Raw genomic sequence first — 72089 nt, 5'->3', positions numbered from 1 at the left:
TCAGAAGCTAACTAAAAACCTATTTTATATAAAATACATTAATAATAAGGCAGTTAGATGAACATTGATGTTGTCGCTGTCTACAACTGCTACAACGTAGCAGGTTAAGTTTGATAACATAGTAGGAATGCTGTGTATCACTTTAAATATTATAAAATAGATACGTCACCATCATATCTATACTTAAGCCATTAAAACTACAGAACAGGTACTTGGTATTTTTATCCTTTGATTCTGGAAGGAGAAAAGCGTAGAAAGGTTTTGTAATTCCAAGAATTTGAATGCTGCTCTGCAACAGAGTGCTCTTGTACAATTCAGTAAATGTCATTTGATTCTGAATCTGTGACCAGTGGCCTGATGTAAGTATAGGCCCACTTGAATTCCTAGTAACCCCAATAAAGTCCTTCCTCTGTAAAGCTTCCTACGTATTTAAAGCCTTCTTTATGTAGCCGGTTAAAACTAATAGTAAAACAGCCAAGTTTTATTCTAAGTCTGCATCTTGAACTACGCTTGTTTCAAACTAAATTATTTCATTTCACGCCAATCCTAACAGAACTAGCTTCCACAATTGAATTTCATAGAAGAACTATTTAACTATTTTGTTCCACAGGCGTAATGTTAATTGGCATCAAATAGTTTATATTGTCTTAAATAGCTTATAATATAATCCTAAATAAACTTCTTATGTGTATTTTAAATAATTCAAAACATTTGAATAAATTATACCTACACAATATATTTGATCGATATTGACGCTTTGACAAATATAAGCGCTAATTTATTACATAATTCACATTGAGTTAATCTTCATGAATCACGAGTACAGGAATGCAACGTGGGGTTGCGTAAGTAATAAATTAAATTTTCATCCGTTAAACTTCTTTTAAAGTATGTAGCAATTGTGTTTACCAATAGCTATATTATTTCAGATTACTTTTATTCCAGAAAAACATTAAAATAGATTGTTAATACGTACACGTACCTAATAATATTTTAATATATTGTTCTAAACGCTTTTACAATTTTACTATCGTATTAAAATAACAACGTTTTTGGGTAGCTGTCTAATCTGTTTGCGTATTTCGTTAGAAAAAGGCTTTATCGTATGTGGTCAGACAAAGTCTATTGTCTGTGGTATTCTACTATCTACTACTACTACTTTTGTTCTTGTTCATCAGTTTTATTGATAGCAGCACTTTCCAATTTCCCAAAATGCTTAAATAGGTTGAGATATTATTTATTCATAGATATATAGAGCGCATAATGTAATAAACATCTTTATATCAAAGCCAAATTATATAGCCGACATAGCAATTTGTATTTTATTAGGCACTCATAAGAACCAATTTCCTACAGAGTAATATACACAATAACAGGTCACCGTATTCAATGGAAACGTATTTCATAGGTAATAGTTCAATTTTCAATTCGATAGTCTATTGTAACGGCAATTTGTAATACACATAATAGCCTTTAATCTTTGTCGGCGAAGTGTGAAATTCTTTTGAACCCAACAATGGAAGCTTCTGAATCGAAACAGTTGTTTCTACAATTTACTAAGAATGCCATGCTTTTAGGAATGATCTTGTATTGGAAAAATTGTGTATGCGAATATTATATATTTGGTTTTTAAATAAATCAAAAACTATGAAGAATTTAAACATAGGTATTAAACACATAAGGGAACGTTCAAGTATTACGTCACGCAATTTTTGTAGATCATCCTATTCCCCCCCCCCCCATGTATCGCGCCGTAACGTTTTTCTGTACCCGAGTATAGTAAAATGTTTCGTGATCACTTAGTGACTCTTTATACCTAAAAGTTACCATTTTGTTGTACAAATTCACGCGTAATTCAATCCCCGCCCCGCATCGTAACGTTTTACACAAGGTAAAAAAATTCGTTACGTAATACTTAAACGCTCCCTAAATTATAGTTTATACAAAGTATCTATTTCTATTTAGGAATTTATCAAGTAGGTTTAAAAAAAATCTAAAATTTTAAATATCAAATGTTGACATCACACTGTATAGCGTACTAGTAGACTCGGCCAAGCGTTGCTGTGGCTAAGATTTTTGTTATATTACATAGTAGTAAACTATTCAAGAGAAACGGCAGAAGAACACCAATCCACCATGCTTTTTTGGTGGTTATGCCATTAAATTGTAGCTTATGTGAAACGTTGGTAATTATTTTGATAAGGATCAATACCTAGGTCTGTACGAATAAAGAACCTTTTCTAGTGGTGGTATTTTAATAAAAAAAAATTAATAAAAGGACGCTTAATGTGACGTTACTATAAAAGATAGAGACATTCTGTCGCGACATTTTTTATAGATAGTGATGTGTCCTGAAAAATTGTAATACGTCATTGTGTTCTATCATTAATAGTTTTCGCAGCGCACACGATTGAAGGAAGTTTTTTGTTTATTTTTTTACACCTTGGGTTAGATTAATCAAGTTTTAGTAAGCATCCCTATTACTTCGAAAATGAAACATAGCTTATGTCACTCGGGAATAGAGTAGCTTGCCAACGGTGAAAGAATTTTTGAAATCGGTCCAGTAGTTTCGGAGCCTATTCATTTCAAACAAACAAAAAATCAAACCTTTCCTCTTTATAATATTAGTATAGATATGAGCAAAATTATTGTAGATATGTAACAGTGCATAGTAAATAAGCATTTGCCGATGCAAAAAAAGCAAATTTGACTTTCTTGAAACTCAGCACTAATGGCTAATGTTCAAGCTCCTTAGAAACCGTTTCAACAGATTTTTCCTTCCAGCAACAGAAGCTCATGTGTTAAATATTAAAGCCGCTTCCCGCAGGTGAGCACTCCGAAGGAATAGCTGGTCCTTTCACTAAACCTCTTTCATCAGCACAAAAGGTGTAATTCTAGGCTTAAAAGACGCTTAGTAGTTGTGAAACATGCCACGATGAAAATAAATAGTGAAAGAACACCTTTCAGACTTTTTGTAGCTTTTATTAAGAAACGCCGGGAAGCTTATTTTGTGAAATTAACAATCTTTTTTAACTAATACTGGAAGTTATTTTTCCTATCGGCTCTTTACTAGACATGTTTAATAGCCTTTAATAAGTGTTGTTACTTGTAGTTGGTTTAAACTGTTATGACCAGAAATAACTGCGATAGGTTTTTATGAAGAACAGAAATAAGATTGTTTATAGAGTTGTTTTTAAATAATACAATTATATATATATAGAGGACACCGTGAGCCATTTCTGCCAAAACCGTCCATCTTTTAGTCGATGTGTGATGTGATACTTTTTGACATTCAACACTTTTTGTCTTCAGTCACCATGACCACGCACGCTGTAAAGCACGCGAATAGTCGGTTAAATTTAAAATTATGAATAATAATTAATAACTTCAATCGGGTTAAAAATTGTTTTATTAAATACAATTACATATTTGATAAAAAATTCTACGTATGATAAAAAAATGTCATACGACTCTTGGTTTTAACTTCAGATTTGGGTGTGTTCTTTATAAGAGTTCTGTAAAGACAAGCCGCTTACTTAACGATGTTAAACTATTCCTATGGAGCTAGTTTGAATTGCATACATATAAATAATTGTTATAGCGATCGGCTTGATTCTCTCCCTCTCTACGTAGCGACATTGCATCTCTATGCGTACTCTACAAAGTGATGAACAGAGATCTGAAGAGTTGTTTTGGTTGATCCCTTTTGCCTCATTTAATCAGCGTACGAGCCGTTTTAACTCAAAAGTTGATCGCTGGAGATCTCCACGGTCGGCTTCACAAGACAATTTTTTTTGCGAACTAGCAAACTCTGGAATCGACTCCAGGTGGGGGTTTTCTTAAGAGATACGACCTTCAACTGTTTAAAAATGCAGCATACTTCTTCAAAAGCCGGCAACGCACTCACTAAAATGGGTGTTCATGGGCAGCGAAGACTGGCCTTTTTGGGCGTCGCGTAGGCTCATTTCCTTCTCCTACGCTATAAAATAAACTCAAACTAAAGTTAAGTTTAGGATTTACAATAATACTTTACTAATGTTAAATAAATTCACATGTTGATTGTACATAAAAATCGATGCCTTCTGTTTTTAATGTTCATATAAAAATTGCTTCTGAGAAACTGGCTGGAATTTTAAATATTTTATTAAAATAAATGTAGCCTCAGAGATTGTGTTGATTAATCTATGGTCAAAACAAAATAAAAATCGGTCAATAGTTTTTGAGTTCCTTACAAGTATACAAATTATTTCCTTTTCATTAGTATAGATGAGGTGTACGCTAGAAGGTTATCGCTATATTTAGACATAAATATGTTTGCTCCATTACGGAAGTCAATAAAAGGAAAACAAAAAGTTAATGACATAACGTTTCGGTATGTCGCGTCCACATCCATCAGTCCATATGGATTGTAAGGTGAAGGTCGCTCTTGTGAGATTAATTACACATCAAGCATTAAGCTACAATTTGGCAAGGCCTCGGTTAGATAGTTAGAACACCGCTGAGTTTGGCGCCCGACCAAGTCTGTTTGAAAAGCATTGATTACTTTTTAGTTGAAGCAAACTTATCTGTAACTAGCGTTTAGGTAACTAAAGTAGGTTATATAAAACATTACGAACCATTATTTTGAATTCAAACTCATTACATCTTTAATGAAATATATATCGTAGATTCTTTTTAAAAAAAGGAATCTCCGTTAATGATAATGCTCAGCTCGGGCTGTTTGACGAGCGTAGCTTTGAAAAAGCGTTTTTGCCACTACTAGAGCACTGGCGTCTCTTGCAAAACTCAGACCTTTAGCTTGGGCCGTCGTTCGTATATTACGTATCATAATTATTTTATATAAAACTAGCTGACCCGGCAAACGTCGTTTTGCCATGTATATTATTTCTAGGAAACATTTTTTTTAGTTAAATAAAAATAACTATAATTAATACAAAATAGGGGTTGATCTTAGAGGGGTGACAATTAAGATTTGTATGTATTTTTGTATGCTGTATCATAAAAAATAAAAACAAAAAGATTTGTCTAAAAAATAAAAAATAAAATTTTTGGTGTGAACACCCCTTATCACTTAGGGATTTGCCGATTCGCAGACTTACTGAATATGCATAAGAATCAGTCGAGCCGTTCCGGAGGTGTATGGGTACGAACATTGTGACACCAGAATTTTACATATTAGATAAATTACATTTCAATCTATACCACATTGTTCGTTATGAAAATAATTCTGTCGGCGGTGTGAATAGAAACTTGTAGAAAGTGTTTAATTGACTACTACATGTATCGCCCTGAAATGGTACCAGTTTTATTTCGCTATTATACTTAAAAATACATCTATTTAGATTGATTAAGTATTTTGATTGCTGTTTGAAGCGAAGTTTACCAACGCTGTTTATATTAATCGAGAATGACAATATAATAACAATTGAATGATGAAAATATATAGTTGTTTGTTGTATTATTTCTAGTAAATTAGTATCAGGTAATGTTATATTTAATTTAATCCTACATACGATCTGTAAACCACCCAACATTAGACATACGAGAATGCTGCACTAGTTGTGTTCACCCGCGTTAATATCGTGATAGCTTTTTTCGATAAATGGACTATCCAACACATGTCTTTTAATTCAAACTGTTCCTGCGATTAGCGCTTTCAACCAAACTCTTTATTAACTTTAAGTAGAGATAAGACATTGTAATTACAAGCATAAATTAAATAATTAACGAATTAACTTCCAATTACTTAAGCATTTAAATTAGAACTAAACAATATATATATCACATTAATCATTTATGATACTGATCAAACAAAAACCGCTAGAATAATAATTTAAGAATATAACCAATACAGACAATGATACGTAAATAGTACAGTATTTGAAGAGTTTTCTTTTTTCTTTTTTTTTTAAAGATATTATATGTCTCACATGAACACGTAGCACAGTAATGGAGTATTGGTATCTCGGTGAAATTCATATAATATTCATAAGCTGACCGCGCAGGACCGCGCGGACCTCTCGGAGGAAATAGCCGAGTTCTAGCTTTCATGTTTATTCATATGTCTTCGAGGAATATTTTGTAAATATAAAATACTATTTGTAAGGTTTTACTTCAGAACTTTTATTGATACATTGGATGGCATTTTATATCTTCATATTTTGTTCACAGTATTTAGTTTGGTTGACTTTCTCAGAATACAATTCAAAATTTTAACCTTAATAGAAGCCTAAAATATTCAAGAATTGCCTTTTTGAAATGTTAAATAAGACCCCTAAAGTATTTAACAATTCTCCGCAGCATATATAACCAATATGCTTTTTTAAATCTACTTCAAAATATTTATTAAAAAAAAATTACTATAAGTAGTACTTAACATCGTAGAATCATCATATCGTTAAAGCAGAACTTTTGTATAGAAATTAAAGTTAATTTGAACGCATTTCCCCTCGTGTAAAGCATGCCAATATCGTTAGAGGGTTTTAATGAAGTCGTTTTATCTCAGCCGTTAATTATTCATGCACTTCCATTGAATATTTATCGTTTACTTTCATATTAAATATAAGAGCTATGCGAATGGAAATTTATTAGGACCTGTGCATTCGTTCATTTAAATATAGATGAACTTAGGGAGAATAATGAAATAATATTAGTATGTGGAGGTAACTTTTTAAATATTGCTTAACCTACTAGTGAATTAAATATTTAACTTAAATGACATACATATTTGGGAACCTAATTTAAAGTTAGGTTAGCAATAAAATAATACAAATACTTACTAAGTATGCAGCATCGTTTCTATGTTTTTTTCTTTGTGCATACAAAGTAATCTTATCGATATAAGGACAAAAACTAGAATGAAATAAATTAATTTATAAAACATCTTAAAAGAGATGACACTAATAATATTACAACACACAGTCTTTTAAACATTTTGACTCAAAAACTAAATGAAAAAATAACGACCTTTTCTTTTTCTTCAAGTATTTTAAAGATCTTTTGACTACTATACCGTTACAAACAGTACAAAATTAAGTTTTAAATTCAACAAGTAAACATAACACATCACCTTTTGAATATTTGTATAACGATTATGCTATAAAAATCTACTCGTAAAAACATTGTTTTGCAAGAGAGATTTAAATCAAGCTGTAACATTCAAAGTATTTATCGTCTAAAAGAAACAGTTGAATAAAATCCTCGAAATAGTTAAAAAAGTTATTCACGAAATACATTTGAGCCATTATCGCACCAACAAATATAATTTCTCAAATAAAAGGAAACAATACAAAAGAAGCCGTGTTTCACGCGAATACTTTTCATTTTTACAAAATGGACCGACGCTTTCTATTGAAAAGCCTTGTAATCTTTATGAGATGAAAATATAACGTAAAACGCATTTTGTTTGATTGTTTCCTTAATAAAAAATAATAATATGTTAAATATTTTCGGCATTTAATTAAGGATATAGAATAGAAAATCGCAACGCAACTGCAAGTTTTTGCCTTTTCTCAGATTGCCATGACTTAAAAAACTTAGTCAGCCATTAATTGTGTATTGCTTTAATTTAACTACACTGTACAGCCCTTTGTCGGTTTTCTCACGATGTTTTCCTTCGCCGTTCTAACGAATGTTAAATGCGCTCACAGAAAGGACATTGATCATCGTTGATTTGATCCCCGACTGTGCATGAATGACCATGACCCATTACCCATGGTGAATCCTCAGGGGTGAGAGACGCAAGCCACTAGGCCAACACTACTCTATAATTTAACATGCAAAAAAATTTTTTTTTGGGAACTGTTTCATTTTTCAATTAATTTAACTGCAAGTTTTTGCCTTTTCTCAGATTGCCAGACTTAACAAACGTAGTCATCCATTAAATTGTGTATTGCTTTCCGCATTAACTACACTGTACACTTGTACAGCCCTTTGTCCTTTATTGATTTTTCAGAGCCCACGCGGTAGGTTTCCTCGCGTATGAGTGATGGTCCTTCGCCGTCAAGGGGGTCAAAGCCGTACATAGCACTAAAATCTAGTGGGTTCGAAAGCTGCACTTCAAATAGGACAGTGAAATCGCTTCCGGTTGTATTTATGGTAAACTTATTTAAATGATTATTATTATGATGTAATTGTTGTCTTGATGACCGAATGGATTATGGCTATTATATATGTAACTTATTTACTTACGTTATCATATGTAGTGCGAATTTGTGTGATCCGGTTACCTGCAAAGCAACTGTCCCCTCTCTATAAAGGATTAATGTTATAGTGCAGATCTCAAGGTAATGACTCAATTACATATAATTATTTAACAAATGTAACAAAATATTGTAAACCTATTTTAAAAGAGTAAGTGTGGAGTTTCTTGCCCATTCTTCTCCACACGAAACTACCTTTTGGAAGGGGCAACTAGAATCTGATTTGTATTTTTTTTTGACGTTCAAAAGTGCCATTTTAGATGGTCTAATTGAAATAAATGATTTGACTTTGACTTCAATTATATATATATAATGAACATCTTTGTTCATCTGAAATTATAACTATGATTTGTATACCCCAAATTGCATTATAAAGGAAATTATTGAATAGAAAGAACAATAAGTTAAGAGAAATGTACTAAAAAGCTAGAGATAACACGCCCAGAGTTATTTTGTAAGTTGCCTTTGAATCAAATGAAGTGTATGTAACTAATTTACGATCTACAATGAATACTAATGCAAAGTAGAAATAAGATTTAGGTACTGTATACACTAACGAAATGGACATCTTTTTTTATGCAAGTGGGTTGCCTTAACAATAGTGTATGTAGAAAGTAAAAAATTTGGTTGTTGTATTTGTATGAAAATGACAGTTCGTGTCGACAAAATTTCATACAAATTTAGTTTTCGACTTTGTACATGCATACATATACATACTGTTAAGGCATCTTGACTAAGCCCCCAGGGTAAAATATAGTTTAAATATATGATACGTTTATAAGAGATTTCTTTCTCTTTTTTTACTTATTTTAATACGTTTTTACTATTTCTTATTAAAAGATGTTCAATACGTTCGAGAACTACTTTTTTTATCTAAATTTTGTTTCTTTATACAAATTTTAAACTAATTCACGTAAGAATCGCTTAAATACAGCTGAAATGGTTTTTGAATATTCGTTTTCTTATAAAACGGAGCTGTGATTACTCAAGGCGCAGACGCTATTCATATTAAAGATTTTCTAATAAAACGCTTTATGAAGAATATTGAATAACTCGGACTGTACTAGCAGTAGTCAAAGCTGCACATTTTTAGGTCTAGGCTTCAGATTTCTGTATCTGCTTCATGATCATATGTCAATTTAATAGGCAATTTGGTGATCAGCCTACTGTGCCTGACACACGCCGTCGACTTTTGGGTCTAAGGCAAGCCGGTTTCCTCACGATGTTTTCCTTCACCGTTCGAGCGAATGTTAAATGCGCACATAGAAAGTACATTGATGCACAGCTGGGGATCAAATCTACGACCTCAGAGATGAGAGTCGCAAGCTGAAACCACTAGGCCAACACTGCTCTATAATTTAACATGCCAAAAAATTCATTTTGTTGAGAACTGTTTTAATTTAATTAACATATTTCAATTAATTTAACATGCCAAACATATCATTTTGTTGAGAATTGTAAAAATTTCCAAATGGGCATCGCGTCAGACGAATTCGTGTAATTACGTACCAATAAAATTAACGTTTCACCAAAAATCGCACCCAAAATCTTTACTTTAGGAATTGTGAGCACCTTTTCTAAGGACCCTTAGTCGAATTGATTCGGAAATACTTCGATGGCAGCTGGTTCCACAATCCACATAGCAGTAGTGCGCCGCAAAATGTGCCCAAAACAAATAAATATTTAACGTAACTTTTAAATAATATAAATAAAAATGTATTAATTAAATAAAACTTCCTAGGTGATTCGTCTGTTCTACAAATTTGTAACATTAGACTATTTTAACTTTCGCAAGCTTAATATAATTGCTGTGTAGTTAAGTAAGTAAAGATCAGACAAAGGGGATATAATTATTTCCGGTCAGTTTCCGAACTAAAGACAAAAGCTGTAACTGAGCGAGTGCAGTCACCGCAAGAGGATCAGCCTGTTACCTTGTTAATAATTTATACGAATTCACTAGTTAATTTATATATGTATTAAAATTAAATAACTTACATCTAACTCCGATATACTATTTTATCTCTTATGTAACTTCAGTATACAATTACTGCAGTTATAAGCAGTTTTTACCTATGCCTCCATGATCACATTATACAATAGTAAATAGCAGGCGTTACTTTTGTATATGAAAAAAAAATCAGTGGCGCTACAACCTCTTTAGGTCTTAGCCTTAGAGTTCTGAATCTGTTTCATGATCATTTTTAAATCTAATAGGCAAGTAGGTGATCAGCCTCCAGTCACACACGCCGTCGACTTTTTGGGTCTAAGACATGTCGGTTTCCTCACGATGTTTTCCTTCACCGTTCGAGCAAATGTTAAATGCGCATAGAAAGATAGTCCATTGGTGCACAGCCGAGGATCGAACCAACGACCTCAGGTATGTCAAGTCAAGTCAAAGTCAAAAATCATTTATTCATGTAGGTAACACAATGTATTAAATGATTCTAATTTTACATTTACTGCCAGTTCTCAAGCAAGGGCATAGAACGGAAGAGAAGAACTGGCAATAAACTCTCCGCCACTCTTTTTATCGCCAAGTTTTTTATTTTACGTTACGCGTAACGTTTTTAGAGTTGCACACTGAACCCACTTGACCAACACTGCTCTATATAAAATAAAAAGGTTTTCCTACATTGTAGTTATTTCGGCACAAGAGATAATGAACTCTCCTCTGCGTCGGCTATTAAAATTAACACAGGAACTGCATACACGTGTTTTTACGATGATAATAATATATACGCAATTATGATATTTACAGAAGCGCCCTGACTTAGACGAAATCTTTGTGTTTCCTTCAACATCTCGCGTTACTTTGTTCTGTAAATAATATAGTTTATTTAGTAATAAAGTATTTTTGTGTTTACCGTACTTTTTTACATTATAGATAATAACAATAATAAATTAGACGCACAAAACAATTTCTTCTCCTTTATCTGCATTGTTTAACCAAGTCTACAGAAGTAAGAGTTTGAAATGAGACGCGAGACGCGATCCGTTAGGGCACGACACTCTTATGTGGTGAAACATGATAAAAAAACAAAATATAAAGCAAGCTTTCTTCTATTCCATTCAGTATTCTAAATTTATACCTTCAATTTTTATCTTAATGCTGTGAGCAATTCAACTTAAGTGGCAGTAATGAGTTCTTTCCTAAATGATAATAGGAATGTTACAGAATCGATAAGGACGTTGTAGCTTTAAAATTATGTGATATTATGTGTAGATGTGGAAAAAATATGCAATTGTTCTTGCTAGATAGTTGATAGCTATGTCCGTATTTAATCACGGCAAATATCTTAAATTAAGCTGACAGTACTATACATTTAAATAAAACCCACTTAACAGATTTAAACGTAATTTATTTATTATACATAAATCTGTTGTTGACTACGACTATTGAAACGCACCCGAAAAGTCATGTTGATAATGTAATAAATTCGCGTTTCTTTCTATACTTGTCAAATAAATCTGGACTATATTGATACTAGAAATATATATCATGTAATTCGTCCATTCTAAAAGAAAAGAAATACACTTCTATCGTTGAAGCTAATAAGAAAATAAAGTAATGGCCTGCTCCACGCTGGCAAGTGATCGCGACTCGATTGAGTTAATTTTTTCCAACGAGACTTGCAGAAAATGCCGCAGAGGATCTATTGTTATATTAATTAATAATAACTTTTATGTAGCTAAGTATTGTATATGCTAATGTGAGGGAAAAAACTCTTAATTCGAGTTTCTTCGTCTGTGCTTATTCTGTTTGTCTACTTTTTACCTTACTACAAAGCGACTGGATTATAAGGAACTGATTAAACTGTGTTCAAAATGTTAAATGTTATTAAATGGGCTCTATATTTTTAAAGTACGCAATCATTATATTATCTTATCGTTTCGTTTTGTTTAAACTTTGACATTCTGGTTCATATATACAAAATTATGTTATTGTGCTGCGATAAGTAAGGTCAATAATGTAATTGGTATGTAATAATACATTTTACTAAGGTACGCAATAGAAATCCCACGATAGGGGGTGTCTATATAATATTATATGACACGTACTTTTTAGGAAATACTCCACATTATTGGTATACCCTACTACGAGTATACTTTGACTTGACATGGCTTAGCTGTTACAGCACAACCTACTTACCTTAAAAAATATAAATGAAACAGAAGCAAAATGTGTCACTATTGAATATTCCAAGAAAAGCAAAACCCGCTATGTTTTCGTTCATATAATTCATAGACTGTCAATTATCACGTCTGTCAAAATCCAATGACATGTGAAAAATGAATGGCATTTCAATTTGTCTTTGGATTATTACTTTATTTTAGTATATTCCATCATTTTAAATCGCATTGTATTATATCTATTTGTTGGTGTAAATCACTTAAAAAGTGCCTCATAGAGTTCGTAGAGGATGTCTATTATCATGTCGGTCCAAATGAAATAATTTGTTGTATACTTAAATAAACATTTGAGTAGTAAATGTTGATTTCAGAAGTTATATGTTAATTCATGACTTTTATTGGTGAACTAAAAACAGCAAAACCTTTTTGCAGACTGTCGCATTCCTGCCGACATATAAGGGCTCCTTAGCGGCCTATTGGTTGAATAAATAAATTGAATCGGATCGCCCTGTCCACGCCCTACCCATTTTGATAACAAATTCAGCAGTTTGGTGAAATATAGCCTTTCATACTATCTGTGTTATGTCAGGTTACTTTTGAAGCTTCAAACAAAGTAGTATTTTTTCTTGTTACTTTTATCGCACAATTCTGGACCTACGGATAACCAAATATTTCTCTATATTTTACGTAGTTATATGGGTGATGAGCTAAGTCTATTGCGTATTTCAATCCTATGGTTCTGCGTTTGAGTTATGTACTAAAGATGTTTCTTTGTTCGTGGGCCCAATTGGCCCAATGATAAGTCCCCATTGTGCTCCCAATTACATTGTAAAATTTATATAAAAGTTAATGTTCAATGTAAAACGGCGAAAAAGGCTATAAATGTATAGAAATGAAAAATAAGTTAGTTGCAAAAAATGGGTTGTAAATCGTACAAAATTTATGAGCGAACTTTATAGGCAGAGTGTAAATAACGCTGCTTTTTACAATAAAACTAATTGAAAAATTCTACAGTTAGAATCAATGGGTTTGAATTGAATAAAATGCAATGAACGAGTGTATACTAACGAGGATACAATACGAGTACAAAGGATCTCCACAGTAGTTTACGCCGCGTTCTGTAGGGCAAAGGTTCATTATATTTATTCTTATCCTTAACAAGGAGTTGATAATATACAATATAAGAGGATTCATCAATGAAATAAGACACGTTGCGCATGATTGCGATTGAAAACGCTTGGTTTTTAGACACATACGGCAAACACGTTCTACCGATAACAATTTCGTAGTCTAAAATAGTTACGTTTTTGTTTTAATATGACAGAAGACAAAACCTTGCGTGTCATTGTAATTGACGGATGTCATATGTCAATGCAGTTGACCAATCACAAGCAAGGGGAATGTGCCGCCATTTCGTCTTTCGTTTCACATTCTCACCCCTCAGGACGCACGCTCTCTAAATCAGTTTTCATGTTTTATTTGAAATCGAAGAACGTCTAGACGCCAAAATAAATGAAAAACCAAATCAGGTATGAATAATATATGTATTTTTTTTTTAAAGACAATTTACACCAATTGACCTAGTCCCATGCTAAGCTGGTGAAGCTTGTGTTATGGGTACTAGGCAACGGATATACATACATATTATAGATAGATAGACATATAAATACATATTTAAACACCCAAGACCCAAGCACAACACTAAATGCTCATCACATCGATGTTCGTCTCAGCTGGGGATCGAACCCGGGACCCATGGATTCGCAGTCAGGGGTACTAACCACTAGACCAATGAGTCGTCAGTATGTATAAATAGAAGTATTTCAAAGCCTTTGCTTGAGTCTTTTGGACTAATTACTTCTTTTCAAATATTATTTGACTTCTGAAGGAGGATATTGGGAACGGAAATTATAACTTTACAATTTCCTTAATAAATTCAAACTGTTTTTTAATTACCATTCAGTGTCGCGAGAAGACATCGGAAAAGCTAAAATATGGATTAAGTGGTTAATACTAACAGCCGTACTCATTCATTTATGACACATAAATCTAAACTAACAATGTAATTCATTTCCACATACTTCTTTTGTTTACTCTAATTAATCAGCCATTAATTATATTTACTGTATACTTTCAATAAAGAAATAGATATTAAATGCTTCTAACTTTACATTTACTGCCAGTTCTGAAATCAAGGGCGTAGAACGTACGAGAAGAACTAGCAATAAACAATAACAACTCTACATCGCACTAAATAAGTGAATCATTACAAGTCGAATAGCCCTTATGGATCGACCCCAACCAGGTAGCTAGATGCTACATTCATACTAACATAATATTCACGAGAACTTAGCTATTTCTCGTGTGTTAACTATACACAATTACGAGTGTCCAAACTCAGCTTTAATTGCATTTGACAAACACATTAAGCGCGTCATCCCATAAAAGGCTGCCGTCTCGCAATAGTGCTGTCCGGCAATTTATGGCGTCACCATTTTATAGACCATTAATTGAACAAGATAATATGTACTGCTCTCTTAATACTATATTAATAATTGTGATATTTTGTTCATAATAAATATTCGTAAATCAATGAATTATCTAACATTACAGCTGTTAGTTAAACTGAATTTATATAAAATGTGTAAATTGATGTTTAGACCTTCGGCTTAAAGTCGTATAATAACTATAGAAAGTTGCTTTGTTATAACAAAAATATGTTAAAAGCCGTTTTAATTTAATGAAAAAATACTTATCTAAACTATGGTTTGCTTTAAATTAAGACTTCAGATTTAAATTTCTCTACTACCTACCCTAAACGTGCAGTGGTGCGGACGCCACCAAAATGGATTTTATGAGAGGCCGTCTGCTCACAGTCGGCCCCTGTGTAGCCCTAAACTGACGACTGCATACATGACTTTTTAATCATAAATAAATAGGGTTACCACAAATAAAAATGCATATAATAATAGGCATGTCATCTTTACGAAGTGTAAAATGAACTCGCTTACTGTACGTTTAGATATTTTACGGGTTGAATACGACATAAATAAAATGATTTAATATATAATACGTCCTGTATTATAATATAAAATTCTCTATCAAAATAACACAGTAAAGTTTCTGTCTGTAGTGTCTGTGTGTATAATAAACTACTTCCATGAGAATGCCAAAACATAGTAAATAAAACAAAAAAGGTGCGTGTACTTATGTAAGTTATACTTCATTGGCATTATTAAAAATAGTTTTTGATTGCATGCAAATAATTAATTACAATTAAATAATCAAAGACTGAAGAATAAAAAAACAGTCATTATAGTCAATAAAGTTCAGTTTACATTTGAAAAATTAAATAAATAAATATTTATTATTATTTTCTTACATTAAGTGTAACATAAATTCTATTATTATTCGAATGTTGTTTTTAAATTATGTCCAATGCCGTAGCATCTTCCGTGGGCAACTTCATTCTGTTAATTTTGTGTCACGGTGCAAAATTTCACTCTCATCAATTTTTCATAACGCACCTAAAGAAGTATAACTTCAATTATAAAGTCGCGTACAGCAAACACCAAGGCGACGGGTTTAAGTAATATAGCATTTATTTTCCTAGGAAAGGAATTGAAAAAATAAGCATAGATAACTATCAAATAAGTTTACTACGTTTCGATTTAAATATCTATAAATTTCACCTTAAACCTGTAGCATGTATTCAAGATTTAGTTTTATTAAATTAAATCTTGAATCCTCCAAACAAAAAGTGTGCCATCCCTGCATGGTAGCAAATATGATACCTACGTTTACATGTGGCCATTGGCGCGTGTGTTCGTACCTCCATAAAATAACACTTTGTATGTGTTTAGGGGATATTGCAATAAAGGACAGTTGCACTAAAAGCAGTTTTATGACAAATTTATTTCACATAAAATGGGGATGACTATTTGATATACGTCTTTGTTAACCGAACACAATTTTCTGAAGACATATGTTTATACATTTCTGAACAATATATTTATGAACCAGATATAAGATTTGCCGAATGATAGCGTTTATGGGTTTATAAAGTATACTCGTATTAAGTATTTTGTGAATTTAGAGCCATGAAATTACATTTTTTTATTAATTAATTCAGTACCTACTATGAAATACATATATGAATAAAAATATATCACTTTTGACTTTTGGTTCCTCTGATCGGTGTATGGAAATATTTTTCTATCGAGATATATAAACATCTCTCGCATGAAGAAGCAGGTTTGTATATTAAGTTACTTTTCTATTCTCTTGAACTACGTTAAAATAATAACTTTCTTTAAGTTTTACAAATAATGTAGATCTTTTGGTATTTTCTAATGTATTGTGGAAGATTACGTCTTTCTAACCGTGTTCGAAACTCCGTAGATTTACAATTTTGCTCGATTTGTGTGATATTCATAAAAATTTACACCTCCAAACCCCTTTATTTAAAAGCATTCATGCCAGCAAAGAAATCTTTTGATAGGCAGGAGACAGATATAATTATTATATTAAATTATCTATTTAATTATTTTTATTACTACTTTGTAGGTTAACAATATTGTAAATACAAATTATATGTATGTTGCACGATTAAATGATATTCATTATTATACTCGAATCACATATATTATTATTGAGATATTCTATATGTGTTAATATTATTTACACTTTGACTTAGTCCCAAAAATAGTCCTGTTTCTATGACTTTTAAGGCGTTGGCGTTTTTATAAACTGAGCTTAAATTCACATCGTATTTAGGTAAGTGTAAAGTTTAGGGTATAACAGTATCATAAATTCAGCAGGGTGGATGCTACGGAACTAAGTTTTTTGCTTCAGTCTGTTGATAAGGGTTTATATCTAAGGGGCTGTACATAACAATCTTGTCACGTACTCTTTTAGCGTTCAAAGATACAGATTTCCGCTCTTTTTTTGAAAAACACTGAAATTATACATAAACCTCTTAAAATCTATTTTTTTAATAAAACTACTAAACAAAACTATTAACGGATATAAGCGCGATTTTTTGCTATATTAAATTAACTCTAGGTTCTTGTTAAAAACATAAGTAGTATAATTGAACAGTTTTAAATGAAATTTGTATCATTTCCAACAAATTTAAAATGTTGTGAAATTTGATATCTGAATGATATCGATTTTTAAGTAAAAATATATTTGGTTTCCAGATCCTTATACGTCACAAATAATAGGGTAGAACGGCCAAACATGTAATGAAGAGCTGTCGGCTCGTTAAGGAACATTCTCTTTGAGCCGTCATGCTGTACGGTCTAAATTTGGTAAAGTGATAATAACTAAGTCAATTACATGGTTTAAAGTCAAAGTCTTGGTCAAAATCATTTATCAAGATAACACAATGTACACTTATGAACGTCAATAAAGAAATACATATTAAATGCTGAATGCTTCTAATTTTACATTTACTGCGAGTTCTCAAATCAAGGGCGTAGAACGAATGAGGAGAACCGGCAAAACTCGCCACTCTAATTGTCAAGTTTTTTGTTTAAACAATGTTTGTAAGGAGCTGCAACCAGTGGCGTAGCTACCTAGGCGCTAGGCGGGGCAGTGCCCCGGGGCCCTCAAGCTCAGGGGGCCCTCGAATCCTTACCAGAAATCTCGATCGTTCTTAACTTTTGGAAATTTCTCCCATTTTCAAAATAAATATGATAGGTTGCAACCCCACTTTAATCAATACATTCTTTTGAGAGAAATTCAAAAGTTATGCCTAGGGAATTCCCCTAAATTCTTTCTGTAGTTTGGTAGTGTTGTCAATTTGACGGACAGTGATATGTGCATTTTATTATTCATCGATGTGCGTTTTATTGTGAATTCGAGTTAAGATTTTTTTTTGAGAACTTAAAAAATTCATGCTGTATCAGAAGTAAGTAAGCTAATGTAATGTGTAATAAACTTTTTGTACTGGTCAATATAGTGGTTCAATTTTATTTGATTTTACCACTCGTATTGATGTCCGTTAAAGTCAATAAATCCTGTCAAATCTAAAGATTTCGGCTACAGCTCATTGTATAACGCGAATTAGATAGCAATTGAAAACAAAACCGCATCAAGCCTGGATTTAAACGAAGTCATTGATACTTGTATATTTCATATTTTTATTTGATAAAACCTAATCAGTTTACATAGCAGTGGGGCCCCATTTTTTAATTTGCCCCAGGGCCGTTGCTCACCTAGCTACGCCACTGGCTGCAACCATTACACCATGTTCCACATGACATAGTTAATTAATAATAAAAACAAATATTTGTCCTCAATCTGCAGTAGGCATGGTTTAATAAGTAAATATCTCATTGATTTTGTTACAAATTTGTATTTTAATTTTATCTATTCTTCTGATTTCTCACAATCTAATATGTTTAAAGTTTTGTAATGATAAATAGTATATAATAGTTGTCTTAAGTTCTGTTCTCCAACTTTAGTTTACTTATCAAAGAAATGTCCGAACCAGGGGTTAACCATGTCCAAACCAATCAAAGGAAGTAATTACAAAACTTGTTAATTCCCACTAGCGTCCGATCCACCAGCGCCTCTCTTGGAGGGATCTTAGTTCTCTTAAAACTATAAGCACAATTACACTTTATTCGTTTTCAAACTCTATAAACACTAGAGAGCTCTGTAGACATTATTCCATTAAAGTTGGATTTTTTATTTATTTTTCTCGAAGAAAAATTCTTTAAAGATAATCATTATGCAGATTGTTTGCTTTTTAACGTAACTAACAAAATAAATCAAACAATATTGACTTGATTATTGATTATGATTATACTTTGACTTGTATAATTCTTACGTTTCCTTTTACATCACTATTCGCTGTTCATGTATTTGTAAGATTAGCTTTTAAGTTTTTAGTTTGTTACTAATTTTTTTTTGTATTACTTTAGATTAAGGATTCTGCGCTTCTCGCACGCATCATGTTTCTTTTTTTTTAGTTTTTCTCTTAACTATGGTTGCCTGGAAGAGATCGCTTATTAGCGATAAGGCCGCCCGTTGCATCCCTTATAATTTTTATGTATTTTTGTGTTTCTTTTATTTGCAACGAAGTGTAAATAAAAAAATAATAATATTCGTAATGCAACTTAGTTATAAAAAATAGAAAGCTTTAAACAGTAAGTTGAACTATAAATGTATAGTTCAATATTAAGGCATTAAACTATTAAAACCTCATAAAAGGATATTGTAATTTCAATGTATTCATTGAGACGGTTTAATTGCGCTTTTGCACTGCATCGGCAAAGATAAGTGGGCAATAGGAGAGAAAAATAAAGTTGTGAGAACAGTTCGCTTGCGCGTGTTACCTCCCCACAGCCCCGCTACCCCCGGCCGCTTGCACGCCAGTCGAACTCAGCACCCGACACTTGAGCCACGTTTTTCGCGACTTTTCCTGGATTTTCCGCCAAACATGCTCCTGAATTTATTCGTATTGTGTGTGTTATAGTGTGTGTGTGTGAGTGGATATTTTCGGGCTATGCGTAGCACGTAAGTTGTCTTATTAATTTGTTGCGATCTTATAAATCTAGTTACTGATGGTGCCAAAAGTATTCTTAGATTTATTACCCACTCAAGTTTCGTGTATTATATGTTGGTAATGTATTGAGTAGGTAGACGTATATGACCTATGATCTGCGACAGATTCACGCCGCGTGGTGCCATGGGAAATTACATTATGTTATGGCATAGATTGAATGTTCAGGATTGGTTAATATTAGATTTAATGATTTTCGTTTTGTTAGTTGAATGAAAATATCTCAAGTTACCTTATATTTTGTTGAAGTTTATTTTTGGATTATAATTCTAAATAAAAATTTCAATATGTTATTATTATTAATTAATTCTTAAAAACAGCTTTATTACAATAAATACTTTATTCAATTTACTTTTGGAATAATGTACCTATTTTCTGTTTTATACGAAATTAATCTATGATACTCATATTACCTCTGAAGAGATATTATTAATACCGCATGTTGAAAAATATTTAGGTACATTTAGGCATAACGTGAAAGCAGTATTTTCTCTATACTGGGTATTAGGTGGAAAGAGGATATGGCAATTAGGGCGATTTCCGGCATTAAGTTATTCAAGCGTGCATGGTACTAGCCGGTACCTATTTATGCCAGATTACATACTACTTATATATAATATAAACGACAAGTGAACCTATATGGCACTTATATAAGTTTCAAACCTTTACATAGTAGGTACTTAAATAGGTAATATATAAAAAAAATATATAACGGTTTCTAAATATACCACTATATTTTCTTATGACTACCTTCTCCTTATAATTCTATGCAAAAAATTAAAAGACCGGCAACACACTTTCGAGCCTTCTTGGAGTATAAGTGTCTATGGGCGGTGGTCATTTAACATCAGGTGAAGGTAGGAGCCCGTTTTCTAACTGTTTAAAAAAAATTAACCGTTCGAAAACGGTTAATGATTGATATGTTGCGTATCAAGTAATTAAACCTTTATTAAAATCATTATCATAATAAATGGTTTTACGTTGGTTTCTATGAAAGTTTTTTCCAAATTAGCCAAAACTTATAGTTTTGCCAGCAATCAAGCCATCAATAATTTAAGACGTAGGGCGAAAGATGGCGGGTCTAACACACTTTTATGAAAAACCCTATTTAACAAAACCCTTGGCGTACATAATGAAATAATTATACCTGTATATCTTTATATATATATAATTCTTCTGTGAGTGTGTATGTCACTGAACTTCTCTCAAACGACTGGACCGATTTTGATGAAATTTTTTGTGTGTGTTCAAGGGGATCTCGGAATGGTTTAGATTCACAAATCAGCCCGCCAGATGGCGCTGCAGTCGGTACTTTCATACTTTGCTTTACTAATCGCTTGAAATATCATGCAGGACAACGTCTGTCGGGTCCACTAGTATCCTATATTTCAATTACCTGTGCATACAGTCTGTTTGGTATATAAGCAGGCACTTGAACAATTCGCATATTTACGAGGTTTAGCTTAACACCAAAGCAGCTGTGCATTTTAGCCTTTCATTTAGCTCTGATTTTCAGCTTGCGTTTGTCAACAGTGTTTAGGACATATATAAGTCTACATCCAGCTTTACTGAATCTAAATTAGGGTACCTAAAAGGGGAATAGTTTTATGTTCGCTTACAAGAGTATGGAATACAGTACCCTTTACGTGACTACGACCTAGGTGTCGCAACTAAAATGGTTAGAGTTAAAAGTTAACGATATTCGTGGGCAGTCTTTTTCCTTACGAAAACAATTAATTATTACAACTTTAATTATTTATTCATATAATATTATTACGCTATACATTAACAATTAGGTAGTTCCTGTATAATAAATATTGTGCGACTAGCGCCTAAGTCTTGCTATTCTTAAATTTTAGTTCGTGCGCTTCCATTTGCAATAAATACTTGAACGTTCAAATGTTCATCAAATTCGTGAGTAAACCAGCGTCATAGATTACTCAGAATCTATGACGCGTATACACAACACGCTGAAAAGCTACTAAAGAAAAATTATTTAACATACTATATGAGGCCTAAGGGTAAGCACGATACTAAGCGCTAAGTGTACCGTATGTCACATGTGCTACTCTTTAAATATACGAGAGTATGTCTCTATATCATTCATAACACTGAATCTCGACTATGAATATTATCCTTAGACACATAGCGAGTAAACAGAATAATTATAATACGTAATGAATTTGTGTATTAGCTTTGTAATTAAAGACGATCTCCTGACTCAAAAACTTTACCATTACTCTGACAAATCTGCATTTAAACGTAAGATGGTATTGGTAACGCAAAAATAAAAATTTAGAAGCAACTTCAAAATAGTTCTGTTCGAAATCGATTTTAAATTTTGTTATGTTTTCATGGTGCTAAAAGTTTAATCCGAGAGCCCATGAAAGTTGGGTCGTAAAATAATAGAAAAGTCAGTCGTTACCCGAAGTTAGTTACTAATTGAATGAAGTTAGCAGGCGCTAATGAAAAGAACAATGTACGCAGTGCTTACGAGTCGCTACGATAACTTTTATTTGTTTTTTCAAATACTTTATTGAAACTCTTGTACTTCAACGTGGAGATTGTTTTTTTATGTTACTGTGTTGTTTTAATATTTTTCAAACGTTTCATGTAGCGGAGAGTTATAAAATAACTTTCATCGAGAAAATAACTTCGGAACGCATACACGTAAATATTTCGAAACAAATTAAAGTTTTTTTTACGTATTTACATACTTTCTTATGTCATACTATATTTTTTGCTAATGTGTTTCTAAAATACTAATTGATGTTCACGACCATATTGTTTGTAATGTATTTTATTATCTTAAACAAATACATTACTAGAATGAGTAGTAGTTAAACAAAAATTATAAATTAGTTAAATACAATTTTAAAAAACTCTTAAATATTATAAACATCACAGAAATTATAATAAAACCCGGAACAGAAATGTAGTAGAAATTTCTAGAGCTCACACCGCAGACCTATAACAATTACTCAAGTAATAATCATCCCTAGAAGTTGGTTAAAAGGGTCAGCACTTCCCCTTAGTAGGGAGAACTATTTTTACAACCCCTTAGATACAGGGACTGATGTATGAGACAACTTGGCAACAATTGAAGGGAAGTTTATAGCTGACTCGCAAATTAGTCTCTTGAATGTTAAACTTGAATAGTTCGTCGCTATAAAGCTTGAATTAAGGATTTGATACTAGTATTGACAAACAATTTTTTCGGCGTAGTTGTGTCAGTTGATTTTAATTACTCGAGTTTATACTTCCCAAACTAAACTGTTAGATAGTTAATCGTATGATTATTAATAACCCATCAATATCGTTTCATTATTTATGCACTATTAATAGCGTGCAATGAAAGAATGTTTTCAGTCTTTGTTGTAAGGAAACTTCAACAAAGCGTTACCATTATTACGTTTTTGTATGTAATTGCGATGTAGTTATCTCAATATCAATGGCAATGTCCTAGCGATCCCTCCGACTCCCTAGATCTAGTTAGTTTAGAGCTTAAACTCGACATGAGTTACAAGATTGACGTACTTACTTCTAAATCAATGAAACAGACAAAGAAATGGGCTTGGACCCGTTGTTTTTATATGAGACTTAATACATCATACTCAGCTTAAAGTTAAATATTCAATAACCTATTAGAATAGCATATTTATATCTCATTAATTAAACAAATTTTATTACTATACCCTGGTTAATTGACCGACGTAATTTTACTATGGAAGTAACGAATAGCAAAAATACTTTTAGCTTCATTCATATATAATTGTTAATTAACTTATTGTGATTTACTGCCAAAGGGTAGCTTGGTCTATAGGGTGCAACTTCATATGCAAGGCGTAGACTACTGGGTACAATAAAACTAATGGGCATATCGAATAATAGAATGCGGAGCGTAGTTGGGATCTATGGCCTTCTGTTGACATTGAATCTATACAGATTTAATGATTCTTGATATCTAGGTAATGGCTGATATTGGCAGCAGAAACCCCTAATAGTATCATACAAATATAAATAATATATGTATATAAATTTAAAAAAATCAAATTCGAACATCTGTGTTTTGCTTGGTTGACTGATCAAGTTTATTTTGTCTACCCACATTTTTGGTGCTGTTTTCTTTTGTTATTTTATATATGTACCTACATCTGTGCACTCTAATTTCTAATTTTTAATCTTAGTTTTAAATATTGTTTCTCAGTAAGTGAATTATGTATGCAATTCTTATGAGAAATAATGTTATTCTTAAACCAAAATATATACATACAAACTTCGTAGAATTGACCTTTGACCTTTACCATAATGAAATTCATAACATTGTTTTTCTTAGCAACGATTTTCACTACATGCGTCATAGAATCGTTTCGATATTCGTTATTTAAATATCAGGGGTTAAATAAAATATTGTCTAAAGTTCTGCAGGTTATATTATAAATCTCTTATATCTGAGAATTTAAAGTTAGGAAGTGGCGGTAATGAATTGTGATGTGTATGTAGAGATCAGAATAACTTAATACAAGTTGATGCCAAAGATATAAAAATTTAGTAGTAGTAGTTCATTACCATACTGGCGGGGATTGGGACGACGGCCAAGTACAATAAAACCATGTTCATAGAAGTTTGACCTATTTCTACTGTCTGTGATCTTTCTGTTTCTACAGAAGTGTATATAAAAATGCTTAGATTTGTATCTAAATTCCTAGTATAGACAACATACAATTTTAAATCTGAAGCTTTATTTAAAGGCCTTTATTTAGAAGGAATTGTTTGAATTAAAAACCATTGTCTTTTAGGTAAAAATTAAAGAATAATGTATAACTCCTACCTTATTGATCTCAATTATTTTTATAACAATAAATAAATCTTACTACATCTCCAATTAGTTTTAAGCCTCACCAATAATGAAACCAACATATTTTTGAGTTAATCTTATACTCTTGTATCCACCGTCTTAATTACAAACGCTATGAGCGCTAATAAGGTATGTTGATACGTTTTAAATGTGTATGATATTGTAAGATAATGTTTATTGATTAACAGATTTTAATGCAAAACGCATTTCTTCTATCGTAAACTTCATTTAATACATTTATATAATTAATAAAGCGTTAAAACTAAACGTATCGATAATTTATTAATTTGTTACCCTATGTGTACGTACTATAATAATATTTAAAACACGTCGTAGTCGTTATAGCGCGAACAAATATATTGTATTTTTAACCACTATTTGCATTTAAAATACAATGTATTACTCTAGTGAAAAAATGATAATCACGGTAACAAACATTAGGTACATATTTTGTAATAATACTCATAATACTACTTAGTTTAATTTGCTGTCTGAGCATTTATACATGACGACTAACTACCAATATTTAACTTAACTGTTTAATTTTCGAATATATTTTTTTAGCGGGTATAAAAATGAATTTATTCCGACCACGATTGCGGAAGACTTGCCGTGATTGCAAGTCTCTCTGAGCATGATTGGTGAAAAGCACTCCAAACGAGTTATGTAAATAATGTAATAAATTTGTATTCATATATTTTAGTACGTATGATTGCGTACCTAAGTATGCAAAACAATATTTAATTTAATTTATATCGAAAATGTAAATTCATTTAAAGTTACTAATTACTAAATGTATGATTTGAAACGCGTCAATTTGCCGATTAATTACTTGATCAATTAATTACCTATGCAAAAATGTGAAGGCTGTTTCAGAATTCAAAAATAATGAAATCTAAAAGAGTTCATCCTTATTCGATCGAAGTAGGAGGAAACACAAAAATGTTCCCGCTCATGAAAATAAAATATCCGAATACCATTTTGGTATCACTGTCATATTGATAAAGTAGTTATCAATATCGACCGATTCAAGGTTCCATCTTGATGTACTACAACATGTATTCTTCATAGAATTCGTGAGTGTCATGACAAGGAGCAAGGTGTATTTCCTTACACGCTTCTTGTAAAAATATTTGGCGATTAAAAGGAGTGTTAGAGAGTTTCCTTCCAGCTTTACGCGTCGTTCTACGGCCTGAGAACTGGCAGTAAATGCAAATTTATAGACATTCGATTTTTTAGACGTTCATAAGTAGATTTCTACTGGAATAAATGATATATGAATTTTATTTTGTTTATTTATAACTTTACCGATATAAAAAACGTAGGTTTTTGTTGTTGGTGAGCAATGGTAATTTTTAGCAAACCTAATTTATAAATTTAATATACATACTTTTATGCTTTTAGGTATGAAACAGTTAATTTTAATGAATGCTTTGGTAAATTGTACACTTGAAAATGTTTCAGGAACCCGCGGATTAAAATTTAATTTTTCTCATAACGAGTTCGCCGTGCATCCGACCGTGAACTGGCTTATTGGACAGACCTTTAGACCAAAACATTATAATATTAATTTGCTTGCGTTGGCATTTTATTTTTTACATTTATCAATCAAATAGTTAAAAATCAAAAATACCTTACATACCTAAAAACCCTTTTATGAACTATTTTATTAACTTTTTAAAACTTTGTTCTTAAAATCTTAAATAGAAGTTTTATTCTACAATCCTATATTGTTTGTGTTTATTAGTTTAAATAAAACATATAAAATATTAGTTATTCCAACATAAATGTAAAATAATTTAAAAAATAATCACATTTTATTAGTGTAGTGAAAGTAAAAGACTATATAATACTTATATAATAAACAGTAAAATGAGCCGTTACTCATCAAAATGGTAAAACAGTTAATGTCAAAACCAGAGAGAAAATAAAAATATTTTATATTTTCATATCACTAAAACAGTTTTATGTATCCTAGAGATCATTCTTGCATTTTTACGCCGCGTTTATGCAATTACTCTTGCATATTTAACGTTCAGCAAAAAATAGTGGGAAAATGCGGTAGAATAAGGATTTCGACCAGACGGATTAGCAAGTGAAATCAGAGTAACGACGTTTGGTAAAGCGGAGCGCAAATAGAGGGAAAAAATCTTTTCCGAGCGTCCTCGTGTTTTCGAGTTTTGTTAGCTTACGTACAGTTGGGAACGCATTGTTTAATTTCATCACAAAAACTGGAGGTATATGGTGTCTCTGTATATATATTTGATTAGATTACTTACTGGGAAAACTTTGTACTTGAGTTGAAACAATTAATCTAGACATACACATTTCAAAAAAATTGTACCTTCTAACCAGTTAATCACTTATCATCCTTTAAATTGGAATTTTAGCGCAAAATTTAAAAGCACAGGAATACTTAATGACATATACACACACTACACAGCACACACACATTGCACACTTGAAGCGAACCGAATGGGAAAAGGGATTATTTTTTATTGTTTTTGATGTCTTATTTAATTTTTTTTTGAGTATTGTTATTTTGTGTGGGTGTGTGTGTGTTTTTCGTATGTTATAAATGTTATGTCTATGTCTATTATATACAGTATGGTTTTGCCTATCGTTTTTTATTTAAAACATTTTCAAAGTCAAAGTCAAATCATTTATTTCAATTAGACCATCTAAAATGGCACTTTTGAACGTCAAAAAAAAATATAAAGAAGATTCTAGTTGTCTGTTCAAAAATGAAAACAAACTGATAATACAAAGAAGCTTGAAAATCCTTCAACTGATCTCGTTCGCATTTTAAGCATCTATTTTGTATGGATACAACATAGAATCTAAATAAACAGAATTCTAAATCACGAATTCAATCCGCATCTACAAAAATCTACATCTACCAAAATTAACCAAAATCTGCGAACAAAACTTTCAATTGAAACGCAAATGAACGCAATCAATACACAAAACGTATCTTAAAACAGTTCTCGAAATTGTGACAGTTAAATAAACATCCGTAACTGCCTCAGTCCAATTACATGACGAAATTCTGGAAAATCTATGAGGTGAAAATGTGCCATTTCAGACAGGGAATAAAAGCCAATATTTCGTGCAATGCTGAAGATGTTGAAAATTTGTGGTACTTCGAGAAAGCTTTTCCAGCGCAGCCTTTTATCTTCCACTCTTCGTTCGGGAATATCTAGGTATTATCACATGTTATTTTCGGATTCCCGAGCGTAGGATTGACTGAATATCATTTAATAAACGGCCCGTAAAATAAAAATGTGTCATATTTCGGATTATATCCGATAGCAGCTTATGTTTATTTTATATGACAACTGAAGAGATAAATAATTTTAAATACCTTATCAATGATTTTAAGACATTAATTGTTCTCAGTATCTTTTTTGTTTTTCATATATTTGTTGTGTACCTATTGTTAGTACATTGTTGTATTTTTAAGATTAAAATACGACAATGATTTGTTAAGAACGAGTTTAGTATATTAATAACAGTTTGAAAGTCATTGAGTAGATATAAATAACAATAGAAAATCAAATATAGTTTACTATTTAATCTAGAAACAAGTTTTTACGAACAATCTTATGATGATGAAAAAACCTTTTCCTTGTCAATAGTAGAAAACAGTATTTATCCTTCTTTCTTTTGACTACACTTAATCCTTTGATGCTTAATTAACGTAATTCATAGCGTAATTCTATCAAAATATCAACTTTATACGTGTTAAGTCAATTGCAGTGTGTTGTTACATTCATGTTATAAGAATAATTTTTCTTTAAAGTTAACATATACCAACCAACAGACCAGTGTTAGCCAACGAATATGCGGACGTCTGTCAACCCTGACTATGTACGGCCTAGACCCAAAATAGGCGTGGTATAGGAAAAAAGGCTAAAAAATCGAGGACATAGGTGAAGAAATCTGAAACCATTAGGTTTGTAGCGCCAACGATTTTTTGCAATCTACGTAGATAATTCGTCTAATATTTCGTAGTAGCTGAACGTGTTGTATTATACAATATGTCATTCGCATCGTCATTAAGACGAGAGCGGGCTTGAATAAAGGGCGTCTTAAACTTCAAAGCCATCCCTCGGATTAGGGCGAACAAAAAGATCCAAGCAATAAAAAGAAGTGGGTCAAACGCGTAACTAATCTTGAAACAAACATGTTTACAAAAATTTAAATCCTACGCTCAGCTGAGCTTTCTTAAATTAGTAAAATAATAACGTTTTCTCAAGTTTCTTAAATTTTTTCGTTTCTTTGGCATTGAAATAAAACGCAACTTATTCTATGAAATCATTAATGTAAGCTGTTGCAGTCTACAGAAGAGTGAACAGTAATGATTTGAACTGAGACTCCAGGTTATATTAGACGTCAAACGTTTGTTAAATTAATGTCATCACATGCTTTATATAATTTATGACAGTTGAACAACATGTAACAATTTCATATGAAGAACTTTTGTCCATGTTAGTCACAAAGATGCAAGTAACGAAGAAGGTATCAAATAGCCACTTGCGATTTTATCCTTCTGTGTAACATTATTATAAGCTCATCGAAAATACAAACGCCACTTTGAATCAAAGAAAAAAAAAAACAGTAATGATTAGCATAAATATGGCATCATGCGTATTATCTAATCTGTAGTCTACATCTTCTATTTTGTTACTACTAATTTTATGTTCAAATTATAGACCATAGATTAGCAGTCGATTAGACTATACTTTGTACGTCGAAGTACATTAATTATTTAGAAGTAGTTGACGTATTGCGAAATAAAATATTTAGACATGTAAATGTTGACATTTATACAAATTAGTGTATATCTTTTTGGACTAACTCACTTCAAATACAAAAAAGTTTAAATACAGGTAGCAATAATTCGTGCACAAAGTCTGATATATATTCTACTCGCAAGTTTTCGCATTATTTCCATATAGAGCAAACTGCTCCAAGTTTTCTAAAACTAAGATCCACCGGGTTTGAACCAAGCTACTTTAATATCGTAATGTATATTCTACGACATACCCTGATCATGTTATGTATACCTATGTGAATAATTTAATTATTTCTTCGGTTGGATGCTATTAATTTTAAAAAATTAAACTAAAGTTATTAAAAACGTACTAATTGGTCTACTACGTTTTAAGTTAAACATTTAAGTACAACTTCAAACCAGGTTTATACAAAGTCGGTTTAAACAAGTATATATGTATTTAGGTAAGTTTTTAGTCTGTTAATAATATTTTCTTTTGTATTACTTTAGATTAAGGTTCTATATATATATATTTTTTTATATAACATTTGGTTCTGCACTTCTCGCACGCATCATGTTTCTTTTTTTTTAGTTTTTCTCTTTAACTAGGGTTGCCTGGAAGAGATCGCTTATTAGTGATAAGGCCGCCCGTTGCATCCCTTATAATTTTTATGTATTGTGTTTCTTTTATTTTCAACGAAGTGTAAATAAATAAATAAAATAAATTTTAAATACAGATACAGACAAATGTTGTAGTAAACGGCCAGTCACACAATAAATAATTTCCGCTAGGGCTCTTGGGGAATATGGTAGGAAGCTGTCTCATCTCCTTCCAGTCCCGACTCTTCCTTTACTGACATATACTTCATAGTACTATAAAATTCAACGTGAAAATAAGTATTTTAATAAAACGTGAACCATTATTTGGGCCAACAGCTCGTGTTACAGAATTATTTATGAAAAAAGTAATTTGGAAACGTAATTGTTTCTGTGTTGACCTGTTTATTCGCGATCTTGTTGAGAGCCACACTCTGAAAATCAAACTACAATTTTTCGATGATATTATCGAAATTATGCTCCAGTAATTTTCCAATAAATTCAGAGTAGAGCACAAAGTCAGTGGGTGTGATTAACCCAGATAGGATGCTGCATAATCTGACATACTGTATCTACCTAATATTGGGTTGAATCTGGCTAGACATAATTGCATTGTCTTTCGGATCTGGATTCCTCATTAAGCTTAGACGGGAATATATTACTAAAAATTTTAGTAATAGAGGCATTTATGATGTCATAACATAGATCTGAACCACTATTGAATATGATAATAATCTATATATAATACAAGCTGATCCGGCAAACGTCGTTTTGCCATGTTTATCATTTATAATAAAAAATAGGGGTTGATTTTAGAGGGGTGAAAATTAGGGGTTGTATGTATTTTTTAATGCTGTATCATAAAAAAAATAAAAATTTATCTAGAAATTAAAAAAAAAATTAGGGGTGGACTACCCTTAACATTTAGGGGGATGAAAAATAGATGTTGTCCGATTCTCAGTTATACCCAATATGCACACAAAATTTCATGAGAATCGGTCAAGCCGTTTCGGAGGAGTTTAACCACAAACACCGCGACACGAGAACTTTATATATTAGATATATATATTTATATATATAACGCAGGAAGGAATGCCTGACTGGGGAGAATTATTTAGTTAAATATTAAGCATAAGTTAGGCTAGGCTCGATTAAAACGTATCTACCTATATTAAAGTTTAATTTTACTTACATTGTTATAAATAAGTGATATTTAGTTGCAAGAAGTTCTCGTTACGTAGGATAAAATATAAAGTAGTAATCACGATATACACATAGCTATTCACCTTGATGAATTATTTGCAATAAAGCGATCATTCCTGTCATTATCATATGATTATAACGCGTGCAAATTCGTAAGCAAATATTTGATTGTAAAACGTGTGATTCGGATAACCACACCGGTTAGTCTAGCGTGTCATATCGCAATACTTTGGTAATGTCACGCGATATTCAATCTATATAATCTATATCTAAAGTGCAGTGTCTGCACACTCACTAGTGCCATATAAATATTTGAAGACTATTCTGCATACATTGCAAGATACCATGTAATATGTTAACCACAAGCTAATCAGTTCGTAAATACTTTAGTACTGAATTTACAGTAATCATATTTTTATCAACTAAAAAATCGGTTGTCTGTAAAGTCGGTTTACTGACGATAGTTGAACGTGACAACGTCATAAAAAAATATTGATGGGATGGTTGATTTTTCAAAAAAAAAAATTTTTTTCTTTGTTTGATAGGTATTTTGTATGGATATAGAGAAGGAGGTAAATGGAAATCACAATTGAATTGATCAAGTTACATTTATTTGTACGCATAAATATAATTGTGTCAATTTTAAATGGAACGCCTCAGAGCGAGGTAACGCCTCAGAGCGAGGTAACGCCGCATGAGTCATGTTTTTTCGTGCGTGCAGCCGGCTCCATCGAATTATAAGACGTTGTCACGTCAAAAGCCACAGTTTCCTTAAAATAAACAGCAAATTCATTTTAAAGAAGCAATTTATTATAAGAAAAATAAATTTTAAAATGCGTTATATTGTTGCTGTAACATAATCCCGTGGGCTCGGAGTGAAACCAGCAATTACGAGTGGAAAATAATACTGAACTCCCCGTACCACGTGACTTTTACAGCGTGTCGCTAAAACTATCGCTGGTGTTGTACCAAGGCCAAATCCCTTTATTCTGAGCAGCGTTTTGATGGAGCACTTTTTAGGTAATAAACTTCGCGGCTTGCTTGATAGTGTCATTTATCACGGCTTTCCAAGCATTCATATTGCTGTTTATTCCTTACATTATGAAGGTTATTTGAAATATACTAATATTATTTAGATCTCCATTTTGAGTGTAGGCGTCTTTCTCGACAAATTAAATATCTAATTGTATAAATGTTAAACAATGTGTGGGCGTGAGCAATTCATTAATTTTTTGTTATATCATTTTGTTGAGCTAAAATTAATAATTCATATAAAACTGTTCCTCAATACCATGTGTACTAAAAGTACAATGTATCTTTTACCTAGCCAAAATAATGGAATTTTGATTCAAATATCTTGTATTATTGGGTCAAACAAAATCTTTGTTTCAAAATTTCTCATTTCGATTATCATAATGCATAATGAGAAAATTGTTGTTCTGTACATAGTTTCTAGTTTATTTGATTCTATTCAAAAACTTTTAGTTGTGCTTAAAAGTTATCTCCATGTTTTAAACTTTTGCCAAATATACGGATAGCGGAAAAATAAGGTTATTTTGAAAATAAGGTTTTGTTGAAATGTAACTGTTGGCTTTGTGATAATGGAATTTCAAGTGGCCGCAAGCTGTGGCACTGTTGGTCATAGTGTTAATCTTCCGCTGTACTCCCTTGTATTTTATATATATACTATTGTCGTAGTATATTTAGCGACGATATAATAAAAGTTATCAAATAAACAGTGGCGTTACAACCTTAAGTTCTTTCTGGGACTCAGATTTCTGTTCCGAGATCATTTTTTTCTTAATAAGCAAGTAGGTAAGCCTGAACCGCCGCGTCAACGGTGGTCTAAAGCCAGTTTCCTCACGATATTTTCGTTCGGTAAACGTGGGTGCGTTAAATGCGCACTTAGAAATTTCTATTGGAGCATCGCCTTGATTAGAAAACATGACATCAACCCTGAGACACAAACGCTCAAGGCCAACACTCTACGATTGTATAAATTATTAAATCTGTAAGAAAATTGTAAACGCAATACTCAAATGTAAGAACTGCTCAAAAACTCTAACTACTACTAAATTATACGATGCGGTGCAAATAAAGGTGCCCGTAACTAATGAATTTTCACAAATGGATTTTTATTAAATCAGCTGCTGTAAGGCTGTACGATACAAAATTATTGAAGCTTTTTTGAAATTTTTTACACATATTCTGCGTTATATATGTATAACATGGCGATGTAAAGCGGGATATATGCGTACAATTTTGTGTAATCAGACGCTTAAATCGGGACTTCGCTGGGAGTCATGGAATTTTAACCTTTGAAATATGGATTGGATTTATTTTTGCAGAACGCCATAGATTTAAATACATAAAAAATCTCTTAATATTTATTGGCCCATTAACTTACGTACGTAACATAGATTACTTAAGATTTAATTTCCTCTTTGTCAAGTTAATAGAAGTAATAATTAAGCAATTATTAAGAGAAAATATTTTATAAAGAAATACTTCTTTGAAGAAGTCTTGAACCTTTGACTTTTAAAAATCCGTTTGTATAAATTAATTCATTATTTACAGTTGTTTCTAATTAAGCGACATCAAACGTCAACTAACTGAAAAGTTCTCACAACAGATTAGAATTATAAATACGTCTCAGATAAAAAAAAACATTTTTATGGACGACAGTCGCCCTGCTGTTGTTCTGACGACGTAGAAGCAAGAAGTTAGGATCCGTCGTTTTGATCTTAATACAATTGACCATGTCTTGGGTGTTCTAAACAGATCAGTGCAACCACCCTGCACAAAACGTTTTTACAAACATCGTGGAAAGCATACCCAGAAGGATTCCAGCTGTGATTTTGGCAAGAGGAGGTCAGACTCGTTATAAAGTTTTTACATTTGTAATTTTATTTAATTAAGAAAATTAAATAAATATTTTTATCTTTGCCGACCACTTCTTGTTCCTTGGCCATGTACATCGGTTTTCGTGTAGTTCATCAACAATTAATTAAAAAAATACCAGAATTCACTTCACGCGTATTAATTTACACTATTCTATGTATATGTCACCGTAAAATTGTAAAAAAACGTTTCATTGTAATCTATCTCGCGAGATTATAAACTGTCGAAAGATTGTGAACCTCAGCGTACTGCTTACAATTTAACGTATTATTATTCGGTAGATTGTAATCTATCGAAGTGAAACCGTCAATTTGTGAAACGGCCATTTTCTACTTTTCTATTGGTTATAAGAGATGTGACATTCTCGTTTTCTATTGGTTATAAGTGATGTGACATTCTCGGTAAATTAATCGAATCGATTATTTCCTCATTTCTTAATTTTAAAGTTCGACAGTTTATAATCTCGCGAGATAGATTACAATCTAACGGTTTTTAAAATTTTACGTTAACATATACAGACCACTTAAGACAATTGAAATTCATTTAATTAACCAAAATCGACCTAATAACGTAAATTTTCTTAGGTGTCCGTTTTTACGCAAAATAATTTATAAGTATGCAAACCAAATATTATTTTCCATCTATATAGACTACTATTGTTTTCGAATTTAGAATTGCGAACACAATAATTTATTGTGAGATACACAATCAAATAATTATCATAAAATACTTTCAATATTTATTTAAAAAATCATTTAGTTTAGTAGTTTTCAAAGCTGTATTTAAATGCAATTTTTTTAAGTTTCACTAAAGTAAGAATGGATTACCATTTTTCAAACAGACAAATAATGCGAAAGCAAAGACATTGACAAAGTATCATCTCCTAATGAATCTTTAATATCTTACAACAGCAAATCTGTAAAAATCTTACCTCAGTACACAATGATTGATTGTTGTAACAAAAACATCCTCCGTGAGACAGGACATTTTTCTCCGTTACGGTCACCTGAAATGATACGTTTCTGGAAAACCGGATAAATCGCCAGGCCTGTCATTTATCGACTATTATGGAAGATTCGGGGGTTCAATAAGTATGTAAATTTTTATCTTTCGTATAAAGTGTATATTTTATTTATTTATTTATTAACACTTCGTTGCATATACATAAATATAGTACAATTGACATAATTAAATAAAAAGGGGAGCAACTGCCGGCCTTATCGCTTTTGAGCGATCTCTTCCAGTCAACCACTGTGAGTAAAAAAAGAGTATTAAATTACATAAAAAAGCTAAATTTTATAAATATTTATTTACTGCGTCAAGTTTGACATTGATATTTCTCTACTTAATGTTCACATTATACTAAGAAAAGTATAATGTGACCATTACGTAGAGAAAAGTCCTATCTTGGTCACATTCTCTATAACTAGCAGTTCGGTATTTGCAAACCATAAAGATAGAAAATTGCGGCTAAATGCAAAAGTCTTAGTAAACGTAACACCCGAGAGCGGATCACTGAAACAATTGTTTAGACGAATAAAGGGAGATTTTGGTGGATCACTGTCGACTTTCTGTAATTGCAGACGCACCACAACAAGACGGTTAATGCGTATTTAGTACGATCCTGTCTATAACATGGAAAGACAAAAACTGCCAGACTTAAAAATTTACGCACTACCGTATATATTAAATTTTTTAGACGTTACCACCGTTAGCTAGTGTGTAGCACGTTGCTTTTTGTATGTGTCGCAGCCAACTAGCTTAATTAGCCGTTCAATGAACAGCCTAGCCTTTTAACTAAACGGCGCTGTTTAACTAACGGCCTGAAATATATTCAACCGTAGCGTTTGTTGTACATTTAATAAACTGACTGGCTAATACTTAGGTCATTCGTACGATAGAGTCATTATTTGGCAGAAATCAAAAAGATAAACATATGACATATAAAATATTTCATTTCAAAATAAATTGCTTAAGTGAAATTCACATTATTATTGTCACTACACTCTTCCATTGTACTTGTTGTTTTTCATGAAAATTTGGAAAACACCATCAAAGTTGTGGTTTGCCGACGGCTAGGCAAGTAATGAAATGTCATCGATCCAAGTCATTTGCCTAGCCGTTTGATCAACTGGCTGAACATCTTTCAGGCCGCTAGTTAAACGGCGCCGTTTATTTAAACCGCTAGGCTATTAATTGAACGGCTAATTAAGCTAGTTGGTTGCCACATATAGTTCATGTAAATAATATTTTGGCTGTCATTACAATGGCCTCGATCAAGTTGCGTAGGCTTTGTAGGCGACGTTTTTCACATACGGGAAATTAAGTAATAACTTAGCGCTAGATCTCGGCTCTGAATCATATAAATAGATGCCATGAATTATTCCTGGTGCGGAATAAACATTTCGTGGTAATAGACGGCGTTAGTTTGGCCAAATTTTAAGATAGTATAAACATAACATTAAATATTTATCTAGCAACTTGGAGTTGACTTTGGATGTGTGGTTGATGGCGAAAAGGCTAAAAAGTGCTCGATATGTCTTGTTATGTTAGTAAATAATGTAAAAAAATCGCTTATGTATCTGTTAAAAAAAGTGATACATACTTATTAAACGATACATCAGTTGAGATATTTTAAATAAACTACTTTTTTCTTCATTTTAATTAAATTTTGTACAGTTTACGCTTGATATCAAATTTAAATATACTCCTAAATAAATAAACACCGCAAAGATATTCTTGTAAACTTTTTTACTTTATAAATGTTACCTTGAGCTTTCTCTGATCTTAAAAGGCATATTTTCTTACACAAGCTTCCAAACTTTTAAAAAAGACCCTTTGTGGATAGTTTTCCCAAACAACAGATAATGGTAAAAGTCAAGTTCCCGTCACAAAGTTTCAGTTCTTTAGAAGATTTTACGAGTAAACTTTTAATTCATAGATTATCTTCATGACCTTATTAAACCAGCGTCAGCACTATCGCCCGAACCCAATAACCTATCTCAATCAAAGTGAATTTAAAAAAGCGATAGCGATAGCGAGAAAAACTTTAATGATGGGTTCTGTACTGCGTAATCACAAGGTTGCGATATCAGGGCATTGTATACAAAAATGTCCAGATTTCGTCAAAGTTGCAGAGCGGCGGAGGTATAAAATGGTTCTTTGTAGTGCAAAAATAAATATATTATGACCAAATGAAAAAAGAAACCGTTTATTAAACACTTTTGAGTGCATTTTGAAGTCAATATACTCGTTTGAAAATGAAATCCAGATCGATTATTTATACGCTCAAAGCTTAGACGAGATTTCTTTGTTCTTTCACGACAACGTTAGCGAAAAAAATATATTTTTGCTACCGACATCTTTTTCCAGGTATAAAATCACAATAGTCTATAGATGAACTTCAGTTCCATTAATTAAAAGGCCATTGACTTTTAACAATAAATATATGAGCATACTAAAGTACTTTAGTTAAAATTAAGATAAAAATAAATCAAACGAAATTCTATTTGCTCAAGCACCCTTGCTCGCGACTGTTTGTTTATTTACTAAATAAATTTAAGTAATTGTTATTACTGTATCACATTTGCCTAGCTTATTAATAAATTCGTAATAAATTGTATAAATGTATAACATTAGTAAGTGCACAGAAATGTGCACTAGAGATAATAAAAAAAACAGTATTTTTTTTTAAATATTACTCACAAATATACAATATCTTAGTCAACAGTGTAAATACAGTGATGACTTAGATATATTGCATATATACCCTCCATCTTTTAGTCGATACCAACTCCGGGGAAATAAATACAGATAATGCAACTTTCTCTGCAGCTGTGATACTTTTTGACATTCAACATCTTTTGTCTTCAGTCACCGTGACCACGCACGCTGTAAAGCACGCGAAACGTCGGATAAATTTAAAATTATGTCAAATAGTTGTAAATTTATAATAAAACATAACTTTAATCCGGTAAAAAGCGTTTTTCTTTAAAAACAGTTTTTTCATTAAATGTGTAAAGGTTATGTCAATCAAAGACAATATTATATTGCATATGCATATGTTTATTGTTTGTCGATTTTTCTTTACATCACTATCACCTATTGTGATTCTTAAGCGACTTTTTGTTATTAATAAGCTATTAAATATGTACTATCTATCTTTCTTTTTTTAATTTTCTCAAGAGAAACATGCCTCGCTGACGCGGTCTAGTAGTAGTCATACATACACCTCTTTGAAAGCAATAAAATAAACAACATTAATGTTTATTGACACATTATTTCACATCATTGATTGGACAACGAAATTGTCCCACTGTTTTCGTATTAAATGTCCAATTTTGTGTGTAAATACGTCAATTATTTAAAAAATATATGCAAATTGGATAGCTTGCATGAGCATACTGGTAAGTGGTAGTCATTTGTGTCGTGTAACGCGAACTTAATGAGGACGTGCTTTCAATGCTGTCCAGTATTTTACTTATTTTAAGTGACTGAAATTGAGATATTTGGTGTACTTTAGGTTGATATTATAACAGCGTTGCTATATCAATAATATCTAGGTGAGTGGAACATTAGGTTTGAATTAAGTAATATATTTTTCGTTGTATATTTAATGTATGTATTTAATATATTTAACAATAGGTTATATATATTACTAGTGGACCCCACAGACGTTGTCCTGCATGATATTTCAAGCTATTAGGATATTAAAGTATGAAAGTACCGACTGCAGCGCCACCTGCCGGGCTGATTTGTGAATCTAAACCATTCCCAGATCCCCTTGAACACACACAAAAAATTTCATCAAAATCGGTCCAGTCGTTTGAGAGAAGTTCAGTGACATATACACTCACAGAAGAATTATATATATAAAGATAGCCTATTATTACTACTACTTACTATAAATATAAAATACCATTGGGAGTAAGTGGGAGAGAAACATGATGCAGAAATGGGAAACTTTATTTCTTTTTAGAGCTTCAATTGCAAGCGCTGTGTAAATATATTTAAAAGTTCTAAATCTGATTTTATAAATACGATATAACCGTAACCTGATAAATAAGTTGTGAGGTATTTTCGGGATTTTGGCCCGCGTATTTATAAAATCAAAATTCAAGTCTTCATGTAGATACGCAAACGTGTTTATTTTTTTATTTAATGTATTAGAGCAAACGTACACAGTGAAGAAAAACATCGTTAGATAACTGTCATGTCTCACCGAAAATCAACGATTTGTCTCTGCTAAAGAAGACTTATCAGCTTCTTGACATACAAAAAATAACTAATGTGGGTGGCAATGTTAAAGGCAAAATTTCATCAGAACATGGATATTTACTTTAGCAATAGTAGTCGGTAATATAAATTTGCAGATATGTTCAAGTAGTACACTCAAAAGCGAAGGTGAAAGTCCAAGGTGTTAAAAGGCTTTTAGGTGGACTTAAATAGATCAATAACATATATTGTATATAAGAGGCTATAATATGATTTATGAGGACCCTTTGAAAGACTACATGAGATAAAGGGACTACTTTGTAGAGCTATAAGATCACAATCGGACTTTGATCTTTGCATTACAATAAGTATTATGTTTTTCGCTTCAATAGGGCTGAAACGAAATATAATGTTTAACAATGTAGAATAAACAGAGAGATATTTATTTTCTTTCAATATACGGTTTATACGGTATAACTAAGAAGATAAGTAGTAATCCCCAGTACTAGCTCCTTCCACTTGACCGTATACAACGCAGAGCGGTTTGAATCGTCGACGACCAATCCCTCTCCGAGCGGCTTGATCCTTTGGCGTTGCGTAGAGATGTGGGGTCACTCTGCATCTTCTACCGCATTTACCATGGAGAGTGTTCAGAGGAGTTGTTCTGATTAATACCTGCAGCTGAGTTTTATCATCGGACGTCGAGGCAGTATACGAAATACCACCCGTATCACCTCGACGTCCGCCGTTCCACAACTGAGCGTTTTTCAAGGCAGTTTTTGCCGCGCACCACCACTATGTGGAACCAGCTGCCCACTGAAGTATTTCCGAACCAATTCGACTTAGGGTCCTTCAAGAAAAGAGCGTACCGTTCTATAAAAAAAAATAAGATATAACTAGACTTTTATAATGGCTAGTAAAAAATATTTTGGTTTTTTACGTCTGTTGCGCAAAAGGGTCTATAAAAGTAGATTACACATAAAGGTCCAATTCTATCTACACCACACATAATTATTTTCAAAGGAGATCACATATTGTAACTATTGATTAATGCGCTAGGAATCGATGGGATACACGATATAAAGGTCGACACATGTCACCTTATTAGATATGTTCTTACCTATAAATTAATTTAACCTCTTTAATTTAGCAATTACTTAAGCCGAGAGCAGTGCTTATGGCTTGAGCGTGCGCGTTTCTTTACATGTGCGCATTGGACACAATATATACTTAATATGAAAACAATTAATAATATTTGCAAAGTAACTAACACGTAGCAAATAAGAATTATATTAGTTCTCTTTACTTATATCCATTACCACCACTTTATATATCTTACAAATGTTACATAATAGATAAATTAATTGATGACTCTGAGTTCAATTAAGCCTTAATTTTTTGCTTTGCGCAACTAAAAATACATGTTGTAGAACAATGTATAATTGTTAGTATTTAGGCTTTAACCTCAATTCGCTAGAATTACCAAACTTAAGTGCCTTAGAACTTATCTCTAGTAAGCCGCAGCTACTCGCTGGAGCAAAAACAAATAGACGAAGCCGTAGTAAGTGTGGCGGAAGGGTATTCGGATTAGAAGAGCTTAGGAACTATTTCTTCATTCAATACCTTATAACTCACCAGTCTTTGTTCACTATGAACTATCTCGAAGACCTAATCCCTCTTAAAAATCAAGTGGATTGCGTTGGATACATTTTCATAAATACAGGCAAAAATGTATTTAATGTTCCTTTTGAATCATGCTAGTGAACACCGCGAACAATTAATGCCATTCGGAAGTCTAGCATTGAATGTTGCTTTTTAGTAAGGAGTTTAATTATATATGTATATGTACATTACATATTAACTAACTGTTTTTTTCTTTGAAAGAGATCGCTAGTTAGAGATAAGGTGCCTGTTGCATCCCTAATAATGTAAGTTGGCAGTTTAAATCTGTACTTTTCATTTAACGACTTTTTAATAAAAAGTAGAAATTGTATTTATTTAGAACTATGTACTTGAAAAGTTGTTACCAGTGTTGGCGTAGTGGCTTCAGCGTGCGAATCTCATGAGGTCATAGGTTCGATCCCCGGCTGTGCACCAATGGACTTTCTTTCTATGTGCGCATTTTATCTGGCTTGCCTTAGACCCAAAAAGTCAACGGCGTGCGTCAGGCACCTAAGGTTGATCACCTACTTGCGTATTAAATTACCAAATGATCATGAAACAGATACAGAAATCTGAGGCCCAGACCTAAAAAGGTTGAAACGCCATTGATTATTTTTATTTTATCTGCTTGAAAACCGTTTCCGTTGAGTAATTGTCCAGTAGGATCAGTGTCTAAATCAATATTAAATACAAGCAAAATCTGTTCATATTCTATTGTCACTGTTAATTTATGTTCTACATAGTATATATGTCACCGTAAAATTGTAAACACCGTTAGATTGTAATCTATCTCGCGAGATTATAAACTGTCGAAAGATTGTGAACCTCAGCGTACTGCTTACAATTTAACGTATTATTATTCGGTAGATTGTACTACACTAACTTAGTTATCATTCAAACTTCTTTGGTCAATTACAGATTAATTTTACTTCCCAACAATTTCATATAACTACCGAATAATAATACGTTAAATTGTAAGCAATTCGTTGAGGTTCACAATCTTTCGACAGTTTATAATCTCGCGAGATAGATTACAATCTAACGGTGTTTACAATTTTACGGTGACATATATACTTTTTCCCTAGTATAAAATGTCCTTGTCAGAAACACTAAAAAGAGGGACATCTGGTGGAATCATATTAGCTACTTGAAGATTGTAATTAATAAGAGCCTCAATGGATATGCCATATCAATTGAGATATAAGCGTATTTATTCAAATTAGGTTGTCAAAGAAGTGAATAAAAATACTTGGTAGTCGAAGTGCTTCATAAATAGTCCAAGTAAAAAATTCACCAAAGGACGAGCGATCTGTCTGCTGCAGATTCATAGCGATAAAAAATTAATCCCTATTCAATAGGTTCGATTCTCCGCAGATAGAACGAATTGCTCTCTTTCATACTATTTTTAATATCGCTCGACGTATTGCGACTATAGAATTTTATATTTTTAACTTGGGTTTGTCTTCGATTATTACTGTAAATTATAGTAATAAGAGCATTTTTATCTAATTTACTTCAATCATTATGTTATATGATGTCCTGTTTCTTGTCAACCTCTGGCTGCGTGTAGACTGCGATGACCATCCGCGATTCTACGCATGCCTGTATAGGTCCCATAGCGGAAATACTGAAACTGACCGACTCATTGAGCACATCCAAATGGCTACAGATTCCCTGCTCGAAAGGGTTCCTACCGCTGAAATCGTGATACTTGGCGATTTTAACGCCCACCATGCCGATTGGCTCGGCTCTGAAACCACCGATCACGCGGGAAGATCCTTTCACGACTTTGCTTTAGCCTACGACCTGACACAAATGGTCCCTGCGATTACGCGAATACCAGATGTGGATGGTCATAAACCCTCTTTGTTGGACCTTCTGCTGACTTCACATCCGGAGAACTATCAAGTCTCTGTTGACCCGCCATTGGGTTCATCAGATCATTGTGTGGTCCGGAGTACTGTGCCATCTACGCGCCCTTCACGGCCCCGCTTTATGGGTTGTCGCCGTATTTGGCACTATAAGTCAGCAGATTGGGACGGGATGCGGTCTTTCTTTGCGTCCTACCCTTGGGGGCCTATGTGCTTTTCGCCGGAAGCTCCAGATTCCGTCGCCGCCTCTGTCGCCGAAGTGGTTCTGCAGGGCATGGAACTCTTTATTCCGTTTTCTGCGGTGCCGATCGGTGGCAAGTCTCAGCCCTGGTTTAAACGATCTTGCAAGGTGGCCTCGCGTCGAAAGCGAGAATGCTTTAAAGCATGGGCGGAAGCGGCGAAATCTCGTGATGCCAATACCAGCGAACTTAAAACAGCATATAACTCAGCCTCCAGGTCCTTCAAACGGGAAATCACTAAGGCAAAGTCAGAGCACATCGCCAGATTTGGCGAGAGATTGGCCCAACTCCCATCAGGGACTCGAGCCTTCTGGTCTCTCGCCAAAGCTGTCCAAGGGAATTTTTGTCAGCCCGCCATTCCGCCACTGCACAGGGAGGATGACTCTCTGGCCCACACTGCGAAGGAGAAGGCCGATCTTTTGGGCTGTCTCTTCGCGTCCAACTCGACTTTGGATGACCGAGGGAGATCACCACCGACCATTTCGCGGTGTGATTCTTCGATGCCGGAAATCACATTCCGGCAACGTGCTATCCGCAAAGCACTATCTTCCTTGGACATTCATAAGTCGAGCGGGCTGGATGGTATCCCCCCAATTGTGCTGCGTACTTGTGCTCCTGAGTTGGCTCCGGTCTTAACGCGCCTTTTCCGGTACCTGTACTCGCTCGGCACTGTCCCGAAGTGCTGGAAGACCGCTTCGATACATCCGATCCCAAAAAAAGGCGATCGCTCTGATCCGTCCAACTATCGCCCAATAGCTATAACCTCCTTGTTCTCCAAAATAATGGAAACCATTATTAATAGCCAGCTCTTGAGGTATCTAGAGGGCCACCAGTTGATTAGCGATTCTCAGTACGGCTTTCGTCGTGGTCGCTCAGCTGGTGACCTCCTTGTATACCTTACCCATAGGTGGGCAGAGGCAATTGAGTCCAAGGGGGAGGCGCTGGCGGTAAGTTTGGACATAGCGAAAGCCTTCGATCGGGTGTGGCACAGAGCACTGCTCTCGAAGCTTCCAGCCTATGGGCTACCCGAGAAATTATGCGATTGGATCTCCAGCTTTCTGGCCGATCGGAGCATCAAGGTCGTCATCGACGGAGCATGTTCCGACCTTAAACCCGTGAACGCTGGGGTACCACAAGGCTGTGTTCTATCCCCGACCCTATTTCTTCTGCATATCAATGATATGTTGCAACTTAGCAACATTCATTGCTATGCGGATGACAGCACTGGGGATACTTTTTACACTGGCCGGGCAGGTATTTCTCGGGCAGTTGTCGATGAGTACCGGAACAAACTTGTGTCTGAAGTCGAAACTCTACTACGTGGAGTCTCAGACTGGGGCAGACTAAACCTAGTCCAATTTAACCCCAAGAAGACACAAGTTTGCGCGTTTTCCGCTAAAAAAACACCCTTTGTCGCTACTCCTCTTTTCGAAAACACTCTTCTTAAAGCCACAGCCAGCATTGGAATACTTGGCGTTGACATATCGAACGACGTTCAGTTTCGCGGTCACTTGGAGGGAAAGGCTAAATTAGCCTCCAAAAAGCTTGGTGTGCTCAGCAAGGCGAGGCGGTACTTTACTCCGGGCCACCGCATGCAATTATATAAAGCGCAAATTCGGCCCCACATGGAGTACTGCTCTCACCTCTGGGCGGGGGCTCCCCAGTACCAGCTCCTTCCACTTGACCGTATACAACGCAGAGCGGTTCGAATCGTCGACGACCAATCCCTCTCCGAGCGGCTTGATCCTTTGGCGTTGCGTAGAGATGTGGGGTCACTCTGCATCTTCTATCGCATTTACCATGGAGAATGTTCAGAGGAGTTGTTCGGATTAATACCTGCAGCTGAATTTCATCATCGGACGTCGAGACAGAATACGAAATTCCACCCGTATCACCTCGACGTCCGCCGTTCCACAACTGAGCGTTTTTCAAGGCAGTTTTTGCCGCGCACCACCACTATGTGGAACCAGCTGCCCACTGAAGTATTTCCGAACCAATTCGACTTAGGGTCCTTCAAGAAAAGAGCGTACCAATTCTTAAAAGGCCGGCAAGGCACTCGCGAGCCCTCTGGCATTGAGAGTGTCCATGGGCGGCGGTATCACTTAACATCAGGTGAGCCTCCTGCCCGTTTGCCCCCCGTTATATAAAAATAAAAAAAAAAACATATTTTCCGTGTATTTTGACCTTGACGGTTTTATTTTGAGCAAGTAGATCTTTCTGGGTTTTACACACGCTGGTTTTCTCACGGTGTTTTCATAAGAAAGATCGTGCATAGAAAGAATAGTTCATTGGTGCAACACAAGGGTTTGAAAACAAAACCACAAGTTTTTATTTGCACGCCCTTAGGTCTTACTGGAAGTAATACTAGGAAAATAGGAACGTAAAAAGAACGAAATTGTTTAGCTAAATCAATACTGCCATAGATCCGTAAGGACCTATATACGAACCAAATTTTATTAGTGTTTAACGTCTGAATCTTATTTCCATAAAAATGTGGGAACCTATATCGATATCTATATATGGGAACAATACCCAATTAATTTACGTGCAAGTATGTTATGTAAATTTTTGTATTTGGACTACCTTATAAATCTGACGCCATTTTCCAAAAGTAAATACGAGATTATTAAACCTATAAATATATTACTAATAATATGTAAATACACCAAAAAACCACTAAGAGGTTTGACCTTTGTGTTTGAAGGGCCACACTACACAAAACATTCTTTACTTATAAAGCTTAATATTTAAGAAAAAATACAATCAATAAAAACTAAAAGAAACTACAAAAAAAAGCGGAGAAAAAAAAATGTTTTATACCATACACATATAATATCTATCTTAAATTTATATAGCCAATCACACTCCAGGTTGTCCAAAACATACCTTTTAACTTTTTTTATATAGTTTATTACTTGCAATATCTATTATGATATCATTAGGAACTACCTATAAAGCTATAATATAATATCATTGTTTTAAATCATTATTGATATATTCATTTACTAATACTGCCCTCATGCGGCCTTTTAATCGAAACCTTTTATGGTTATAATTATAGTAATTACACACACGTATCGTGTCCACAAGGGGCTAATTTTCCTTTCCAAATATCGAATAGTGATTTGCCCTCATTCCTTCAATTTGCGGGAAAATTAGTATTAAGAAGATGGGATAAATCGAAAAGATGAAGATTTAATTAATCCTGATACATTATGGTTAGAACCTTAATGAGAGGAAGAGAACGCGAAAATCCTTACAAAATTATTCCTGACACCGATATTCATAATGACGGAAAGTTTCCAAGTTTGGATCTAGGGTAATCTTTGAAGCTATTCTAATCGCGTTATGACTACACTGCACTGATAACCAGCTGCTTCGTGCCTAGTCAAGTTTGTCTTTATAATACCACTTACAAGAAATCGTAATCGTAACGTCAATCTATATATTAAAAATAAATAATAGTTAAAAAAAACTAAAAAACACGCTTTTAAAGCACATCAAACTAGAAAGTGAAATATAATTCCTAATTTAGGCTGAAAATGGTAATGAACAAAAAATACTGGTATTATTGTGAAAAAGCGTGGGTTGCTCTATAGACGAAAAATATGGTAAAGCGTGTTTTTTAGTTTTTTTAAACTATTATTTATTTTTTTGTTAATTTTTTTATTTTCGGATTATTGCATTGCCATCGATCTTTGACAGGTGCGCAAAATTTGAATAAAATCTGTCCGTTTAAAGTGGGTCAAAATCGAGTCCGAAGGAGTCGGTTACATACATACATACATACAGGTGAAGCTAATATAAAGCGTGTAACATAAAAAATTTGTACTATTGATATGTTCACTACAAGATCTTGTAAAGTTGATGACTGACTGAATGACTAATTACGTAATAGCATAAGGACTTCTGTCCCTGCTTGGTAACTGAAAATTCAGGTTATAAGGAGGTCAAAATTGGCCTGAACTGCTTCAAGAAAAGGATGGTACGTTCCTTTATGTCACCATAACCTCGTTTGTCAATATAAATTAACATGGAAACATTCAACGTGCCGTACCATACGACATCGATTGGTTAGATGCTCGCCGCATAACAATTTCGGCTAAAGCTTCTTCAACGGTGAACGCAACGTGCGTAGTCTTTTTACACGCTTTATATTAGCTTCACCTGTATGTATGTATGTATGTAACCGACTCCTTCGGACTCGATTTTGACCCACTTTTAACGGACAGATTTAATTCAAACTTTGCGCACCTGTCAAAGATCGATGACAATGCAATAATCCGAAAAAAAAAAAAAATAACTTAAAAATAAATAATAGTTTAAAAAAACTAGAACACACGCTTTTAAAGCACATCAAACTAAAAAGTGAAATATAATTCCTTATTTAGGCTGAAAATGGTAATGAACAAAAAATACTGGTATTATTGTGAAAAATATGGCACAGAGCGCCCCACGCTTTTTCACAATAATAGGTACCAGTATTTTTTGTTCATTACCATTTTCAGCCTAAATTAGGAATTATTAAATCGCTTATTTATTATATTAGGCGTTACAAACCGATAAAAGGGCCACAGTAATCTTCACTGATTTAGTTAGTATTGATTTTTCGTTTTTAAGACGGACTGTTTCCCCGAATTCAGTGCCAATATCTTGAGATAACGCCTCGAGCCCGAATCGGGGATAAAATATTAGATAATACGGCGACACTTTGAAAGATTTATTAGCTTAATAAAAATACGAATTATTTGAAATCCAGCTTTTGCTCGGCTATGCAAGCTTTTTTAGTATCTATAAATATTACGATTAAAAACTTTGAGCTGCAATTTAATGCCTATTGGCATATTCGATTTGTTTATATTTTTGACGCTTTAGAATTTTTTATAAAATTCTGAATAGTTAGTAAATTCCGCAAATTTAATAACAGTAGCAAGTTATTATGTATATATAATGAATAACTTTAATATTTCAACTCGCTGATGAGTTTTTTATATCATTTCGATTAAACTAAAGCTTGGTTTGGTTATATAAAGCTTCTGTGAGCTGAGAAGTAAATACTGTAGGTGGGTATTTAATATCTAATATATAAAATTCTCCTGTCGCGGTGTTTGTAGTTAAACTCCGAAACGGCTTGACCGATTCTCATGAAATTTTGTGTGCATATTGGGTATGTCTGAAAATCGGACAACATCTATTTTTCATCCCCCTAAATTTTAAGGGTAGTCCACCCCTAATATTTTTTTTAATTTTTAGATAAATTCTTTATTTTTTATGATACAACATTAAAAAATACATACAACCCCTAATTTTCACCCCTCTACGATCAACCCCTATTTTTTATTATAAATGATATACATGGCAAAATGACGTTTGCCGGATCAGCTAGTAATTTATAAAAATAAAATATTATGTTGAATAATGTAAAGCACATTAAATTTCTTCCGTGTATTTATTGAAGAAATACGTATTCGTACAAGACACGTTTAAGCCGCAAGGAGCTTTTAAGCTTAGCAGTGAACTGTAATTAAAATGTTCAAGTTAATTTGTGATAAAAGCGAAATTTATTAGGAGTTAACTTTGACAAGTCTTAGCCACTTAAGCGCTCATCAAACAGGGCGGGAGTTACAACGCTGCGTCTTGAACAATTTTGTCGCATTCAAGTTACGCTCCATATACTGATGTTTAATATCAATGAAAATAATATTATTATTTCCGTCTAAACTTATATCATAATAAATTAATATTTTATAAAAAAAAATACGTTTTTAGAAATAAAAATAATTTAATGTGACAGAATAATTAAGGTTAAAGAATAAGGTCTAATTAATAAGAAAGTATTTATTGTGATTTTTACACATACAATATAAATAATACAATATTATAAACCTTGCAAATACCCTAAATATATAAATATAGGAATAAACTAAAAATAAAATAGTGTTATGAAAAAATTAAAATAATCAATATAAACTTGTTATATCAGACTATGCCATCAATGCCACATCTAGTAAAAAATCAAATTCGAACATCCGTGTTTTGCTTGGTTGACTGATTAAGTTTATTATGTCTACCCACATTTTTGGTGCTGTTCTGTTTTGTTATTTTATATTGTATGTACCTACATCTGTGCGCTCTAATTTCTAATTTTTAAACTTAGTTTTAAATATGTGTTTCTCAGTAAGTGAATTTTGTATGCAATTCTTATGAGAAAAAAAGTTATTCTTAAACCTTACATAACGGACGTAACATATCATTTGAGTAACGTCCATTTGATAGTCATAATATTGTTATATTATGTTTTTATTCTTGTGTATTCGTATATATATATGTTATTATTTCTATTTAAATACATATGTGTTAAAATACTGTAAAAATGTTCTGTATATTTTGGTATAGTGTGGTTTATATTTCATAGTTCTTATATAATTAAAATCTTATTTACCAAAAATCAATTGATCGTATTCCATTTAATATAATATGTCAAAGACTCTTTAGCACTTAGATCCTTCCGATAAATGTCGTTTCTCAGCAGCTTCCGGCAGTTTTAAAGATTTTAATCTTGAATTCTGTTATATAAGTAGCCTTCGATGTGATCTAGCAGCATTCTAAATATTGATATTAGTTAGTCTTGACTTATTAACTGTTTTTAATGAAGAGATTAAAATTACTACTAATATTATTATAATTAAAATAGTTACACAGTTTTTACAAATGTATCAAAGCATACAAACTTATTAGTGCAATGCTCATATATATAAATTTAGTATCATTTAATTAATAGAAATCAAATAATTTTGATAAACGTATATTACGTAGATGTGTCGGGACACTTTTCAATCTATAATTTGTATATGTCACCGTAAAATTGTAAACACCGTTAGATTGTAATCTTTCTCGCGAGATTGTAAACTATCGAAAGATTGTGAACTTGTTGTTGACCGATACCCTTGTTTCATCCCTAACTCTATGGACATATAAAGCCTAGCAATCAGAGACAACCTTCGGACAGTTGACATTTTTAAGATTGTAATTTGACGGTTTCACTTCGATAAATTACAATCTGCCGAATTGTTCTACGTTAAATTGAAAGCAGTACGCTGAGGTTCACAATCTTTCGACAGTTTATAATCTCGCGAGATAGATTACAATCTAACGGTATTTACAATTTTATGTTAACATATAGACGTGATTTCATCGATTTTAGTAGTAAAATCTAAAATCGTCCCAACGAGCTCTCCAATCTACTAATGTTTGACAATCTGGCATCGGTTCAATGTCTAAGGCTTAATCTATCCCAGATTCTTACACTTGACCCAATTCTCTCGCATTTATTTTAATCCGCAGCCTGCAGCTGCTTTGAAGAAAATCCTTTCAAATATTTCGATTATTTCTTCCATTAATTACAGATGACAGGTCTCATTTATCATAATTTCCCTCTGCCAGTATTTAGAAATAAAAATACAATTTATAGTCTAGCAACGTCACGGTGTAATGATAAAGTATCTTTGTGTTTATCTGTTTGACAAATAGATTCAGAAAATGGCATTGTCAATTGTATTACATAATTATGTTGCAGAAATAATATATTAGCTGCTTTTTGTAGTTTTGAAGTTATACTTCTTTAGGCGCGTTACGATAAATTGATGAGAGTGAAATTTTACGATGCACGCGCACCGTGACACAAAATTAACAGAATGAAGTTAGTGGCGCATGTTGGCACGCACGCCGCCTCTGTTCACTGTGTATTTATATTTATAATATTTATCCACATGCTTTGAGTTTCTGCATTTAAAACACGTGTTTTCATTTTTTTTTTCGTTATACAAGTGCGATTTTTTTATGTGCGTCTGAATTATAATCAGAAGTGATTTAAATTGAATATTTATTTTTCAAATGTAAACTGAACTTTATTGACTATAATGACTCCTTTTCCAGTCTTTGATTATTTAATTGTAATTAATTATTTGCATGCAATCAAAAACTATTACTTCTTACGCGCGTACATAAGTACTTTAGCGTACTTTTTTTTCTTTGATTCATTCTTTGTTATCTTTATAGTTGCACAAAAAACTTCGTTAGTATGAGCCACTTTTTTTTAATATTATGGCAATAGTTTTAACTTTATGCCAGTTTCAAGTAAAAGGTTGGGAAACAACAAACTAAAACCACATTGACGTATGGTTTGCAGTTCAGTTGATTATATCGAAAAAATTCAAGGTGAATAATGACCCGAATATGAAAATATGTCGACCGGATTTTTTAATGAAATCAAATTAAATATTTCTGTATTAAAACTATTCAAACATGTACACAGGGTTTTAGTATTCTTAGGCCAACACTCAAACGAGAAATATTTATTGATCTGGGCCGTTAGACGACATACTCTACTTTATCGTGTCAGATCCCCGGCTGAAACAAACATCGATGTGATGAGCATTTGGTGTTTTGCTTAGGTCTTGGGTGTTTAAATATGTATTTATATGTCTATCTATCTATAATATGTATGTATATCCGTTGCCAAGTACCCGTAACACAAGCTTCACCAGCTTAGCATGGGACTAGGTCAATTGGTGTGAATTGACCAATAAAAAAAATAAAAAAAAGATATTAATAATTGAATTTATAAAACAAAATTAAATTATATCGCCGCGGTCGTTTTACGAGAATATTGTTCTTTAATCTAGAGAATATTAACTATAGCAATATATGATATTTTCAAGGCACAAAGAACATTGATACGTTAATATATTTTTATAATCTGTCAATATCGGATGGGTAGTTGTCAAAGCGGATATGTGACGTCACGATGATTGATGAGGTAATGCATGATTGATGTGCTCTATAGAGCTTGGTTAGTTTAATATTTTGTGCTGCATTAATCGTTTATTTTGGTCCAATTTTTAAAATTTTGACAATCTTTGTTCAAAAAGTACGTAAGCAAAACTTTAAAAAGGTCATTGTCTCACGTAGTGCGCAAAGTGGAATTAAGAATGAAGAAGAAGAAACATCGTGTAAATAGTTTCTTAAAATGTACTACACATTTTAAGAAACTATTGCCTATACCTCGCGAAAGTCAAAAAATATAATGAATGTGCACTGAATATCGCCACCATCAGAACAATGTTAATGTTTTCTATATTTTTTGCGTTACAGGTAAAAAATATTGGCATAACAGCGGTAGTAGAAGACGCCAGCAGCATAAATCTCAAAAATCTGTCCTAACTCATAAACAACCTTCGTACATTATCAAGCATCTAATAAACCATTACAAACTTTTATTATTTATTACCCGTCCTAAGAACTTAAATTTCTGCTCAAAAGCTTACTCTATATTCCTAAGTACACCTCCGTAAGTGGGCCTCTAAGTAAACTCATAAAAGTAGCTAAAATACTTTCAACCTAATCCTCTCACTTAAAAGTAACAGCCTCTTAAAGATAGGCTCTCGAGGATCGGTTAATAAAAATAGATTTTCCAATACAGCCAGCTTCACACGGCGAATGTAATAACATCTTCGGGTTATGATAATGATGTGACGATATCAACCCATCTGGTTTCAATCTCATACGTGTGTTGCTCTACAAAAGGTATAAGTTTTCGTAACGATAAGGATTGATTTGCTACTAATGATGCCAGACATATACTTGCTATTGTAAGGTTCGGGCAGATATAAATGGAACTATAATATAAATGGATATAAAACTTTTTTTTCAATATTGATAGAAAAAGAAGAATCGAATGAAGAAGTAGAAGTAGTTGACTTTGATTGACAAGGGACTTCAAGATAAACTGCCAAATGTAAGGCAAACTGTACGTCAATGTAATTTCAAAAATAAGTCTTAAAATTCAAATTCGAAAATCATTTAATCATAGAGGTGACACATTGTCAAAAAAAAGAAATGTATATGAAATGCTTCTAACTTTACATTTAGTGTCAGTTCTCAAATCAAGGGCGTAGAACGGAAGACAAGAACTGGCAACAAACTCTCCGCCACTATTTTTAAACGCCATTTTTTTTACACGTTTGTATGGAGCTGCAACCATTACACCATGTTCCGTATGACATCTTAAGTAATTAATAATAATAACATAAATTAAATCAAACTAATTAAAAAAAATTTAAAAAATTGATATTGTTAGAAGTTCGGAAAGATTAAAGTGTATATCTTTTTATTGAATGAATGGTCTAATGAATTCAAGCTCAGTATTAAATAAGGGTTCATGTTATCCAATTATTTATTGTTCATCCGCTATCATTGTTTTTATGAAATTCGCAAATACGCAATATAATTAATAAATAAAAAATAACGTGATACAAAAATATTTATTTTATATACATTTATAATATAATAATATAATATAATCTTTATTTATTTCTCACAAAAACTTAGCACATAAACAAGTGACAGTTATATACTATATGTGTGTATGGTGATATGCGCTATTGTTTTAAGATCGAATGCAATTTAAAAACTACATTCCTATTATCTTTTTGCGGCAATCAATTTAGATTTCTATACAAAAATCATTACCGATACAAATATACAGCTAGTTGAATTAGGAACAAATCACGTTTGTACAAACAATGGCTCAATTGTACGGTATTAGGGATGAAACAATTAATTTGCACGGATTACTCTGTAGTCTCAAAATTATTATTCATAGCCATTGTTTCTACTATATTGCTCTGATTAATACCTACATATTACTTGTTTTTCGTTACATTGTAATTTAACAGGTAGGTACACTATATTACAAAACAACAAGTAAAAAAAAATGTGTGCGTGTACTAGGTGTACACACGTAAGAAGTGAAACTTCTTTAAGACTTTATTTTTCGAAAAATGATCTACTATATGCAACTTTACAGAAATTGGTTGAATAAAGTTGAATTAGATAAAGTTTAACAAAAGGCTTTTATTATGAATACAAATACAATTATTTCATTTTAGCTTATTACTGTACTACTATGTAGTACTAAGATTATTACAGAATTTCATTAATTGTAATAGAATTAGTATTACTATCATTGTTATTTATTTTTGTTACTAATGGCTTCGAATCTCTTCGGATCAACCGTGGTAGGGACAAGAAAAAGATGGCGCGTAACCGAAAAATGTGACAAATGTGTCTAAATTTTTTTCCAACGCCGATAAAGAAGTTTGACTTCAAAAAGCAACATGGCGCGTAACCTGCTACAAAATTTCTCCCATACGAAAAAGAAGTTTCACTTCAAAAGATGGCGCGTAACGTAAAAATGTGACGCGTAACGAAAAAATGTTACACTAAATTTATTTCCAACCCCGATAAAGAAGTTTCACTTCAATAATTTAAGGAAATTTAGGTTGTAAGGTGGATTTCAGTTAATAATTCTGAATACTTATAATCATGTAAATTAATACGCGTGAAGTGAATTCTCGCATTTATAAATGAATTTTTGATGATTTTTTTAAACCAATGTACACAGCCAAGTAATAAGAAGTAGTCGGCAATACAAGTTTTTATTTTTTTAAATTAAATAAAGTTACAAATGTAAAAACCTAATAACGGGTGTGACCTCCTCTTTCCAAAGAGCTTGAATCCTTCCGGGCATGCTTTCCACGATGTTTTTAATAACGTTTTTTACACCCCGGCCTCGAGTGGTAACTCTTGATATTGCCAACTAAACACCTACTCCTGCCGTCCACAAGCTATTTTCTATTCCTCTTACTTCTAAGGCTCTCTTTCAGGTCCACACTAGACATCTTTCGATTCCACAACGCCCTGACTCACCAAAAATCGGTTATTCTGTGTATCATTTTCTCTCCAAAGCGGGTATTTTTTGACCCAACTGGTCTCCTAATATAGTTGCCAAGTCCTTATAGACAGTTGAACCTCCCACAATTAGCCGCCGAGAAACGTAAGTTTGCGAACAACCTTCTTCAAGCAAAGTAATTTTCCGACCCTTATCGCTTTATCAGTAATATCAGAAAGTGGTATTAAAAAAAAAGATTAAATTATTTAATTTGCAGAAAATATCCTAAAAAATTTGAATGATTACTAAAAGTAGAAAACATTTCAGCAACTCGCGACATTAGTAAAGGAATTGTAATATAATGATTTATTTTCGTTTGTTAATTTCAAAATTAAAATTTAGAACTTAACGTATCATATCAGGACGCTTCAAATAACATGCCTATACATCCTCAAATTAATAAAACCTCGTTCTTGTAATATTCATTGAAGAAGAGAACAATTTAAAGTGCCCGATGTTTTTGCATAAAGTGAATAATGTATTGTCATACTTCATATATAGCATTTTAATTATAATGTAGCACGCGAGTTAACAATTATAAATTCTGTAAAACAATAGTGACTTGACACGTTGATTAAGAAAAATAATACTTCTAGAAACAATTTCCAAACGAATATGTCAATGTCAAGTGACAATTGTCAAAGGTTTTTAAGTGAGAATATGGCGGAGTGTTATATGCATAATAGGAGATCTTCAATTAAATCTTTTCACATCACGGTCTTCTTTTAATAATGTTTATCTATTTTTGGCGTAATTTTAATGGAAAATTGAGCTTATACCTTCATTACACATAGCTTTTGTTTCTAGTGTATTGTTCTGATTAATTATACACTCTTCGCATATCTTATTACTTTTGGCGTATTTAATGTTAAAATATTTATAAAAATACGTTATGAGGTTACGATAAATAATATTTAATTATGAATAAATATAATTATTTATTGAATTAGTATGGTACTTGCCGTTTTATCGTGGAAAGCAAATAATATTATATGTACCGATCGTATAATTTATCACTTCATATTGTTTGAAAAACCAAAACTATGTTTGTTAAAATATTTGTTCGTTGCATTTTTCTTCGCTTTTCGTTCCCCTTGATCACTTATCCACCATGAGATTCTGGCCTAAACCTTATTTATTTAATTGACTGCTATAATGTGTCATCGTAAAAACACTAGAATAATAATAGTTATTTATTCTCAGACCATTGATCGGTGTCAGTAATTCAGTCTTAGATGCATCTATTATGTGATGAGTATATTTAGAACTCAGCTGTTAGCTTCTGTCAAGGAATATTTTTTTAATAATAGACTTTCAACTATCATCAATATTAATATCATTATTATTTTCGTGCTAATTACTTTCGTTAGCGGTTCATGAATGTTTTAGAAGAATTAGAACCAAATTGTATAAAAATTCCTATTTTAATTCAAATTTTATAGCTAATAAAGGAAAAGTTAATTAATATTTAGAGTTGATCTGATTAAGGTATTTTAATGAATGTGAATAATCCCTCTGACCTAATTAGTTTAAATTAAATATTTAATCTAAGCTCAGATGCGTTAATAGGAATTGAGAGTTACAACATGCCTTAATTATGTAATTAAATAAAGTAGTTAGTCTGAAATAAGCCAAAAGTACCTAAAGTTTGCCTTATCTTTTAAACAGCTTAAATTCAAGTAGTTTAATTGTGTCAATGTTAATTATATAGGAAGGCATATTTTTTTTCACAAGGGTGTTATGTAAAGTGTATTTAAAATATATTCTTCTTATACCGAAATGGTTATTATTTCGCCGGGAATCGAATCCTGAATCCATGCGCATGAAAACGTTACGAAAGCGTTTTTTAGGTTTTTTGTTTTTTAACGCGCTGTCCATAAATAATTTACGATTCATGGCAATTACAACAGGTATTTTAATTTAAAATTCGTTAAATATATAATTCAGAGCCAAACCTTTGGTAAGTTGACCTTTCATTTCATAGTATTAATGATGACACTTACAACCTATTTAGTAGCGCAGAGGAGCTTATTTCTCTTTTTACGAATATTACAATTTATATGAATGTTAATAAGAAAATATAAAAATTGTGATGAAACCTATTTGCCACAAATGCAGCTTTTCAGTAAGCACGTTTGGTTCGCCGCTAAGCGGTAATGTTTGAAGTCTCCATTCCAGTCTAGACGCTCCCTACAACTTCCATTTCATACTAAATTGCATTACCATTTAGCAACCACACGAGCGAAAATAAAGTAAAGAAATGGAAATGAGTCTGGAAGAAGCTTAAAGAATCTTTCGAAAGTCAAAATATCAAAGTGGTTCAATTACCTTTAGAGGATTGGCTCTGGTTGAGGAGAATTAAAAGGAAACTTGTGTTCCAGTACTTAATATGATGTTATGTCTATGTCTTATGTCTAATAGTTAACAATAGTATATAGGCTATATAGTAGAACACTATAGCCTACTCGATCACCATGGCTTATCTCTATTGAGACTGGCCATTTACGCAGGTGTATAGTGTATAGTGTTCTGTCTATTCTATAACTATCATACTACGATAGGACGGATATCCGACACGACCGCATTATTTCGTTGCGTTTGCTTTCCGAGGTCAAACCCCGCCAACATCCAAACTTAGGGCTACAATATCGTTACATTTATACAAACCACAGTGGTTTTCTAATGTAACATGATTTAATGATAATATTCTGTAAAATAAATAAAAAAATTACCTCTTAGGAAAATTTTAATTGCGTATTTTTATTGTTCGGTACCGGGATTGGAAAAAAAACCTCAAGTACAACCTACAGTAGAACAAGCATACGCTACTACTAATACAAACTAACAAAGTAATAATAATTACTATTTTCTAATATAACGATGTCGTCAGAATACAACTAAAAACACAGATACTATACAGAATTACCTACCCAATGGCTAATAATCCTGGCTGGTAATCTTGGCTTTTTTCATTCATTTAGTATGCGTGCTAAAATTTAAATGTTTCTTAAATAAGTTTTGTCGTGAAGAGAATACGATACATAAATAGTTTTCTATGTGAATCATACTTTGCTTTCTTATCGCGATCCTTTATCGCAATAAGTAAAAATAATTTATTGAAGACGCACCCGTACTCCTCCTAATAAGCTGCTTTTAGTAATCCCACATAGGTGTGTTAGATAGTTAAAATCACAGCAACGGATTAATGGTCAGGTGACACCCGTATAAAAAGTGATGGAAAACTTTTCACCGAATACGTGAGTCAATTTCCCCGCAGCGGAGTTTCGATCGGCTTAAGTTGTCAACGCCGGCCCCCGTAGATAAGAGCTATCGCACGCGACGCCCAAAAGAGCAATTATTACTTCAGTCGATTTTCATTTCTTTACTATTTTCATGTTATACTAGTGACGCTGCAAAATGGGCGTTGGTTTTAGATTTCTGCTATTTATTTTTATTTTATTTATTTATTTACACTTTGTTGCTTTATGATATAAAAAATTTAACAAAATTACAAGTAAAGGAAAGGCAACTGGCGACCTTATCGCTTTCGAGCGATCTTTTCCAGGCAACCAGTGTGAGAAAAAAAATGTATTAAATTATATATAGTTGTAAAGAAAAAGAAACTATTGCTCAATTTAATTTTAATACTCCAATCAAATCTAATAACCACCATTACTCAACTGAACTCATTATGTAATCAGTTTGTGGATATTTTTATAAAACTAAAATACTCGTGTAAGCTAAAACAATAATTTTATTTATGAGCAAAAACTACCTTCTGTGCATAATGCACTTTGTCGAATCATAGATATGTTTCGCTTACCGTAGAAGTCTCCCGCCCTCAAGGAAGAAAATTGCTTAGCCATTCGACCAATACTCCTTTTAAAGTTGAAGCTATGTAATGTATTGAATGAAAGCCTTTGTTTGAACATTTTTGTTTATAAATGAAAATTGGAGAATTCTAAGTTTTATTTTATATTTTACTCAATCAATCACTTTGTTGTATTAGAAATTCTTATACCCTTTTCACTAGCACTGCGGCTAAGTTTCAGATGTCAGTCTAAGTGCGAACAATTTTTTATATATATTCAAATCCAGCGAACATTTTGTAATCCTACAGAAATTTATAAAACGTCTTAAACTTAGTTCTATTGCGTAACGTGAATTATTCTGCATAATAAAAGCATTCGTATTTATTAGCCTTCTGGACAAAACTACTTGAGCACATGCAATTTTTAACAGTTCTTTCACTCCACTCATACACGCTTTATTTATTTAAAAGGCTTAGGTTTCCTAGAAAAGCGGTGCCGTTAACTAACGGCCGCCGTTTTACGGTTTTTAATAACGGCCATCTTTACTTTTTAACATAATGCAAAAAAACAATCATTTTCGCTCGTCCAAGTCACGTTTCCATTCATTGTATTAATTAAATATGGGCACCACTACACGCGAAAAACGTTGCACTAATGTTTATCACCGCTATTTGACGTTACGGTGACACTCAACGTTCTCTAGAAAACCCACTCCGATGTTATTTATAGACAACGTATGGGTGACGTCACCCAACGTTACATTACGGCCGTACTATACCTTAAGGCCGATTTACATTATCATTAGTGTTTAGGAGAGTGCTTTAGGATAGTACTTTAGTTGAAACATGTAAACGCTACTTGCTTTAGTAAACGCTACGCTAAAGAACTTGCCTTTCAAGTTGTACTAAAGCACTCTCCTAAACACTAAGATAATGTAAATCGGCCTTTAAAGCTAACCTTAGGCATGTTATCTGTAACAATCCGTAGCAGTGGTGAATATAGCGGGCGAATCAGATCAGCATTGATTATACGAGTCACCGGAGAGCGGAATCATTGATGAGGCCCGGACGTGTTCCGTTTCGACACTATTTGTACCTCGCTGCATCAATTGAAATAGGATTTGGTCCTGGTCATTCATGAAAATGTTAATATTACGGAAGGCGTTTGAGAAATGTTTATACCATCATGGTTTAGTATTCCTCTATTACACGTAGCACACAGCGGACACGGAGGTCTAGTGTTCGATTCTTAGTCAAATTTAAATTGGCTCTGGTCAGAAAAGGCTGACACTTGTATTAATCGATCCAACGAATATGTCGGCGCTATTGGAGAGTTACTTCAGGTAATAACAGAATTATCTTAAAAAATAAAGAAATGAGTTTTCTTATGGAAAGGTTTTTTTTTATTTCTTTATTTTACAAAATAATATAATATAATCACAATATACATAGGAGGGCGACAAATGCAAATAAAAGTAGTTTTTTAAATTACTGGTTGGCAATCTAATATCTGATTGATTAAAAACCGTAGGTTTTGTTCAAAGAGGTAGTATTTGTTCTATATTTTCCTACACTTAGAATAATAAAAATTGGCCTATGATAGCACAGTGATATTGGCTGTATACTATTTTAAATAAAAAAAATATAATATAAAATCATACAAAATTCGACTAACCCCAAATCGTATTAAACGTGAACGAATAAATTCCCCTGCGATTTCGTGAGCTAATAATTTATTACAGCCTCGCGAAATATAAGTCTATTACCTAATTATATTGATATAAAAACATGCACAGCTCCGAGCGTTTACCTTACATAAGATACGTTTAATAATTCACCCCAAGCAACGAAGGCCGTAGGCGTCCGCCGTGATCAGAAATTTGAGAGTTGAGGGGTGAGCTCAGTTTTAATCTTACAACTTTTGCTCTCCGTGTCACTCTAAACTCACTTCGATTAACGGGGAATTACTTTGGAAGTCTATATGAAAAGGGAAGTTTGATATTGCACTCGCTTAACGATGAAGGGGCGGTATTCTTAGTAATATCGCCTGGTTTAAAAATGTATATGTCACCGTAAAATTGTAAACACCGTTAGATTGTAATCTATCTCGCGAGATTATAAACTGTCGAAAGATTGTGAACCTCAACGAACTGCTTACAATTTAACGTATTATTATTCGGTAGTTATATGAAATTGTTGGGAAGTAAAATTAATCTGTAATTGACCAAAGAAGTTTGAATGATAACTAAGTTAGTGTAGTACAATCTACCGAATAATAATACGTTAAATTGTAAGCAGTAAGCTGAGGTTCACAATCTTTCGACAGTTTATAATCTCGCGAGATAGATTACAATCTAACGTTGTTTACAATTTTACGTTAACATTTACGTATTAAAAGGATAGTGCAAAAATAGCATTGACATTTACGTATATTTGGGAGGCAACTGGTGATTTATCGCTAATACGCGATCTCTTCAAGGCAACCCTAGTAAGAAAGTGCAAAAAGTGCATAACTAAGTCAATATTACTAATAAAACAAATTGTATAATACCATAGTTTTATGTTATGTAATAAAATTTATTGTAATCCCCTTTTAGTTGTATTCAACTTAAATTGTATATATCCTAAAAACTGAATTACCGAAAAATGCTTTAAATAAAAAGAATATATATATGTTTAAAAAAAATCAGTGGCGCTATTTCTGTATCTGTTTCATGATCATTTGTTAATCTAATAGGCAAGTAGATGATCAGACTCCTGTGCCTGACGCACGCCGTCGACTTTTTGGGTTTAAGGCAAGACGGTTTCCTCACAATGTTTTCCTTCACCGTTCGAGCGAATGTTAATATATATATAAACAAACCCTATTAAACAAAAGAATAAGAAAAACAACCGTAATAAACTTTTTATACATTATTTTCTTGTATTTATTCTACTCATTATATTTATTATTGTACACCGACAAGCCACCTGCTCAAGCAAACAATGACGCAATATTAATTATTATTTGTATTTTAGCACATCCTTTTTAGATTCGAATAAACAGTCGGGATAAAAGAGGACAAATAACAGAAATCTGCGAAATTTCAAGAGATACAAAAAACAGCTTCCCCGCAGTATAATGTATGTGATGCATTATTTATAGTATTGGCCGACCCATTTCATTCCGTACCTATTGTTTGTATTGTACCTTTGCCTTGCCGATATTTGAGCGTGAGGTTTGAAATGGAGATACCTATTCTATGTACACAAATATAGGCCTAATTCAATGATAATATTAGGTTTGTAAACTATACGTGGACCAGATTGAGTTCAAATTGCGAAGATTGACATTGCGGTTGTGGTTTAATTAACTTTATGAAATTAGAATGTTAACCGAGTAATTAGATAGCGGATGTTTTGTTTAGAAGTAACTACCGAATTAAACGCGTTTAATTATCATACTTTTAGTATTCAAAGAGCCATGGAAAGAAGCATGCTGAGCATAATAATATTTGACAAACAATTAAACGCAGACTAAAAGTTAGAGAGCTAGAAGAGGTGTGACAGACATTCTCACCAATATACACCAAATGAAATGGAGATGTACGGGTTATATGCTACGGAGCTCCCATGAAAAATGGAGCAAAATATTGACGGAATTGTACCCTAGAGACGGAAAACGAAGATGAAGCTGACCACACAAGAGATGGGAGGACGAACTGAAACTAACAGCAGGCTACAACTGGAGAAGAGTCGCAAAAGATAGAGAACAGTGGAAAGCGTTAGAGGAGGCCTTTGCCAAGAGGCACACCGAACTCCGAGATATACTGGAGTGAGAACATATTAAAGTTCATATATACATACATATATAAAATCACAGAGTTTCATAATTAAAGGCTATATTATTATTATTATTATAGTATTAGTGCGAATAAATTTGAATTCGATTAAGTGTATTTACGTTAAAAAGGTTGTACTCAAGTAAATATAAGATAGTTTAGTGAATTTAAATATAAACAAATTGAATTTGGCTCACTTCCATAGTTCCATAAGTTCCGTTTTGCTTCATACCATTTAGCCAGAATTTGCTAAGTTAAATGACTAACAACTATTGAACCATATATATATTTATGACAAGAAAATCTCTTTTGAAATATACCGCAAATACCTATTTCCATTAGCACTTATAAATTATTCAAGAGCATTCTGACCCTACACTTTCTCTGACAACCAATCTATCTTAGTGATCCCGTTTGGAATCCTAAAAATTCCTAATGTCTTATTACATTTTACCAGACGAATTCATAGTTGGCACTGGAATCACATGAATATAAGAAATAAGGCTGTTTTGACAAAAAACAACCCTCTTTTCCGAATAACTGCGTTCAGTACGGCCCGTATGGACGTTTTTATGATATTCCTTACATTCGTTGCCCGTTTTAGCAAAATATACTTATTTTGTGTACCTATTTATGTTTTTTGCTGACAGAGGGAGCGTAATAACGCTCTTGTTAGTATTGACTCGATTCACTTAACGTAATGGTTTATTATTTTAAAGAGTAAATATATATTTTTTTATAACAACGATACTTATTAAGAACTACATTAGACACATAATGACTGTAAATGTTTCTTTAAATTGAGCTATAGATCATTTTTTAAATGATAAACAATATGTTATACATATTATACTAACTATTGACTGCGGCATCCTTCGGCAAGACATAAATTCGATAAGAAATTGAAGAATTCAAAGAAATAAATTTTATATATACGAATATGAAAATACATAAAATATATACACCCTTTTACAATTATTATTTTTTACCCATTATTTTTTGTCTTAATTTAAACAAGCTTATACTAACTAATTATTATCAATTAACATGACTATCATTTTAAATCTATAATTATATTATGTAAGTAGGCTTATCCAAGATAATAGTAGATTGAGCATGAACTAATTAATTTCAGTATTAATTAAGTCGACGGCTCATTTCAATATGTCGCGATAATGGGTCGAATTGCCTTCTCCATTGAAAGGCATATTGATACAATTCCATACATTTCATCAGTGTTATCGTAATCCGATGAATTATAAGAATCATATTTCAGATTTTATGATTGAGTTTTTGTCTTCGTGTACATAGTTTCGTAACAATAACTTTTAATCAAATTATATATTTATATATTACCGCTGTTTGTATTGTAGATACATATAGAAATGAGGTGGATTCAAAGAAAGGTTGTCCAATGCGTGTTATAAAGCCGATTTATGGATTTAAAGATAATAAATTATGTTGACAAGCCATTGACACTGGTAATTTGAAAGAATCTGTACTCATAATTATGTAACGTTTACAATATGTCAATAATTAAGTAGACAGAATTTAGAACCCTAATTTTAATCGATTTAAAAAAATGGAACAAATATTGCCATATCCAAATGCTAAGCAATAAAATTCAAGAATTAACCTTTTCATGCCCATTATAGGTTTTTCATACCCTTACTCATAAATAAACTATTAATTATCCGATTATTAATACTCTTATAACCTGTATGTTCACTCATAAAGTAAAATTGAGGGATTTCGATTCTCTGTTTCTCGCCAGCCTACATCTTGTGGAAGTAGGTCGCTAATCATTAACGCCCTGAGTGAGCTCTTGACAGTTTGTCACCTTTACTTAAGTCTCAACGCTCTAATGGAAAAACGTACTACAAAATATACATGTGTGATATATAATTTTCTACGTTGTTATTTGCTTTGACTATGTAGAGTTATAATATCGTGTGCAAAAAGAATTCAGCCTGGCCACCAACAGCTTTGCGTTCTAAATCAATAGAATTTAATATATTAATTTTATTATTCGTGATATATTACGAAATTGAGAAATATGAATATTTTAAATTACTTTTTTACAAATATCTTCAACGATATTAAACTGACAACCCGTACCCTTGTCAATGTCTATAGCGCATTGAGTTTTAATTTATCACTGAAAAATACAAATATCTTATTTTAAAAGGTCAAAATTTCTTTGGTCATTTACACCAAAAGCTCATCAATTTGCGTTGTCTTAAATATCTCAAGTTTAATCTTGTTTTTCGGTGAATTTTCCTCTTTTAAAAGTTATAATGAATCCCTTTTATAGCAAATCAACTTATACCAATATTAATTAAAGTAGACACCAGACCTATTATATATATTTAAAAAAAATATATGATCGCAACTTGAATTATATTCCAAGCAGATGGTCCAAATTATTCTATTGATCTCAGAGAACAAAGCAAAACCATTCAAGTATAAAAACAATACTCCACGAAAAAAATTAATAGCTATATTTCATTTTCATTTCTTTGTTTCAGATAATGAAAGCGTTTGTTGCCGTTTCACGGATGCCTTGAGGCAATATGAAATTTAAACGAAGTCTAGACGTGCGGCTGATCGCCCTGTGGAGCACTTGTATACTGGTCCCGGCTATCGCTTGCCCCTCCCAGTGTGTTTGCAAGTGGAAAAACGGCAAACGATATGTCGAGTGCACCGACAAAGATTTAAAAGCAATCCCCGATTCGCTAGACTCCGAAACACAAGTACTAGACTTCACGGGCAATGATTTGCAAGTCCTACAAAAGGAGGCATTCCACAAACTCGGCTTATTAGACTTACAGAAAATATATCTCCAGAGATGTCGGTTGCAGAAAATCGATAACTTCGCCTTTAGGGGCCTCGCCAATTTAGTCGAGTTAGATCTATCCAATAATTACATCACGGTCGTCCCATCCAGCAACTTTGTCTTTTTTCCATCCCTAATGAGACTCTCTTTGAACAACAATCCTATAACGAATATAAAAACTCACTGCTTTCAACATCTGTCCTATCTGAATACATTAGAGTTGAGCAATTGTAAAATTGAAAGTATAGAAGCGGAGGCTTTCGCTGGATTGAAGCACTTGGAATGGCTCCGACTGAATGGTAATAGGCTATCAAATATTCAAGGCGATAATTTGTTTCCCGATACGTTGCGGGGTATCGATCTGGAGAGTAATAATTGGAATTGTGATTGTCATTTGCGAGATTTACATAGCTGGCTATCGAGTTTCAATATGCCACACGCTGTCGAGCCAATTTGCTCGCAACCTGAGCGGCTGAAAAAACGCACAATCACAAGTGTCGATGAATTCGATTTGGCGTGCTTGCCAAAAATTACCCCAACTCTGTCGTTTATAGAGACGAATATTGGAAATAATATAACCCTGGAATGTATAGTCAAGGCTGTGCCCGAGGCAAAAATACAATGGTTTTATCAAGGACAACTTATACGCAATTACTCGAAGTCTGCCGCCGAGCCTCACCATGTTTTCTACGTTGAGAACGGAGTTATCGACAAAAAAAGTGAACTGTACATTTACAACATCGGTAATGATGATAATGGAACCTACTCTTGTATTGCCGAGAATTCGGCTGGGAGGATTCGAACGAATTACACAATTAAAATTCTTATTAAAGAAGAACCAGTTGTCATCGTGGTTACTTTTCCCCATAGACACTTAGTAGTGATTATAACAGTGATATTTCTAATTATTGTCCTTTTTATCGTTATAATAACGGTTGTGTTATTAAAATTTAAAACGGATACGAGAAGTCGTAAAAAGAAGGAAAGTGGGAAGGACGTCGCGTTATGTAATCAAATTTTGCCTTCTAGTCGAGGTAATGGCTCTTTGCCCAAAAATAACGGTAGCGTTATAGTGAACGCACATTCGCACCACTCATTGCATTATACAGTGCAAACAAACCGAGAATTCGAGTCGAACGACACGTATCAAAGCAATAACATGAAAGGCTTTGTAGACAGAAATCCCGACCTAATTAGCGATGCGGAAACGGTTGCAAACAACGCTCAGAATGAGAATACAGTGCTATCGGTGTACAAAACGCAAACCGGGACCGACGCCTTTGAGGAAGAGACTGCCTTTACTGCCCCATCCGGACAAAGACAGGTCACCTGGCAAGATCAGCAAACCGCTAACAGTATGAGCCTTCCACAAAACGCAATGTACCAACATTCCGCCGACGTCCATCTTAATCCTGGCTGCTTTTTAGACAGTGATGGGTATCCTTTTGACTACGGCCTACCTAAACATCCATGTCGAGCGCCAATGATGTCTAATTATGCCGTTGTCGGCCCCTTTTACCAAACACTGCCTCATAATCGGCCAAAAGGTCAAAAGCTCGCTTGTAAGTTCACTAAAGACACAGAATTTAACGTGACTCCGCCCCCATGTGGTAACTTCGAAATGTTTAACGGGACAAATGTGCGACGTACTTTAGAGGGATATCCAGTTCCTCGCAACCGCCAAATTGCTTTTGTAGGAAATGGGACTGTATATTATAATGAAGAATTCGTGCCTTCGCCGCCCGAAGGTTACAAAACTGAGCCAGTGCAGTGTTGCGCCACCCAAGAGCCATGTGCGGCTTGGAACCCGAAAGGAACGTGTGCTGTAATGGTTCCAATGGGAATAGAAGCGCCCGGTAGGTGTTACCAAGTGGAAACTAGGTGTGTAGATACTCAAACATCAGATACACGAGTACCGGGGGAAGGTACGGAAAACGTTCTAAAACCACTGCCACAAGTCGCTAAATGTGCGTCTGATATATGTTCGGAAAGCCCTGACGAGGGGTATGTGGGGGACGCTAACGACATCTGACGACGACGGCGTAACGATAACGCGTAAACAGGGCAATTTAGACGCTACCGAAGTGATAAAGCGACTGAGTATGAATAGTTTTGTATATATTACGAGTGTACAGTGCACGATCCATTTGCGTTCCGTTTCATGTGAGTTATTTGATTTAAATATACCTGTGAACTACAATTACCAAAGTTGTCTAGTCAAAAACTGTGTTAGTATATTTTGATAATATGTGTATGCTCATTTTTGTATAATGACAATCTTGTGCCAAGTTTGAAATAGTAGTTAAGACTAAAATGCGCCTAAACTATTTGTTATGAAGCATTTCTGTTATTGCACTTGAGAGAAAATTGGTTTTTAAAATGAAATATTGTCCGGAATTCTGTTCCAGACTGTTTTAAAACATTTTCTATTGTTCTCATTTTTAGTTGTATCTTAAGGAACTTTCTTAGAGCCTTCTAGAATTATTTTTAGAGAAACTATGAGTGTGAAGTTTATTCGTAGATTTTTATACTTAGTAAATATTTGTTTTCATCAGATGACAAAATACAGTTTTTATTAAAATATACATAATTTGATTCTTAAAATAATAGTTTTAAATACATTAAGGTAATTCCTCATCTTTCTACGTTTTAATATTCACGCGGACCCTTGGAATCTTAAACTAAATAGTTATATACTAAGTGTAAATAATAAATATACAATATTATAATGTAAATAATAGATTTTATTACATCTCCAAATGGAATCGAATAGCGAAAGCCTGTTCACATCACTCGCACTAAAATAATATTAGCTGAATTCATATTATGCATATAAATTGATTATATTGATCAATAAATATAATAAATTTATAGCATGAAATTAGTATGATTCGCTAACAATTAAATCAATGTGTCGTATTGGAATTACATAGATAATGTATGTAACATGTTTTTTTACATTTAATACAGTTTAAATACATTATATTGTTTGCACGATTAATTATTTCACGTATAATAAGCTCATATTTAAAGGTCCTTTTAGATTTAGTTTTCACTGGGCCAAATATGGTTGTGACACATGTATTATACTCTCATTCAATTTAAATACATTCCTACTTTTTACCATTTACAACAATAAAAAAACTAGTAAATTTACATAAAGGGTAAAAGTATTGTTAGTAAAATAAAGTAATTTGTAACTAAATTATTTACATATTTATTTCTGATCCTCACCTATTGTCGGTATGTAAAAATGTATCGAATTCAATTCAAGATCTGCTAAACCATTTTTCTACACTTTATTGTGTTCTTAACGACATTTTGACTTAAGATACGAAATAAAATATGTACGTAATGTTCAACGTAACGTAACGTTATATATTAAAAAGATTCAATGCTATTTATTCACGAATTAGGTTACCTTATTTACAGGTTCTTAAATGTTCTTTTCATTACGATTCAAGAATCTTATTACTAGTAATTTTATAAAATTGAATCGGATAGAATTAATAAAGCTGATTTTAGTATGATTGGTGTGAACAGGCACAGTAATCGATATCAGGGTACCTCCCATACGTTAGATAGTGGGTTTCTGACATCTCCTTGGTTGGAAGGTTTCTTTTATTAGTTTCCTTGACCATATTAAGTTAAAAATTATCTGTCTCCAGAGGTCTAAAGTTTTATTGTACGAAATTGATGTATGTTAGTTTAAATTAGCAAAATATCAGTGAAACTTTTTGTATAAAAAAATCCTAAAGGTATATCAACTATAGCCCCTTGTTGCTATACACTTATAATACCTAAGTCAGTCGTCATAACCACAATATTTATTATTAATATTTAAATTTATTTAACTTTAACAGATCTATGAAACAGTCACCAGTCACAACTCGACACAGGGGGATGTCATTGACTGTTTTTTTTTTCTTTTTTTTATGGCTCTGGCACGATTTGTGCATTAGCCAGCGTCAAGTATAGGATTTTTTATAATTCGTGCTTGTCTTTAGAAATTCGACCGTGTCCTCCATGTACGGTTTAGGCACTGGCCCGGTACCGCACAACCCTCCCAAAGGCCGAGAATAAATTTAAATTAAATTAAAACTTGCCCTCGAACCACCTAGCTGCCACTTAATAAGACCGCTAGGCTATGAGGCCCCCTCATTGACTGTTTATTAACATTTTTCATAATACCTTATTGTCAATTGTTTTTCATAGATAAACGTTTCTTCGTATAAACCTAACAATACCCTACAAAATTCGCGATGAAGTAGGAAATTTATACGAAAATTGAAAGTTTTCTCCGACGTAAAGTACCTTCCCGAATACAATATCACAATATTCCGACAAAACTTTGTAAATGCACCTTGTTGAGACTCCTATATTAGTATACGAACCCGGGAGATGTCTGTAAACGACTGAATAGGGAAATAATGTATGATATCTTTTGTAAGAAGACAATTTCTTTTCATATATTTTGTATCATGAATAGCAATAATAATGTAATGTAACGCGAACAATCAAGGGCAGAAGTGATGTTTTGTATTTGAAATTTTCGATATTTCTCTTTATTATTGAAGTCATTCTCAAGTATTGATACAAAATTAGAAGAATTTCCTTACAATTTAAATAATATTAAGGAAAATCCTTATACTTCAGTTATTATAAGATTGTAATAAATTTGATAATAAACAAAAAAATAATATAAGGAGAAATAATTTTAATACTGATCACTTGTGCCGTTGACTGTGGTGTATTATCCTAACTTAAGTAGTTCTCGACAGTGGTTACATTTTTAAGTTATGGCTCTTAAAATAACTTAATTAATGCTTCGTTATTAATATTCCAAATTTTAGATGGTTAATTTTTTTTTACTTTCTCTTCTAGTGAACAGTATTCGGTAAGTAGTAAATTTACAACCGAGCTACAGGGCCTACGACGTAGTGCTACGAAATGAAATGGCGTAGCTTTAAATAGTTATAATAAGGTAGGCTGTAATAAACGATATTTGATTATTCTTTCCTGTAACCTAATATTCAAAGGAGTATATGAATTAATATTTTTGCATAACTAATTCGTAATTATAGTAATCATTGTCGACGAATTTGATAAGGTATATGACGATATTGAAACAGTTCAGGTATATTTATATAAACTTGCCATTGTTTCGATATCGTTTGTATGACGAGACTCTTACATCTTGATTATAACTAGTTTTGTCGTAGCAAAGTTTTGGTGTATTACCTTTATGCAAGGTAAAAATCTATACCATCAGCGCTAATTTATAAATACTTATACGGCAAATCTGTTTATACTCACAGTAAAGTAATAGTGAAGCTCGAGATAATCACTAAGATTCACTATTGCCTTTTCTATTTAACTCAAAGTATTAAATTGGCAGACTGGATAGATTCTCTTGGTACTTAAATAGCACAATATCACAATGTTATTCTTAGCGAGAACAAATGTAGATGTGCATGAATTTGGAATAAAAAGTGTATTTTTAATTATATGTTTTATTGAACACCACTAAATAGCTTAACAGTAAATCCTTATAAGTGTATGAGCTTTATTTATTGCTTTTCTTTAAAGAAATGTCAAAGGAATTGTTGTTGTGTAGGAGTTAATTTCAATGCAATATCCTGTTGCAATGTACTGCAGCAGATAAACGATCTGGGACACCCTTTACATCATACATACATAGAAACACAATTAAGTAGAAATAAAAGGAACTGCTTTAATATATATGTTTAAGTTATAAATTTAAAGAAACACAAATCGTGTAATATATAGAAAGTGATTTTTTTTAATATAAAGAGTCTAGAACAAGCTGTGCGCTGGATTGGATTGTTTATGGAGTCTGATAGGAAACCACCGGCTCTGGAATCTTCAGTATCATGAAACAGAAAGGTAAGAATTCAAGCACCTTAAGTTATGTAGGTATATATTTTAGTAATAAAAGCCATGTGACTATACTTACCCATGCTCGATAAACCTCGTTGCTCTCAAGGCGCCATATTTCTTTACTCATTTGAATTATGTTTGTACTGTCAGTAAACAATGTATGTAATGTAGTATTGTCAATATGTTTAAAAACGACTGACCTTACTTTGCGATGAAATTGATTATTTATTTGTTTCTAAAAAATACCAATGGATTACAAAAGTGGATAAGTAATTGGATTATGATAAAATGAAATAGTATATTTATTTATAATAATTTTAATATTTTGACCAATATAAAAATACCTGAAAAGGTTTCTATTGTATTAAAAGTACAATCGCGTGCACACGACGTTACTTCAGTGAGACAAAGTTTTTGACAAATTAAGAACATGGCATCGGGACGCAGCGTTTAAAGAATTTTAGATAAAAAATGTCTTTTAATGTCTGTTATAAATGGAACTTTTCTAGTTGACAGTACCGAAGCCACTTGTGACCCTAATTGCGTTTTGTAATATCATTCATTTTAAATAAAATTTTAAAACATAGCCTGTTTTTAGTCGGTGAATAAAAAAGTAAGAATGAAAAAAATTAACCTTTGTATTTTAATAGTTAACCTAGTTAAATTCTAATAGTTAAGGTCGAGCGTTTTAACGTCAGCTAT

At 32.8% G+C, this 72089-nt stretch overlaps 1 protein-coding gene across 1 annotated transcript; it reads left to right on the top strand.

Annotated features, from left to right (window-relative positions):
• The first annotated feature begins 19708 nt into the window (after positions 1-19708).
• LOC125052548 lies at positions 19709-69481 on the top strand. Its single transcript, XM_047653463.1, has 2 exons — positions 19709-19859; positions 65179-69481. Exon 2 carries the CDS (start codon positions 65224-65226, stop codon positions 67516-67518), a length of 2295 nt encoding a protein of 764 aa, XP_047509419.1. The 5' UTR covers positions 19709-19859; positions 65179-65223; the 3' UTR covers positions 67519-69481.
• Positions 69482-72089: the final 2608 nt, after the last annotated feature.

This window comes from Pieris napi, chromosome 9 (assembly GCF_905475465.1).
Source record: "Pieris napi chromosome 9, ilPieNapi1.2, whole genome shotgun sequence".
NCBI classification, from domain to species: Eukaryota; Metazoa; Arthropoda; class Insecta; order Lepidoptera; family Pieridae; genus Pieris; species Pieris napi.
The sequence above is the reverse complement of the archived record's forward strand: the minus strand, read 5'-3'. Positions and strand labels throughout refer to the sequence as shown.

Excerpts from the sequence above, each read along its gene's own strand:
- LOC125052548 (XM_047653463.1), top strand. The coding sequence starts at position 65,224 with ATGAAATTTAAACGAAGTCTAGACGTGCGGCTGATCGCCCTGTGGAGC.